Here is a 65,551-nt window from a genome sequence, read left to right as displayed (position 1 = left end):
CACATTACAATACATATTTTACCACAACTAGTCTGACGGCATGTACACCAAAAAATTAACAGTGCTTATCTTTAGATGGTGGGATTATGGATTATTTTTTATCTTACTTTATTTATTCTATTTTTGTTATTGGTTTTCTTTGTAGTTGTCACTGTTATCTTATTTCTTTGAAACAAAAATAATTATAAAAACAACTGTAAAATATTTAGATAGTGCAGAAAGACACCAATTAAAAGGCAAAAATCACTCATAGTCCTACCACTGGAAGATACCATAATTAACATTTTCATATAATCCCTCTGAATTTATTTCTACACATGTCCCCCGACTCAGACACACTCATGTACAAACACACACACTGCAAAAAGAGAATCATACACACATGTTCTTTGTAGTCTGGGGTTTTTTAAACTAATAGACTTTATTTCTTAGAGCACTTGTAGGTTTACAGAAACATTGACTAGAAAGCACAGAGTTCATATACATTAATTCCTCCCCCTACCCACCCATTCCCCCTATAATTAAGGGATCTTGCATTGGTGTGGTACATTGGTTATAACTGATGAGCCAATATTGATATATTATTCTTAACTAAAGTTCACATTAGGATTCTCTCTTCTATAGGTTTCACCAAATGTATGTCATGTATCCACCATTAGAGTACCACACAAAACAGTTTCACTGTCCTAAAAGTCCCCTGTACTCCACCCTAGTCACCCCTCCCTCACTTCCTCCCAGACCCTGGCAATCACTGATCTTGTTACTGTCTCTACGGTTTTGCCTTTTCCAGAATGTCATATAGTTGGAATTATATATTATGTAGGCTTTCAGACTATATCTCACTTAGCAATATGTATTTAAGGTTCTTCCATGTCTTTTCTGTCTTTTCCTGATGAAATATCGCATTTCTTTTTATTGCTGAATAATATTCCACTGTCTGGAAGTACCACAGTTTACTTATCCAGGCACCAATGAAGGATTGGTTGCTTTCAATTTTTGGCAATTATAAATGAAGATGCTAAGGTGTAGGTTTTTGTGTGGACATAAGTTTTCATTTCCTTTGGGTAAATCCTTAGAAGTGCAACTGCTTGATCATATAGTAAGACTATGTCTGGCTTTGTAAGAAACTGTCACGCTGTCTTCCAAAATGCCTTTTTTTAATTACAATTTACTGTAGACATCTTTCTATATAAATAATTAATAACCACATAGTATTCCATAGTCAGTATATACTGTAGCTTATTTAACCATTCCCCTATTAATGAACATCAAGTTTTTTACTATTTCCAGTTTTTTACTATTGCAAACAATGCTGAGATAAGCATTCTCATACATCATCTTTGATCAGTAGTCTGATTACCTGTAGAAAAAAATCCGAAAAAATTTAAAAGGCATAAACATATTTAGTTTTGATAAAAGGCTTTACAAATTTATACTCCCATTAGTAGTAAATGAGAATGCCATATCCTCCTTGCCTCTAAAAATTGCATCTCAGTAATGTTTTGGCTTATCTTTCTTTGATTACCCAAGAGGTTAAACATCTTTTCACTTTTGTTGGCTATTGTACTTCTTTCATTGTGAATTGTGTCCATATTCTTTTTACTTTTGTTATTGGAATATATGAGAAATTGTTTTGCTTTCTACAACTCTATATATGACCTTATTTCTGGTTTCTAACAAGCAGCTTATTAGAATGTGTACTATCAATTCAACAGCTCTTAAGGGCAAAAGGAAAGAGACATCACCACATTAAATGTATGCACTAACTTCAGAAAGAGTAAAAATTAGAATAAGAAAATATAGTGTTTCTGTAAAATGTGTTTTTTTTTAAAAAATTGTTTTGTGGGAGGTGATTTTGATAAATTATTTTATGGTCAAATTTGGGGACGGTTTCATTTGTGTTTTCTAGATTTGTTATCATGCTTTAACAGGCCTGCTCTAGTCAGAGTATGAGTATAATGGTATTTACTTAAATATTCACCTAGCAGTTTAATATTTTTTTTAACATTAAAATCTTTTATCCATTTGTAACTTTTGTCTATATAAGGAAGGATCCCAACATTTTTTCCAAATGGCTAGCAAGTTGTTCTAGCACTATTTATAAACAGTCCGTCTTTTGGGCCACTTTATCATATGCTGAATCTTCATATATATTTGGGCCAATCTCTGAACTCACTATATTGTTCCATTTTTCTGTGGCTCTTTGGAGCTAAGACCACACTGTTTTAATTACTGTAGCTTTTAATATCCAGATAACCTCATGACTCACCTCCTCCAGGTCTTCACTCATATACCACCTTATCTGTGAGATCTTTCCTGAGCAGCCTATTTATAACTGCATTGTCTGTCAACCTGCACTGATGCCCTGCACATTGCCACTACCTAGTTCCTTTATTCTTCTCCTTAATACATATCCCCATCTGACATCCTATATATTTTACTTACTTATTTGCATATTGTCTATGTCTCTAAACTAGATCCCATGAGAACAGAAACTTGGGTCTGTTTTATTCACTTTCGTATCTCCAGTGCATAGAATACTTCCAAGCACCAAACAGAGCCTTAAAAATATTTGTTGAATGAATATCTGATAGAGAAAATCATTCTACATACAACTACTACCTTTTTTCAAGAATTCACCAGTTCTTTTTACACAATCATCCTTCAATGAAATACAGAATTAATTTGATGAATTAAAAAAAAAAAATCCATGGGTTTTTTAATAGGACTGATGTTGAATAAAGAGAATGACAACTTTATAGCACTAAATACTTTCCAAGTAAGAAAGTTATTTTTCCATTTTTTTAAAACTTATTTTATGTCCTTCAGTATAGTTCAATGATTTTCTTCATAAAGGCCCTTCATATTTCATATTATGAATATTCCTAATCATTTTGTGATTGTTTTAGTAAATAAAAAAGCTATGGAGTTTTGTGTACTTACTTTTAACCTGTCTTCTTACTAAATTCTCTTATTGTTTCTAAAAGGATTGCAATTGATTTTCTAGTTTTGCCAGACAATCATTCACCTGCAGATAGTGATAATTTTGCCATCTCTTTTCCAAAGGTATACATCCCTAGTTCACTTTCTACTTTTACTCATTAGCGCAATCAAGTTTTCCAATAGAGTACCTGTATTTACCTACTCTTGATTTTCTTGAAATTAATTTTTTTATAGTCGAAGAGAAAAGTCATTGAAAATGTTTTAATCTTTAGGCTTGTATAATACACCAGAAATTTTAGGTGAATCAAAATATCTCATATGATACAAGCGACAGTTTTATGCAATTGATGCAAAAGTCACTTAGAAAATATTAATTTTTTTCTCTCTCCTGGCAGATTATTTGATGTAAAATTTATTTTAAAAAAGAAGACTAAAGTTGGTCTATATTTAGAATGCTAATAATTCATTGAATCAGCTATGGCTGAATCTATTTTTTTAATAAAACACAAAACCATGTTTCTCTATTCAATATTAGAAAATATTAAATCTACATATTTCTTTTATATTACTTTCTATTTACCAATTACTTGTACAAGCATTGAAATTCCTAAAGATTTAATTTGCATATCTAACCACATTAAAATAAGGCTGCATGAGTAAAGTTTTATACCACATCTGTAAACAAGAATTTTCTGGGGAGTTACATTTGTCTTAATAAAATAAAAACAGAGATTAAGAGCAATGATATGGTGCCCATTTTTACAGCTGAAGAAAATGAAACTCAGCAGCCCCAGGTGTCTTGCCCATGCTCACGTAGTAGGTCGTGGAGCCCAGACTCAACCTCAGGTTTTCTGCTACACATCAAATATTCTTTTCACGATGCTCTGCCTTTTACTTGTCTTGTCTACGTAATTAGAAACAGTGAAATATGTTTCCTCACCTACCTAGAAAAGTCCTTCAGTTGTTACTTTTGTGTCTTATTTTACTAGGAAATTATTTCTTATAAAATTCATATGTGGCTTTTGATTTTATGGCACTCTTTTTCCTGGAGGTTCAAATAATTAATGTATGTTCGAAGAGTAAATTCTTACAACAGTCCTGTGTGTGGGAATCAGAAATGTTAAGTCTCCTAGGATCTAAATCAACATTGTAATCATTAAAAAATAGATGTACAAATTCATAAGTGTCACAAAACACTCCATCTTGAGTAGGAAGGAATATTTGAGTGGAACTGATAATGGCCAGGCCTAAAGAGGAAGCACAACAGCCCATTACAAGCTATTGAAAAGTTCCATAGAAAAAAATGACATACGGCAGGAAATTCCTTACCAATAATGTAATCTCTTACATAAATGTGTTGGCAGATAAATGGATTTTATGATTTTGCTTACACCCACTACTTTTGGCCTCTTTAGATATGTCACCTTATATATGTATTAAAACTTCACTCTGGCTCTTTTAACAGTATGGTTCAATAAATTCTAGGTTCATCTTAATCTCCTCAAAATACTCTTGGCCTTTGCCCAAAAGTGGGGGGAAGGAATGAGTAAGTAAAATATCAAAGAAACTTCCTGTAAGTTAGCCCCAGGAAAAGTATTACACTGAGGATTCAATATAGTAATACCCTAATTTACTATCATTGTATATAAGAAATTAGGCAGTGGAAATTTTAAAGTAGCAATTAAGGTACAGCTATAAAACTATAAACATGGCACTGAAAGAAAATAGCTAAAACAAATAAATTAAATATGTATTGAACCTCACACATGTTAAATACTGACCTAGACATTTTACTTACATTATTTATAACAATAGAGCAAAATGACGATTATGCTCATTCTACAGATCAGAAAACAGAGTTTCTAAAAAATGAAGTGATACAATGCATGCCCTCCCATTTCCTAGGCAGACCTAAATTTAGTCATTCCTGGCTCTGTCACTTTCTGCCTATGCAACCCTGGGCACGTCACTGAACCTCTGAGAGCCTCATTTTCTTCAGTGGTAAAATGAGTGATTACACCAACTCACCACCTCACAAAGATTACCTCACATACACTTAATAAACTGCAAAACAAAATACATTGGCAGTTACTACTATTAAGAAAAACAAACAATAGGTAACCTAATGAGAGAAAGTGATGAGAATTGATTTCCAAACTGTTTTCTTAAACCCTCTGTTTTCAAATACTTGATTATGCAATACTGAGCTTTGTTTTCCAGGCAAGGTCTTCGGGGTTGAGTGTCAATGAATCATTTCCTTCGTATTCAGATGAAAGTTATGCCTGGGTGGGTCAGGTTCCCACCAGGCCTTATCTGAACAATCCATATGTTGCAGGTAATCAAACAATTAGTATTGTTAATAATTTCACTTATAGGAGTCTAAGATTCCCTCTCTAGAGACGTTTCCAGCACAAAGACAGGGACTGTTGGCCATTGACCTACTGACACTGGGTCTACAATGGCATGTTCTATGCCAGAAAGTGAGAGGCAAGAGGAGTAAATCCAGTGTTTTCAATTTTTCTTATTGTCTAACATCCATTTTCAAATAAAATTTTATGTGGATATACAACGGGAAAACAGGTAATAAAAGCAATATTTTATGAGAATATTTTATCAGTTCAAATTTGTTCATGTATTTATTATAAGATTAATAAATAAGAACAATGAGTTTTAAGGAACACAAAAAATTTGAAATTGAAGGTTATTCATGACAGTGATAGAAATCTTAACCTCAGTATCTAAATATTTCAGTTTGTTGTTTTGTTTTCACTAAATTGCGACATCTGATTCACAAGCAATTGCATATGAGGCACTTTTCATGGGTTGGTTGTGTTTGTTTTTATGGTGACTGTAGGTCAGGATGTTTTGTGTGTGTTTATATTTAACAGCCTATATTGCTTTCAGTTAAGCATCCAGAGAGACTTTGTTCAAAACTGTGCACATAAATAAGTTAACTTAGCCATACAACTTAACGTCACCATAATTTAATATTGTTCAGGAGCTACGTGCAGATAAAATGATTGTTTAGTTGGAGAACTCAAGAGAATCAGCTGAATAACTATTACAAACAATGAAAGAATCTAGTATAGTAAAAATATATATAATATGGAAAAATCAATAGTCTTCATATATACAAACAATAACCAGAAGATATAATAGAAGGAATTACTCTACTAAACAAAAAGACAAAAATTACTCAAAATAAAACAAATAGAAAGGAATATTTATATGTCTTTGGTTTAAAAGACTCAGCATCTTAAGATGTCAACTTTTCCAAAGTTAATTTATAAATATTGGACATCCTGCTCCCAAAGTTATTAGTATAATTTTTTGTTCAAACTAAGCAAGTTGATTTTTTAAAGCTCCTGTATAAAACTAAATAAGCTATAAGAGAAAAGAAAAAGTATCTAGGGAAAGTAAAATGGAGAATGAGGAAGGATTGATCTACGCCAATTATTAAAACTGGAGGGAGAGAAGGAAACAGAAAAGGGAGGGAGGAAATGTAAACATATAATTGCCTGTGTCTGCACTGAACATCTCAAAAGAAATTGGCTATATTGGTTGGCTTTGTGCAATGAATTAGATGCTTTTTGTACTATTTTTAAATTCTATATCATATGATGTTTAATCCATTCAAAACTTAAAAAAATAATTTTAATATATAGATGTTAACTAGATAAAGATTATAATAATTTTCTGCTCTATAAAATTAGGGAAAGCATATCAATTACTTTTACATACTATCTGGGATCCATTTATATGTTTTAGGATTATAATCTTAATTAGGAATTAGTTAATACCTCTGTAATAGAAAATAGTTTATAATGTTGTATATTTTAAAAACTTCATCCTGGAATCTACGACAGTCAAAGCTTCTAAAACCATTTTACATTCAGGCAGACTCCAAAAAATCCATAACATTCAGTATAGTCATTTAATGAGAGAGAGAAAGAGAAAGGGAGGGAGGGAGGGAAGGAAAGGAAAGAAACCAGTTTCTATCACTGCTTCTTAAGAAATAGATTAAAACATAATTTTTAATACGAATGCATTGCCTGCCTCCTTTCCACCTCCCTGATATACAATCTTATTATAAATTTACTAGAATAAATGAGCAATTACCTAATAAATAGTTCTTAGTCTTAAATTTCAGTAGAATGTCCATGATGCCAGGAGGCATAAAATCTACTAAAATCCTTGATATTATATACCTAGTACACAAGAGTCACTCAAGAAATATTTGTTGAATAACTACTAACTACTAGAGATATTTGGTAAATTGTCTTTTAGGATCCTAATGCCATTAAATGGATTTAAAAACTATGCTAATTAGGATTTTTAAAGGGTACTTGATATTTTTAACTCAATTTTGAAAAGTTGAAATCATAGGAATTAGAATCAAAATAGTTTCAATACAAACGAATCAGAAAAGAAAACAAAGCCCATATTTTCCAAAAAATATAGCAAAAGTATTCTAATTGTTCTCCTATGGTCACTTGGTCATTCAAAATCCCCAAAATGCACTATTATAAAAAGATATGTCATTCCTTGTAGCATTATAATAGTAGCAACAAAAGTCTGAAGACAATCTAAATATCCATCTATACAGGACTGGTTTTGAACAAATTCTGGTACACTTATGCAATGGAATACTATGTAACTCTTTAAAAGAATAAAGTAGATGTCAAATTATAATGTAAACCTGAAAGTTATATAATTGTATTAACCAATGTTACCCCAATAAATCTAATTTTTAAAAAAATGATCTGTATGACAAAAAATAAAAATAAAGAATAAAGTAGTTCTCTATGGGCTGATGTAGAACAACCAAGATATCCTGTTAACTTTTTTTAAAGCACATAACTGAACAAGGAGCAGTGGAGCACACCTTACACAGGGTTCTCAAATCAGTGTGTAAGGCTGGAATTGCACACAATTCAAATGTCCCTAGAAGATCTCCCGAGAGCAATGCCAGTTTGGAGGCCCACGAACCTTTCCTCAAGTAAATCCTGCACAAAGCTGGCGTAGCTTTGAAATTGAAAGGTGTTTCTAGTTCTTCAGTTGTGCATCAGATGAAACTGGCTTCCACTGAGGGGCCAGGTTGTGGGATAAATCCAGTCTTTAAAAGCCAGCCTCTCTTCAACAGTAAACGAGAAGGAAATCCTATAATATGTGACAGCGTGGATAAATTTTGAGGGCATTATACTAGTGAAATAAGCCAGTAACAGGGGGACAAATGCTGCATGAGTCCACCTATATGAGGTATCTAAAATAGTTAAATTCATAGAACCAAAGAATAGAATGGCGGTTGCCAGGGACAGAGGGTGGTTGGGGGTTAGGGGATGGGGGAGAAAGAGCTGCTAATCGCCAGGTACAACGTTTCAGTAACACAAAATGGGTAAGTTCTAGAGACCTGCTGATCAACACTGCGCCTACAGTTAACAATACTGCACTGCACACTTAAACTCTAGGAGGGTAGATCTCATGTTAAATGTTCTTACCACAGTAAAATAAAAATAAATCTAGTCTCACCCTTGACTCAGGGCTATGCACACGCTGAGAGTGAGTCCAGCTGAAGGAACAGGGGCTTGTGTGTCTGTCTCCTACTCACCACACTGCACTGGTTAAGTGGAATGGCTTGTGGGATCATCATCATTGATCCTCTCCTCCTTTGGTTTCTTCGTTTTGTTTCGGTTTTTTTAATATTTTTGTTTTTCCACATATAAGCAGTGGATTTTTTCACTTCAGATATTTGCAGTTAATTTAATAATTTAAGTCAAATTCATATTTGGCATACCTCCTCTGTAAAATTCTCCCACTTGTGTAAAATAATTAAATAAAAGTACACTTATCCACCTATATACTTACCTGTACATTGACTATACAGTAGTTAGTCCCTCCTTATCCTCAGGGCATACATTCCTTACCCTCAGGCCATACATCTCCAGTGCATGCCTGAAACCACAGGTAGCACCAGACCCTATATACACTATGTTTTTTCCAATACATACATAATGATAAAGTTTACAGCTTCTCTTTGGAATATCCTAATTGCCAGCAACACTACATTCGTAATTTGTGGCCATTATTAAACAAAATAAGAGTTAAAGTGGACACAAGCACTGTGATATCACAACAGTAAATCTGATAACCCAGACAGCCACTAAGTGACTAATGAGTGGGTGATGTATACAGGGTGGATATGCTGGAAAAAGAGATGATTCATGTCTAAGGCAGGATGAAGCAGGACTCGAGAGATTTTATCACACTACTCAGAACTGCTCACAATTTAAAACTTATCAATTATTTCTGGAATTTTCCATTTAATATATTCGGACTTTGGTTAACCATGGGTAACTAAAACTGCAGAAAGTAAAACCGTGGATAAGGGGGTCTACTACTCAAGAAACTGGGAATGCAGGTTAATTCTGCCAAGAAGAACAGAGGACCACCTGGAGAACTGGAATCAAAAGAACACTTTTCACTCTGTAATATTTTTGTATTATTTGAATGTTTTACCATGAATAGCATTACTTTTTAAAAAACCGACAAGTAAAAATACCATGTTTAAAAATGCATCTAGTGGATTAACAAGATTTAAGTGTAGACTGAATACCTATTAACCTCTTGCTAATGATGACTTATTCCCCTACCCCAATTCCTAACTCATGGAATCTTTGAACATTTGATAAACACTAAATCCCTCCCCTCAGTAGAACCCAGATAGCTACACACACATAAACCCACAAAGTCTATGAACACTAGATTTAGAGCCGTTACATTGCAACAATATCTATCTGTGGAATTTTTCTCAAAAATGTTTAACCTAAATATATTCATGAAGATATTATTAGATAAATCCAACAGATGAGATATTCATCAATATAACCAGTCTAAACTCTTCAAAGATTCAGTGTCATGAAACAAAGAAAAAAATATAAAGTCAAAGAGACACAACAACTAAATGCAATGTGTAAACCATGATCAAATCATGAGTTGGGGAGGAAAAAAATTCTATAAAAGACATATTTGGGATAACTAGGGAAATTTAAATATGGATTGTATATTAGAGAATGCCATGGAGTTCTTTAAGGGTGTGATCAGGCCTATTACACAACTGAGGGCTGAAATGCCATGAGATATGCCACTTACTTTTATAGTTCAAAATAATACACACAGAGATAGTGCAAATGAATGTGAAGAAATATTAACAACTAGTAAATCTATCAATGTAAAGTGGATATGGGTACTCATTGTACTATTTTTCTAATTTCTCTATAAGTTCAAATTTTTTCAATATAAAAAAATGAAAAACAATTTTCCTTCACTCTCCTATAATTCTAACAGAGCATCCTCATCAAATTTTCCCCTCCCTCCCACTTACCTATTTGGCTTTCCATCTCCATCTTTCTTTCCAAAATAGATTGTTAGTACTATCCAAGAAATCTAGCACTTCATTCGTTTCTTCCAAAAATATTATGAAGTATAGGCAGTGTTTCAACCTGAGCCCATGTTTCCTTTACCTTTGTCTCTCTTAGCAAACCAATGAGCTTGGTGAGGTCAGGAACCATGCTTTAATCATCCTTATAACCTGTGTTGAAATACTATAAGGGGAAGCAATAACCATGAACCAAACTGAATCTTTGGACCAGTTCACTGATCTTTAGTATCTATTTTGTTACTCTTTAGCAAAGTGGGTAACAGATTTCTTGGGAAGATTTAAAATAAAATGCTGAAACCAAATCACTAAAATGAAATTCTAGGGTTGCCTCTTCCACAAGTATGGTTAAAAACAGCCTTGAGTATAGTAGCTTTGTGCCACATTAGCAAGAGTATGGAAATTCAAAGCATGCCCAAAGTAGAATAACGTTAAGGTTTTTGCACTGCCATCTGTGCATGCTGCTGGCTTTATCTGACTTCCACCTGTTAGCTTTTTATTCTCTAATACTATGCTGACAGCATTTCTGTGATGATAGAGCTGCAGAGCCTGTCATTGGCAACATAGTACTATCCTACTTTAGAGTAAACTATTTTAAACAAATTGGAAATTAAATGAAAGAAAGTGTCACAGATGGAGCACACTGGGAACGGGAGGGGAATGCTGCATTGCTCATCGTCCCCATGGTTCAGGAATGAAACCGACTCAAATGTTGGCAGTGGACTCGAGCTGACTCTGTCACCATATGCATGCAGAACAAGCCAACTGATTGTACTCATCTTTGGGAATAAGAAACTCTTGTACTCTCCATTACAACAAAAATCAAATTTATCCATTGCAATCAGTGTTTCACGTCTTTAAAAATGTTTCCGCTTATCTTTACTCATTGCCCATTATTTTTCCTTCTCTCTTCCTATGCATTCTTTTCTCTTCAGAGGTATCTCTAGAAAGAAAACACATAGCCCTGAACCAGTCTACACAAATTCCGCAGAACTCTCTGAAATAGTTATTTTGTTTACAGTAAGGTTAAGGAGACCCAATGCAGCCTCTTTATTAAAGTCATGACGATTGGGAAAAACAATTAAATTTAAATAAAAGTACTGCTAAAAGTATCATGGATAGCAAAAGTAGATCTAAGGACATTTTTCTTTCCAAAGTGAAAGTACCTAAGGCTAACATTATAGTGCTTGCCTTTAGGAAACTGCTTACCCTTTTTACAACTAAGTATTCCCTTACTTCCTGTCCTCTTTTTTTATTTTTCTATTAGTCCAGAAAGACATCAGAGGAGAATGAAAGAATAAAAAAAGGTTTATGAAAACAGAAAATGGAAAACTTTGCTTTCAAAGCAGTGTACACACAAGAGCCTGACTGTTGAAATCACTGGGAGATTTACATTTACCTATATAGTAAGTCTATGCCAGCCCAACTCTGGACAAAATATGTATCATTACCCCACACTGAGGTCTGACCTGCTGACAATTACCCTTAATAACAGTTAATCCCACCTCCTGCATTTCCTCTCCCAATCATCACTATCAGTTGTTCTGGGCCCAGGAGATCACATATTCAGATACACCATCTTCACCTACCTACTAATGCCACAACTCTTGCTTTGGCTAAAAAGCAGAAAAAGGGCATACTTTTCACTGCCTAAATAGTTTCAGTGTCCTTCTCTTTCTGATTTGGGAGCCCAATGAAATCCATTCTTTTGATTAAGCTTTAAAATAAATAAATAAATAAAAATGTTTATAGCTAGGGTAATGGTAGAGCACATTGGCCCAAGACAGGGATTGGGAACTGGGAAAAGTAACTGGTGATATAAAATATGTTCCCCATCCTAGCCTGTTTTTTTATCTTCAGGTCCTTTCTTCTGAATCTTTCTTCTCTCTTCCTTTTTTTTTTTTTTCTCACCCTATGCTGGTGTCAATTAGTGACTGCCAAAGGTGCCCGACTTGCTAAAATTATTTCTGTCTCCTGGAGTCAAGACTATGAGCTCCCTTCTCCTTTTCACTAATTTTTCAGGTTAATGGCCAGCAAAAAGGTTTGGCCCAAATTAGTACACAGTGATTCACTAGCTCTACCTGCTCTGATGCTTACTGAGCAGTGCTCTGTATGAGGTATGGTAAAAGCAAAGAGAAGGAAGCCTTGGCCTTGCCTGCAAGAAGCCTGTGCTCCAACAGAGGAAAACAAACATGCAAACAACTAAATCTAATGCAAGGGAGAATCCTGGAAATGAAACCACAGAGGGAAAAGTGATTAAATACCAATTTCACCAATCCCTACAGCAGACTATACCACAGAAAAATTTTTCTAAAACCACTTAAAAAGACAAGAGTGCAAAATCAAGATTTATCCAATGTCACATAAAGAAATCTTCAACTTCAAACAGCATCTCTCCTCCCAAATTTTGGGAGGGGATGGAGAGTGTACAATACAAATGCTTATTCTTTAGCAAAAAAGGAACTGAATAGGCATAAGACCAGAGTAACTGCTTATGAGTGTTATGTGATGACTCTTATTCAAGAATAGCTCTTATTTTGCCTTTCCTTCAAGATGCTACAAATAATGCTGTGCAAATTGACTAGAGCTGTGCAGACAAAGCAAGCATCCAGGTCTAAATAACCTAACAGGGCGGCAGGAAGTAGGGTAGAGTAAACAATATCTGATTGATAGGTTATCCCTTCCCTTCTTTCAGTTAATCAGGGGATTAAGCAAATTCAGAGAAAGTGGGCCTGTGAATGACCTAATTAAACATTTTTCTACAGTGGGCAATCATGACAAAGAAAGAGCAAGCCATTGGGAGAAGGTAGAATACAGCAGGGACAAGAGTGTCAATTAGAGGCAGTGTCTGAGGCCCCTGAGGCCCCGACTATGCATAACTGCTTTTCCCCAGTCCCTGTCATCTCTTCTCAAAGTCAGATTCCTGGCCAAAGGCTAAACCTCACTCCCACACCCTCCTTTCCCATAAAGCAATATTCCCTAATGCAACGTGGTAGTGGGCTGTTGATGGCCAGCAGGACTCTTGAGAGTCAAATGCCTCCTTGTTCGCTTCCTGCCTTTCATTTCCCAGCTTTCTGAATCTCTGAGCCAGTACTTCTTCATCTGAAAAATGGGGGCAACAATGATGATAATAACTAGCAATCATAAAATAGGCATTGTACTAAGTGCTTTACATGCACTATTCATTTAATCATCAGAAAAAAATTCAAGGCAATACTAACAGTAATATTATAAGTAATAATAATACTTCCTCCTTTACAGATGAAGAAACTGTACTTCTGAGAGGAGTTAATTAACTTACCCAAAGTCTAACCTCACTGCATGAACTCTTGACCCCTTATACTACTGTCATAATACCTGTCTAAACAGGGTATTCAAAGGGTAACATTAATATATATGTACACCAATTAATGCTATTGTCATTATTTTTGGTGCTACTGCTGTTAATGGTGATATTGGTTTTGGTGCTTTTCTCTCTCCCCAGATGCTGGGAGCTCTGAGGTCTATTACACACAAATCATCAGCCCATACACTAGCAGATCTAAACCAATGCTTTGGGGACACTTTTGAGCACTGAATCGCAAAACCAATACATACCTTTTAGACATTTCATTGTTAAAATGTACCCGATGAGGATGAATGAGAGATCAAGAGGCAAAGAAATGGGATTCAGTCCTAGTATTTCAACTACCTACCTAAATGGTCTCCAATGTTTAAAAGTTCAGAATGACAAAATATAAGGTACATTGTTCTTACATATTTTGCTTAGATTTCCTAAATTAAAATTATTTATCATATGCTAACTTTTCACTATCCAAACTGTATTTTTGCTCTATTTTTATCCTTTCATTCATTTTCCATTGTCATGAGTTAACTATGACAAATGTTTAAACCTCTGACATGCTAAGATATCGATCAGATTAAATATAACAAGCATTTGGCATATACATGGAGACATTCCAAAGTAAAATTATTACTACATTTCATCACTTCTCATTGCCAACTAATGTCCCCACATCAAAGAGGATGATTTTCATGCAACACATGTATTTATAATATTATGTTCACTGTCTTCCTGCTCTGGCACATTGTCTGTGATCTTGACTGTTTTAAGACTAATAAAATAGTGCCATCAATGTATGTTTATAACACTCTAGATATCTTGTAAGAGATTTCATAGTTATTAAAAGTGATAAAGGGTGACAAGGACAGTTCTATACTATAATACTGCCTGTCAAGAGGAAAACGTCTCCCTTACCATAAAGTACCCAGAGGCATAATTAGGAAATAGAAAAAGGAATGATTTCCTGGGCGCAGTAACAAGAGGGCTGGGGTAAAACCCAGCAGCAGTGGAAGGTGCCTCCTCTCTGACATGGCCAGTGGAACTTCAGCCTACATCAAAGGATCCAGGTAATGGTCCAAAATATTGAGCACCAAAGAATGCCCAGGTTAGCAGCGCTCATGAAGAGGGACCAGCAGGAATTTCTGTGAGAAATGAGATTTCTGAATTTTCTGACTTTTCTTAATAGCATCAATATGAAAACCAAAATAATGAACACCTCCCAGGCACCCACTAAGAACATTAAAGGAATTTAAACTTTATGATTCCTGAATGCTTGTACCCATAAACACAAATCCATATACCCTACAGAGCTATAAATAAATCCCGCATGAAAGTCTCCTTCCTGCTCACATTTCTCCATAAAATCTGGTAGAATATCCTCCCTTTCATCCTAACCTTTATCCTTGTCATTCCTGTCTGTCAGCGATAGGAGGTAAAGAAAGACACAAACTAAGCTCCAAATTCCTGCTTCGTTAATTGCCCCCCTGAAAAAGTCTGCTTTCCTAGGACCAAAGAAAAGGTGTCCCTGTAACCCAACATTCAGTCTATGTGGTGCTTCAGGACCCTCTCTGTAAAGTGGGGGAGTTTCGGGCATCCCCAGCCATACTTCCAGCTCAAATATTTTATGATTCTGGGATGCATGGCTGTTGGTGAGAAGAATCTCAGCAGCAGCCCCAAACAGCCTCACACCTGATCCTCGGCCGCTCCTCATGGTGATGGGGCAGAGCCCGGGCAGCCGCAAAGGCCTGGGATTGGGAAGTCAACACTGCTCCCTCTCCTCAGGGTTAGCACTGGCTTCAAAGACGGAGCAGCTTTTTCCCAAGTAACTTTTCTCACCTTACAGAAAAATCATATTCCTCACTTTTACTATCAGTATTGTTCACCTGTCAGCACCAACTCCTCTTTTAGCTCCTCCACTTTGCAGATGTGTGACTTCCCTGGGCCTCAATTTCCTCATCTGTAATAGGAGAGGAGCGATAGTATCCATTGCTGTTATGAGGGTTAAATTGGTTAGTGTACGCAAGGTACTTGGAACAATCCCAAGAACATAGTATCAGGTAATTGTCATGGTTTGTATTATTGTATTATTATTGTTGTTGTTGTTGTTGTTGTTGTTATGCAGTAGTAGTAGTAGTAGTAGTAGTAGTAGTAGTAATAGTAGTAGTAGTGAGAGTAGTATTCTCTGTCACCAATACAAGGGATCTGAACACTGTTATCTATTCCTCCATAATATTAAGTTTGGGGTAAATAGTTCAGATCCCCACTTTAAGAGTCTGTGCTATGGTACAGACTTAGGACAAAGCTTACTGCCAGTGTTCTGGGGACTTTACCAGAAGGTTTTAATCTTCTCTTGATAGGAGGCACTACATGTTTAAAGTGTCCTTGCCACTTTTATTGTATTAATAAGTACAAGATATGACTAGAGAATCATAAACATGTCAGTGATTTGATTCCATGGGTTTATATCATGACTAAAATAGTCATGGTCACAAACAATGGGATAAAGAAAGACGGCAGCTTCATGGTACCAAGCCCAAATTTTTCCTAGCTTTTTGTAATGTGTACTTTTTAGGATTTTAGAGTCCTATATAGTGCCTGTGTTTGATGAATTAATTTTTCCTGATGAAATTTTGTATTTTGAGTAACATCCCAGTTTATAAATTGAATCAAAGTAACAAACAAAAATGGCAGAAAAATAATGGTCTAAAGTAATTCCCAAACCTCTTCTCTCAGAATGAAGTCTAGAGCTGTGGCAGGTTGTCTGGCACATTGCTTGCTGCTTCTGCCCACAGTAACACTAGTTAACACTCAAAGGCTGTGGTTTTGAAATGATATTTTACCTAAGGTTAAAAAAAATAATCATTTAAATTCTTTTTGCCCATCCAATATTTGAAATCTTTCTAAGCTCTAAAATGATGAAATGGTCCAATCACTGAAGGTTTTATTTTGTGGGATCCTATAATTTCAACACATGTCATGAACTAACATCTTTTTTCACCTTAAATCCAGAGAAATATCCTAGCATGAATCAAAGTAGAGGTGGTCAGAATCACTGACATAGACTGATTTACTTAACATTGTAGACATTCTTCATGGGGTGGGGTGTATTCATAAATGAGTAACTGAAAAATCAGGATAATATTACAAAATACAACTTCCTTAAAAATTAAATATATTTTTACCTTGAGGTAGATGGCAAGGGCAAAAGACAAGGTCTCCCTGGTAAGTTCCAGATCTCCATTTCCAATTGTTTACTGGTGGTTTGTTACCCATGCACCTCAATTACAATGTGAAAAAATATTGTATTCCAGAAAGATGTTCCCAGAAAACCCAGTCTTCCTCCTATATCCTATATTTTCTAACAGATATTCTCCCAGCTAGAAAATTTAGTCAGTCTGGAATTAGCTTCCCCCTCTTCTTCCTTCTCCAATTCCTCACATTCCTATCTTCTTTTACTATTATCCTCCTCCTTCCCCAATGCCCATCTCATGCCCCCACACATCTAATTGGCCTCCAACTCAAGTCAATCCTTCTACCTCAATTATCCCTCATTCCCATCTAAAAGCCTTTTCTTCACCACTACAGTGTCATCCCTGTGTGCCATGCCACTGTATCTCCTGATTCATTCTGTGCTTTTTAGGTCCCGTTAGGGTTGCTCACTTTCTCAAGAATCTGATAAAAGTCATGGACCCAGAAAATCACATTCTCGCAAACTTTCACACAATGTCAGTACTCTGTATTTTAAACTCTTTACTGTAACATGCATCATGGTTATTTTGTTATAATTATATTAATTTACACACCTCTCTTACTAGAGTAAGCAGTTCTAGGACAAGCTTGTATCATGTTTAATCTTTTTCCTCTAACCTTTTTCTGCACAGTACCATGCTTAGAATGTACAAGGTGCTAAAAATGCCAATAGACTGTCTAGTTGAATATTTAGGTATTAGGTGGATACTGCATCTTCTAAATATTAGTCATTTCAGTAACAACCTCACAATTTTTGCCATATCTGTTACAACTTGCCTTATTACTTATTTACTTACCATTTGCGGTAGATTGTTTGCAAAATTATTGCCATATTCCTTCCACCTCTGATCGCACGTGCCACTAAACCTCCCAAAAAGATGTGAAGTCTCTCTCTCCTCCCCTTGAATCCAGACTTGTCCTATCACTTGCTTTGACCACCAAATGTGTCAGGAGCAATACTTTGTGACTTCCAGGTCTATGCCTTAAAAGATTTTGCAGCTTTTTCACTCTCTTGAGCTCCAGTCATGATGTAAAAAGAAGCCCAGGCCAGACTACTGAATGATGAGAGACCAGGTGGAGAGAGAGAGGCTCAGCCACCTGTACTCGTTCTGGCCACTTCAACTGAGTTGTCAGACATGAATGACACCACCTCAGACCTTCCAACCCCAGCCAAGTTCTCAAGCCACGGAAATATCCCAAGCAGACATCACAAAAGGAAGAATTGCTCAGCTAAGCCCAGCCAACTCAGAGAATCCTAATAAGTCATTGTTTTTTAAGCCACTACATTTCGGGGTAGTTACATAGCAATAGATAACTGATGCACTGCTTTTCTCTGAATCAATGCTTTGTTTTTAATTTAAGCATATGTTAAAAAAAAACAAAAACATTTTTGTCACTTCTATAAATAGAAAATTAGTATCACTTTCCATAAAACTAAACACAATGAAAGAAACAAAGCAATGTTATTCACTTCTAGCCAGATACTGCTGCCTACAGAAGCCTCTAAATTAGTTCCAAAGGAAGATCTCCAAATATCAGAGAGTTATTAAAAATACACCACGAGTAAACTGGAACTCTCTCCTTGGTATAAGCTGGACTGAAAGAAAATGGAATGAAAATAACATGCTCACTCTGAAATATGATATTATTTAGTGCTCCATCTATCAACAAAAATCATTATCTTGCAATAAATAATAATACTGGTGGTAAACAGCTTTGGCAAAAATTCTGAGGAAGTTGCTCAAATGACTGAAATTTGGAAGATGCTGTACTAACTTAATACTAAACATTGAGACAGGGAGCAGGCAGTCAACATTTTTAGACATTAGAAACATTCTACACAACAACACAATGCTGAACATAGAGGGGTTTGAATAAAGCATAAATATAATGTAATTCTTAGAAATGCTTATAATCTAGTGGAGGAGACAGAAATGTAGATAAATGTAGATAAATGTAGACAGAAATGTAGATAAATAGATTAATTACAGTAAATGTAACTGTATTAGATTTAAACTATAAAAGCCCGTGAACTCAGATTCCAAATCGCCAACATTTTGTCTAAAAGTTTGAGGGTATCGCTTCTCGGCCTTTTGGCTAGGATCATGTGTAAAAGTTTAAGGATTGGTGGTTATTTCTGGGCCCATAACTTTCATCAGATTCTCAAAAGAGTCCAGTGGACCATATTTTATAATTTAGGAAACAGTGGATTCAATAATGCATAGTATTACTGTTGATTCAATTCTTTCTACCTCTTTTCCCTATTGCCTGGATGTTATTTTTTAGTTGCTAATTTTGAAATCAAAACTCTGACTTTCTCTTTCCTCTTTATGATTTTATACTTTTCTCATATAGCTATCCAAAATTCCCTGATGACTAGATTCCCTAGAGAACTCTACCACAATTTAAGTTCTTTGAAGCTAGAGATGTAATGTAACTTCCTGCCTTCTATTATCAACAAGCATCTGTTAAATGAAGACTACACCTCCTAGAACTCCTACAGGAAGTATTTCCTGCTGTCCAGGACTGATTAAAAATGTGTTTTCTATTGCTCAGACTATGAACACTGAATGTGTATTTAATATGAAATGTGTGCATAAAACAGTTGGGGGTAAAGCACCAAATTCTTCCTGCAATGTGTTCTATGTGTACATTCAAAAATATCTGCCTGGACTGGCAATTTCTATCTATGTCTGTTTAGGTCAATGTTGAATATTTCAAACGGTATGGGGACTGTGTTTATTGACAGACTGCATAAAGCAGCTATTGCAGTGTTATTCATACACGAGATCTTTGGGTCTCTCCTGGGCATGAAAGTGCTGCTGTTGATATCTATGCTTTTCTCAATGTTTCCTCTTTTATCCAGTTCTCCACCATAGCAATTTTGTCTCTCTCTGGAATGTAAATTCTGTGAAAAATATAGACCTCTAAAATTTTAGTGCTTCCATTAGAATTTTAAAAAAAATTTAGCCATGTTGTGAACTAAGTGAGCTGAAGTCTCCTCTGTTCAAAGTTCTTGAAGGTTTGACATTTAAATTTATTCTAAAATAGTTTTTGTATGAAAAACCAAGAAAGGGAGGATTGTGGTTTGTACCTTGGCATGGAATTTTATGTGAGTGGGATAGAAACAGAGTGGTGGTGTTGAAGCTGTCTGCAGGATTTACTGGCACTGATTGGGGCAGGAGTGGCCCAGTATCCAAACAAGTACATAATTCATATGACTAATTCTAGCTTTTGCCTAATCCTCTCTTCCCCCACATGATCAACATATATGGAAATGTTAGTAAAGCCATCGTCTCATTCTCTTCGAAATGACTGATTCTGCTCATACGCATGCCTGAGCTTTTCCACAAAGGAAGGGGGCCTTCAAGGCAAGATGTTGCAAAGAGCAACAAATCAAAGTGAGAACCCCTGCAAAACATTCTGTAAGGGAACAGTATGAAACATATTTCTATTTTCCTAGTGTGTATGCTCCTGAGCCATAGGAGCATCAATGTTATGGCTCTAAAAATATTTTATTTATATATGCATGTGCATATATACATATATACACAAAAACTCTAAATTTTATTATTTTTCTAAATGCTTTTTAACCTAAACTTTAATTTTTAAGGCATGTTTGAGTAGCTTCTAAATATGCTCCTTGGTTACATGTGTCCTACTTCTGTACTTAAAACACCTTTTCATTCATCTGTATCTCTAAACCTTTTTAATAACACCTCATTATAATTAGGAGTTCAAACCGATTAGCCATGACCTGACACAATAGTTTATGGAGACTTATACACACAATGTACATATAATAGAAAACACTTGCAACTTGGAAGGTACAGCTCACCTAATACAAGTAGCAGATTTTGAAGAAAATGCATCATAAATAGGGTAGCTGCCAGAGGCATGTTAAAGCACTACCTCCTGTGGCCCCATGTAATGATTGCAATGACAGCCTTTGGAATAGCAAGGAGAGTTTTCAGGCTAAAGCCTTATATCTTTTTTCTTAGAGCCTCTTCCAAAAGGGAACAAAGGGTGTGTGTGTGTGTGTGTGTGTGTGTGTGTGTGTGTTTGTGTGTGTGTGTTTCCTGAGTTGAAGGTTGCAAGTTCTAGAAGTAGATGTTAGGTGACACCTGAGATGCCAACATAGCAGATGAAGAAAGTGGGGTGTAGAAGGATAGGGTTAAACCAAGGATCCTGGGAATGGTTCCTTGTGAGCTCAAAATTCTATTATCCTCTGGTTAGAAGCAATTGAATAAGCACAAAATCTTGCTTCTCCTCAGATTTAAAGAGCACCTCAGTGGATTATACATTCACATAAGCATTCCTGTGGTGGCCTCTTATGTAGACAAGAGCAGGAGAAGGGCATTGAATCTCAAAGTCTTCAGAAGTAAAATATCCCTTTCCTGTTTCTTGGGTCCAACCTGATAATAGTGTGGAAGAACCCAGAAACAGTCAACATGTCTAAGTTCACCTCCCTGCTCTATCATTTATCAGTGTGTGAGCTTATGTTAGTGGCTAAACCGGCCTGCACCCAAGGTTTTTTGAACTGTGAAATGGACATAAATGTAGTATTTGCTTTACCAACACAAAGTGGTGAGGACAAGAACAGGCCTGGGAACAGCGACTGCATGTGCATGCCTGTCTGGGAAGAGGCAGAGGGTTGGCCTTTCATGGAGTGCACTGGTGCACATAATATGAAGAATGGCAGATGGCACCTTAGTTTGTCAAATATACTAACTGCCAGTGAGAGTCCAGCTGAGCCACACTGATTGGATGTCTATGCTCCCACTGTGCAGGTTCCTTTGTGTCCACACCCCAGCCTCCCCGCTGTAGCCATGACTGAACATGCACGCCCCTGCCACTCATGCCCCAGAGCTCATCCTCTCTCACCTACTACAAAATATTGCTCTAGCAATTATCCTCTTGCATCACTTTTATTCTCTACTGGGTCATGCTAACAAACAAATGTGCTGTAATAATTTCTCCCATTTAAAATTTTTATAAATTTCTTGGTCCCATACCCTCCTCTAGCTACCACCCCAGTTTCTTTTCCTTTTAAGAGTAAAACCCGAAAGAGTAGCCTATAGTCTACTTCCTGTCCAGATTCTCTCTTTCCTTCTGGAATCCATTCCAAACTGCTTTCGCCTTTGTGATTTCATCGAAATAGTTCCTGTCAAAGTCACCAATGATCTCCATGCTGCTACACCCAACAGCCAGTTCTCAGCCCTCCTCTTACTGACCCTGACACACTCGATCACTCCCCCTTTCTTAAAACACTTGATTCACTTGGTTTCTAGGATTGCATTCTGCTTAGAATCCTAGAACAGCATTCCATCCCACTCAAAATAGAAGCCAAAAGCCTTAGAATGGTTTAAAAGGCCATCTTTGATTCTCCTTCAAAGAATGCTCTTCATCAAGATAACTAGAGAACTCAGTCCCTCAATTCCGTCAGCTCAAATATTACCTTACAATATGCAGGTCTTCCTCCAGCACCTGAGGTAAAATAACTGCCTCCCTAACCTCTGATCTCCCTTACCAGAAGCTTAACATTATAATTTATATTATACGATTACAGGTTTACTTATTTTCTATAAACTTGTTTGTTCACTGCCCTACCTTCAGCACCAACAACAGCATCTGAATGTAGTAGGGATGTTGGTACTTACGGAGTGCTTGATCGAAGGAATCCTAAATTCTGGAAATTGGACAGAGGCTGTGCACATAACCAGCCCTCAGTGTTTAGCTCAGAGAGGGAGAGCTCTCAGAACACAAGTGGACAGTGCTAGGGACCTCTGCATACCCTATTTATATTGAGCTGGGTAGATCTCTCCCTGTCCAAGGCTGAGGCAGGACAAAAGTAACCTGATGCCTTTAAGAAGATTCTACAGTACCAAAAAAATTTCTGATGTCCTGTTTGGTATCCTAACAGAGGTATATGAAAACATGATCTCTATGAAATAGGAAGGAAATTCAAGAATGACTAGACTAAGATAAAGGAGTTCTCACTGGAATGAGAACTCAAAATGCCATATCAGAATTAAAGTAGTCCTTTGAAGCAATAATGACCACAACTGATACTGCAGAAAATCAATTGTAGTATGGATGGATAACTTGAGCAGCTCTTCTAAAATGCAGCACAAAGGTGAAAAATGCATAAACAAGATAAAAGCTTTCTAATATATTAACAATGTTAGGATCATCAGTGATTTTTTTTTTGCTTCTTTATAACTTTTTCTATTTCTAAATTTTCTATAATATATGTATAGAATCATAATAATCAGGGGAAAAGTGAAAGAAAAAATTAAATATATATCTTAAATTCTTTGTTGTTTTTTTCTTTGGAGAGGATGGGAAATTATTCCCTAGCCCACTGTGCCCCTGCAGCCTAGCAATGTTATTCTTCCTCTAGCACTCAACTACCTAATTCAGAAGTTCCCATAAAATTAATTCTATTGGAAATTACTACAGGATTTGGCTTTTTAAATATGAGTAGATCTCAGGAAGGTCCTAATACTTTGGGTAAAATTAGGAGTACTGAGAAACAAGCATGAAACTAGGGCATTGTTTTTTTCATATTTCTTTACTTCTCACAGTGATGAGTGTATGACCATTTTGTTTAAATGTCTGTTAGGATGGAGAATGCCAGTTCCACTTAAAAGTATACATTTTTAGTAAGGGATAAGAAAACGTTCTTAGGCTACTGGGCCTATATGAATGTTACAACTCTGATGAAAAATCTTCCTTGAGATCTGAAAGCCCTAATGCTATGCCTTGGCTTCTTTGGGCATGCTTCCAATACTGCAGTTAGGGCTTTTAAACCTCAACTGGTTCTGCTAGTATGTAGTGCTATTTCTTTCCCTCCTTATCCAAACTTGCAAGCTCGTTTCTTCTTAAATCCTCCATGAGATGATGCATGAATGCATTTTATTTCCTCAATGGAAATGTAGATGCTGCACAGCTGTTAGACTTAAATCTCCAGGTGGTACTTAGAAGCAGGAACTAAGATGTTGTTGCCAGGGTAACCACACATTCTTCCAGCTATGGGAAGAGCTGCCATGTTTTATGATCTTAGGAATATAGTTATAAAAGGATTGGTTTGATGCATATGAATATTTACTATTTTAAAAGAACATCCATTTCTTCATAAACCAGTGGAATATTTTTTTTACTATTCATATGCTTAAAAAAGACATTTTATCTTTTCAGGGCATCAGGACTCATTTTTCCTTGCCAATAGACTTGTAAGGATACAGTAGCAACTATTATTTTATGCTACCTATAATGTACTGGTGCATCTCATTTTACGCATTAGATAGATTCACTTTAAATATGCAATGAGAACTTAGTATTTATACCACCGTGAATTATGTAAGAAATACATTTACAGAGTGTATTCAATGCATCAGTTAATGAACACATTATTTCCATTCATGGTAGAATCTCAAAGATGTAAAGGCTAATCTGAGATCCCCAAAGTTACACTGGAGTTGACAGACCTATAGGATGGTTTGGGAGGTGCAGGTAGTATGGTAGGTTCATCCTCAACTGTACTAGATTTTGTCAAATTGTTTCTCAAGTGGTAGTGCCAGTAAAATTCTCTCATAAGCAAAACATAAGATTTCTCTTTGTTCTGCATCCTCACCAATACTTGGTCTCTGGTGGATGTATAATTCTATCTTCTAACAGTTTTATTTTTGCATTGCCCTGATCACTGTGTTCTCATAAATATTTGCCATTTTGGTTTTCTTTTCTGTTCTCTGCCTGTTCATATCTGTTACCCATTTTTCTACTAGATTATCTTTTTCTTATTGATTATGGGGATTCTTTATATAGTCTATGCATGAATTTTTTGTTTAAAAAATTCTTACTTGCCCATTTGTCTTTCATGTTTATATCTCTTAATTACAGAAGTTTCTAATTTTAACATAGTCAAGTTTATTTATCCATGGTTTTCTTTGTTTTTCGGACATTGTGTTAGAAATCCCTACCTATCCTAAGGTCATAAAACATTTTCTTTTAGATGTTTAAAAATTGCACTTTTCACATTTAGGTCTTTAATTGATCTATAATTGATTCTTGTATACAGTGTGATATAGGGATCTAATTTTACTTTTTCCTGTTGTACTGCATTCCATTACTGAGTCACTGAACTTTTCCCCATGTAACCTCTCATATATATCAAGTTTTCATATATATGTAGATCTGTTTCTAAACATTGCATTCTGACCCATCAGATATATGTCTAAGCCTTTGCCATTACTATCATGCCTTGATCACTACTGCTTCATAATAAGTATTAATATCTGTTAAAGTAAAAATGTGCACCTTATTCTTCTTCAGAAATTATCTTAATTATTTTTGGCCTTTTGTTCTTCTACATAAAATTTAGAATAGTTTGTTGTTATCTGCTGTTGTTATCATGAGCATTTTATGCTATGGATTATGTGGCCAATTTTTACATACAAAGGTTAATCAGATAATATACAATCTGATCACTGTGAGTTTGACTGCTAAGTAATACATGCGAATTCTAAAATTGCCACTTCTCCAAATCATATTAAAAATGGCTGTTATATGACTTTGGTTGATTATGAATATTGACAGATTGGGTTTTTCCTCAGTAAGAGACCTGACCATCTCACTCTGCTTTGTATAATCCTACCACCAGTAATTAGTGGCTAATAATTCTTTCCCCTCCTGATCAATGTCAGAAGCTGGTAGCAGCTTCTGCAGTTCCTGAAGACACAGAAGGAAACCCTACCACTGGTTCATTGGCTGGTGTGTGAGATAAAATTTAAAAATGTCCCACCTCATCTATACTTCTCCCCTTGCACCTCCAAGCTGCTTGCTTCTCAGAGTCCTCAAGACTAACTACACTTCTGGGATAGGATTTAACTTAGTCTTTGCACATCTTTAGAAACTTCAGGCTTGTCACTGCCAAACAAGCAAACAATCTTGGGGAGTTAAGATGCTTTATGTATCTTCAGATTCCTCTCATATGTTTACTACATAATGGGCACTCGGAAATATTTTTTTAATTACAATAATTTAGAGCCATAATAGCTATATCTGTTTTCTTAAAATGCCAGGCATGAACTTTGAGCACATTTGATGCATCCAGGAGAATGAAATAATGTATACATCATTTGTATACATTTCAGATGACCCTTACAGTAATCTTGCAAGGTAAGATAATGCCAAACTTGCAGGTGAGGAGACTGAAGATCAGAGAAGTTATTGCTTAGGAAGGTATCGTAACTAGCAGTAAGCGTTAGGGTGAAGATTTAAACCCACATCTTTTCAGATTCCAAAGTCCTTGCTCCCTTTCCTGCACTACTTCAGACTATGTCAAAAACCTTCTAGTTTAAAACAATAAACACAATGTGACTATTTGCATTTACAATACTTACTTACAAATTGCCGTCTGTCCATATGGTGAATAAGTCAATCATTTCTTTGAAATGTATTAAATGCCTCTTATATGCTAGGCACTGGATAATACTCTTAAAAAGCAGCTCAAAATTAACTTGAGTATCAACAGACCCCGAAAAAAAGTTAGAAATGTGAAAATGTCAAATTAGCTGGGGCATACGATAAGCAAAACAGATATTCAAGGTTATCTGACTGATTACTTTAAAATGCTGCAGATATGCTATTATAATTTTTTTTTTTTTTTTTGCCTAAGAGTTGTTTATTGTCCTTTTATCTAGTCTGAGTTGAAAACTCTAAGAATTTAAATCATTCTAAAAGGTTCTCTAAACACATTGAGACAAATTTCACAGGCTAGCTACTAATGTAGATATTTCCCACCATGCAAGCTATGCTACATATAATTAAGCAAGCAAAAGATGTTAAATTGTAGTATTAGCTAATCTCACGGAAAACATGGAGATAAATCTCTTTTTATAATCAATAAAAGGTAAAAAGCCTCTTTCTCTTTCTATATCCTTTGGGTAGCACAATATTTGGATCTCTGAGCTTTGGTTTTCTAGTTTATAAAAATGGAGAAAATCATAACAGCCATCTCAAAAGCTCAGGTTGAATAAATGTAATAAGGCATTTGAAAAGTACTTTAGAAACTGTAATGTGTTGAGGGCATGTTGCTTATTATTATATAGAAGTTTGGTAATCAAAACAACTGTTTTTTAGAGCTGTGCTTATACCATGAGTGAGCTAAAAAGCAAAGCTTTTCATTTATATTCCATCTCCTGCCTTGAGTCTTTTCCATTTTGAAATGAGTAGGAATGGAAAAGACTGAAGGCAGGAGATGAAATGGAAATGAAAGTTTTCTAAATGAAAAAAGATAAGAATAGAACATAGAAGTTATTTCAAGTTTCTCTGAGAATGAGAATAAATAGATTTGAAACAATAAAACTCTGAAGTTCCTTTCTACAGGTGGCACTTTCTTTGCGGAAGACAGTAGAGATATTACCTGATCCACATCTTCCAAAGTTCAAGACCACTGACTGTAATAGAAGAATCTAGGGAAGTAATGTCAAGGAATCAAGACTTTCTGCTATGTTTGGTTGAAGTCCAAACTTTAATGTGATTTTAATCTATTGCATGTCCAATAAGGAATTTAACTGTGGATAATACTGAAAAGAAATAGTAAATGAAAAACAAGTGGCCATTCCTATCATGATTCTATGTCAGTAGACTAACAGTGTTTTAGCCAGGGCCTCTTCTGAACACTCAGTCTTTCAGTTAGAGCTTGTAAACCATTGGAAGTAAAATGCATCATCTTAAATTGTTAAGTGCATGTAGACAAAGAGGACCAATGGCATTGCAGAAAAGTGATTTATGGCTAAAAGTAACTAATATTCTAGTGCCTTTCTCCTTGTTTTTAAACTCATATAAGGTTCAGCAGGATATTAACCCTAAATTAAGTACCTTAATAAAACTTCTCATAGAAAATGGTCTTGGATTATATGCCAGATGCTTGCAGATAATTTTAGGTAGTAATTAGCAATTGACCTTTGTATTCAATGACAAAAACCATTGAACCATCTTTTTCCCAATTCCAATTATTCAAATAGACTAAGATTGAACAGAATAAACAATATATCTCCTGAGCTAAAGCACAGAAATAATATTCAAAAACCTGTCTTCAGGGCTACCACATTCTATATATAGAATGTGTAGTGCACCAAATTCTGGGTGGAGGAGACGGTTGGGGCTGAAATCCAGCCTGTACTCCATTTGTCAAGCTCTGCACCCTGGGATGTGACCGTCAGCCAAGAGAAAGAGAAGTGTCCAAGCGAAAGGCCCCATGAGTCTGAAATGCTACAATAGCACAAGGCTAATTGTCACAAAATTAGCATACAGACTGGTGGCCCCTATCTGGCTGACTCAGTACTGACTCCTTAAATGACTTAGGGAACATCACAACTTTTCCATTTACTCCAAAGTAAGCCCTTCACATTATTAAACTACGAATGTTTGACAATCCACACACGGACTATAGTCTATCTTCAGCTGATGGGTAACACCAAGGATCTTTATCTCCAATTACAAATAATATAAACAAATTGATATCTAGCAAGGCCCGTCTGAGGCTTTAAGCAATGGCATTCACACTCTGCTATCTAAACTTTCCTCACCTTCTTATCTTCTAACTTTAGCCTCAGTTAGATGGAAGCACCTAAAAGATGTTTCACAAGAGATTATTAATCTCAAGGATTTTTCTTCTAACTTTAACTAGTGATATATTGCTTAAGGTGCCACTTGACGTGGCAAAGACAAAATTCGAGAGTCTTTATTTGTTTAAGCTAACACTTGGCATAGTGCTTAATATATGCAAGGCATGATTCTAAGTGCTTTCTTTACAAGTACAGACTCATTAAATCCTCGCCAGTTATTATTCATCTTTACATTTATGAAAACTGAAGCACCCAGCTAGTAAAAAGCAGAACCAGGAATCAAACTAGGCAATCTGAATCCAGAATCCATGTTCATATCTAGATTGCCTTGTTGTAGTTTCCACTCTAGTTGCAAAACAGGTACCTCTGAAGAATGTGTTTCTTAATTATCCCACCCAGTGAATAATGCCCTAGGTTAAAGTCTGGCAAATAAATGTTGTGGTCCTTGAGGGCAGGCATGACACCTAAATTTTTTAAAATACTTGTTAATATCATATCAGAGGAGCATATTAGGATGCAATGTTCTCAACTAAAGTAAGCAAAGACCAGCTTTCCTTTGTATTCAACAGAAAATATAATTTCTGTACACAAATCTGAAATATTTTATAGCAAAATGAAATGTTCACCTTAGCTCCCTACCTTCCAGGGCCAAGTGATGCAAAAATCCCATACTCTTAATAATAATCTGACTTGTCAGAAAAGGCATTCAGTACCTTTTCTCTTCAACTCTTCTTTGTAAATTCAGGTTACAAAGCTTATGAAGTGAAAATTTTCAAATAGTGTTTTAAAGGGTAGGAGGAGGGGGGGCCTTTAACCAGGACTTCCTTATGACATTTACTCTTCATTATCACAAGCAGCTTGATTATGCACATAGTAAGCCACTAACCAGAAGGAAACTAGAATACTCCTCAGATAAATAGCCTCTCAACTTTAAATAAAATTTGCAAGACAAGGGAACTTAATGATCAGTAAACCAGTGCCAAAAATGAAATTCTAATCATTGTTAAAGATATATGTATGTGTGAATACATGTATGTGTAAATATATATGTTTTATATGGTTAAAATCAGCTAACATGAAGCATAGTGCAAAGTATAGCCGATTTAGAAGCAACTTTATAAAGTAACTAGGAATGACTAGTTAGTTAACTAACTACTGGCTTCTACAAAATTCAGAAAGTAGATTTTAGCCTAATGGGTTAAACACATAAGTACTAGGTACTTGCTGAGAGAACATCTGGAATCACTTTATCCTGGAACTGTTGTATAATGAGGTGCTAACATAGCCAACTATGGCTCACCCCCCACTGAAATGAGTGTGTGTGTCCTGGACTTAACCCCTTTTCAGTAGCAAGTTCAAATTCCAGAACAGCTTGTCCAGGGATCATGTTGGCAAGAATGTGCTTGTCTTGGAAATCTATGGACCAAAATATGTTCATCCTTAAGAAAAGCAGATCCTGCAGATAGCAGGGACTGGTCAATCAGTGTTCTCAGATGTCTCAGTACTGCTGGTTCTCATATTCTTACCCTCTTTCCAATATCAATTCCATATTCTCTTCAGCACTACTTGTGAAACAAAAGGCAATAAGCAAGAAGTTGTAACGAGTCCTAACAAAATATCAAAGAGACCAAGACATTTTGGGAGAGGCAATGTGGGGAGAAGGGCAATTTTTCACAATGGCATTGATGAAGCATGTGGATTTACCATAGACTTTATGAGTGTCAATTCACATGTTTTCTGGTAGAAATAGATTTATCTAATAGCTGAATAATTAGATTTATTAATTCCTACGATAGGACACTCTGAAGTGGAATAAGACATGAAACCTGGGTTCTACCAGCAGTCTTGGCATTAACCATCAGTTCAACTAGCAATGTCGTTTTCCCACCCGGCCTCAGGTACTTCCCTCCATAAAATAAGATTAGTCATAGACTCTCAAAAATCCCTTTTAGTTTGGAATCTATGTTAGACTCAAAGTTTTTTACTGACTCTCAAGTGTATATATGTGTGTGTATATATGTATATACATAGATATGTATACAGAAGTATATATATTTGTGTGTAAATATATATGTATATAACTGTGTACATAGATAGGAAGAATCCAAACCTACTGAGGATTAAAGTAGGCATGAAAATCCAGATGCTGCTTTATACCATTCAGAGACAATTCTTTAATTATCATTTCTTCCTGATTCAAGCCACATTGGGGCATTGAGAGCTAGGCCTTGAGTTCCCATCATTTATACCTTCAGTCTTTCATTTCCTTCCCTCTTATTAACCTATATCATACCAAAAGAGATATAGTATAGAAACTTGCAAAACTATAAAATGATGCCATTCTTCCCCCTATATTTCTATTTTGAGAAATACAGCTATTTTCACTTTAAAATGTTATTTTACTATATTATGGGTATTTTTTAATGAATTTTAATTTTTAATATGGTAAATACCAATAACCCACTTGAACAAAACACTTTGTGGTCTTTAATGTTTAAAAGTGCAAGGGAAAAATAAAAATTTTTTAAAAAGTACAAGGGGATGAGGGTGGTCCTAAGACTAGAAAGTTTGCAAACTGCTAGTGCAGTGGTCAAGATCACAAACTCCAGAGCCAGAATGGCTGAGTTCAAGTCCCACTCCTACCACTTAGAAGCTGTGTGACATTGGGAAGAGGTGCTCAACATCTCTATGCCTCAGTTGCCTCATTTATCAAATGGTGATAATAACAATAGTGTTACTTCATAGGGCTGTCATGAGAATTAAGTGAGTTCAATACATGCACTGTACTTAGAACTATGATGTTATCCATCTTCCTCTGGTGTCCTTCCCTTCCTCTTCACCCATTTCTACTCCCATTTTCCTTCTCTCTCTCCCCCTCTTCCCCTCTCTCTCATCCAATATTCCCTGACCTCCATCATTTTTGTTTGTGTTTGCTTGGTTTGGTTGGATTTGGTCTGTTTTAACTACTGCTGCCTCTGCCTTAGGCCAGCAAGTGTCTATGACTGGCACTGCTTCTCCCAAGGCTAAAGGTATAGCTGCCCCTGTGCTGTGGCAGCCAACTGTTCTTTGAATTTGCCCTTCACAGAAGCTCCATCAGCAAAAGACTACTGGAAAATCAAAGTAAGCAACACTAAGTTTTTAAAAACATGCTATGTCAGATGACTCAGAATGTAAAGCAGAAACTTTAGCCTTAGGAATAATCAATGAAAAAGAAGGAAACTAAGAGAAAATGCAAGCAATTACACTCATCCCTTAAAGGAAAAGGTGGTATTTACCCAACCTCCTCCCAAATTTTCAACTATTTTCTTTCACAGCCTTTCATCTCCTTTTTTAAATCTCTCTTCTATCTCCCAGAACACCTATCCCCCACCCCACCAAGAATCTTCAAACCATCAACTGGCTTAAATATTCTGATGAACCAGACTCCCATCACATGTACAAGACTGACGGCCATCTAATCTCGGGGAGGGGGGATATTTTCAATTTTATTAATATACATAATCATAACCCTGTTTTTCTATTAGTTTTGTAATCTATATTTTCAAATAAATTTCTCTTTAATTCTGACAATTAACATGTTATTCCTATTTTAGAGTTTAGAAAACTGAAGCTCAGAGAAGCTAACAAACTTGCCCAAGGACACAAAACTTTGAATTGATAGAACTGAAACTGGAGTAAAAATGAAATTCAAGAATTTTTAAACACTGGGGGAATAGAAAAGATACTCAGCAAGGAGGGGTGGGGCTTGGTGGGGAAAGGTAGAACTAGACTATTTTTGTCAGGGGGTTACCACTTAAGCAAATGTGCTCCACTATGGAAATAACCTCTACTAATTCCCCAGGGTTTTTCGCAGTGTCTTTTTTGCCTCACAATTCAAGCTATACATTCTCTAAGAATTCCAAGATTTATTTTTATTAATGTTTTTGATTTACTAATTTGTTTGTACAATGGCTACCTTGGTGATACTGTTCGGAGAAATTTAAAGAAGGTACAACAGTATGTTTTATATTTTGGCTGCTTCTGAATAGAGCATTTGTAAATTAAGAATTGTCTGTATTGCATGTGTGATGTCATTAAATATATATGTGGTCAGTCCAAAACTATCTGGCATTTGTCCTTTACTAACATTACTGAGTATTTTAGTTTCTCAATCATGCGAGCTTAAAATGCACAGCCGAATCTAATGAATGTCAAATTTGTGCAGTGACTCAAGTTGATTATTTTTAAATGGAAAAATGTTTAAATGCACATTAAACACAACTTTTAAAGAAAAAACTTTACCCCATATGAAATAACAAACATCTGAAATATGAATGTGATATTCTTTGTATGTAAAAGAATTGCTAAGCAATCTGAAATATTTTTTAGTAATAGTGATATATTTAAGCTAATAAAACTATGCTCCCTTACCTATTTTTTGGATAGCTTATCAATTTTGTCCAGCAGAATTTTCTGCAATTATGGAAATGTCTATATCAGTGCTGTCCATGTGGCTACTGAGCACTTGAAATGTAACTAATGCTATTGAGGAACTTAATTTTTTATTTTATTATTATTTTAAATTTAACCTTGGTGACTAGTAGCTATGTATTGGACAGAGCAGTTATGAGGTCTCCTTCAGCAATAGAAAATCCTATGATTCTATCATTCTAATCTAATCTCAAATTGTGAGGCCAGGATTAAGGCTGTGGCCACTAAGCCTCTGACCATTAATTGGGTGCTGAAATAAAGTTAGCTAACAAGCACAAAATTTTTCAGAGGTTGTTTTTAATTTAACAAACATCAAAAAACTGAGACCAATGTACCCAGTTTGTTAAATCCCAGTTCAGTATATCATAACAAGATAAGGCTGCAACTCATCCTTTTAACTATACAGTATTGCTGAGCTCCTGTTTTAGGACAAGTGTGGTGAGCTCTGGGAACACACTGTTGAGCAGAACAAAATGCTTGTCCTTCAGGAAACTTAATAATCTCCTGGGAGATAGAGCCAAGTGAACAAGCAATGAGAATATAGCGTGGCAAGTCTCATCACAGGAGTAGACGCTGGGTGCCACAGGAACACACAGAAGAGGCTTCTAACCCAGTCTTGGAGAGTTGGGGATTTCAAGAAAAAAAGGAAAGAAGAGAAAAAAAAAACATATTATATTCCTATTAAATTCAATATTTGTTCCTTTTTAAAACTATCTTTTCATCTGACATTATGTCACTGACCTTTTCAAGGGTGTTCACTTCTTGGGTACATTACAATCAATGTATATTTACTGAACGCTGACAACTGAAGAGCTTCATTGTCATTTTCCTGGAGGGCTCACCGTACACTAGGGGCTGAAGATACATGAAAAAAACATTTCTCCTGAAAAACTTCACGTTCCTAGGGCAAATATTTCAATAATCACACATGTGAAAAAAAAATGTAATACTGCCTTGGAATGCATGATTTCATCACAAGAATTTCTTTTTTAAATTATGTGTGGATTTCTATCCAAACTAAATTTAGACCTCTCTCCAAAATAAATTTCAGGAGGGCTAACTAAAAAAAGTGGGGGGAAAATCTCACAAATGTTATTTCACTACAATAACATTTAATAGGAAATTTCTATAGCACAGTGACCACAGCATGGGATTTACCTCAGGCAGTCAAGGTTCAAATTCCACTACCTCCATTTACAAGCTGGATGGCCTTGGGCAAGTTATCTAACTTGTCCATGCTTCAATCTCCTTATCTGTAAGGAGCCAGGTAAGGTAAAAAATGAGACAATAACAGCACCTACCTCACACAGTTGATGATTTAAATATTCACAGATTTATAAACAACTTAAAATAGTGCCTGGACCAAGCACATTAGCTATTCTAATTAATTACAATAATTTTAATTGCAGAACCGCATGAGAAAATAATACAAATAGTTCTCACTGAAAGATAAAACTAATGGAGAAAATAAGAGACATCTGGCAGGTTCAGCAGCATTTTCTAGTCGGCACTTTTGCTTCAAAGTGGGATTGAGAGAAAAAGACCCCAGAAGAGGCTGTGAGGAAACCTGAAGAGAAAACCCACAACTCTGTCTTTCCAGGCAACGCGGTTGGTAAACAAAGAGCTTAACTTTCTAATTCAGGCTAGTATTTTTTAATTAGCTTCCAAGACTTTGATGGAATGAATTTTAGGTCACAATTACTAGAAAGACCCTAAAAGGACACAAGGGATGAAACAGTCGGACTACTGCAAGGAACGTTTCCTTACAAGAGCCGATATGGGCGGGATGTCTGTGTAATCTACTCAACAAAGAATAGGAAATATTTGGCATGCCGATTTTCAAGTCTTAACGGGAAGCCATCTGGAACCAGTTGCACAAATCTCACACGTCCGCCAAAGCCTCAACGATTTCCTCGTGGGTCTGGGCATTTAATCTGACAGATACTAGTGTCTTTGGGCCCCCAAGGGCACAGATGATGGGCCAAGGCCTCACCCTTTCGTCCATCCCTCCGGTTCACGCTTTCCAGTCACAATTCTCCACGTAAGGAGCCACGTACACTAGCACGGCCAGATGCCAACAGGGCGTGACAGTTTCTCCAGACTGCACTCTCCCATGCAAGGCATGCGTGAGCTGCCTGGCGCTTTCGCGAAACCTGCGCGGGACCTCCAAGTCCCCCCCACCCCCCGGGCGGCTTTCTTCAAAGCACCCCGGAATTAGCCCTGACGTTTCAGGACTCCAGGTTTACCACGTTGCGGGCGAGCACGGCAGGCGCGTGCGTACTCGGCAGCGTCCCAGCCGGCCGAGGCTAGGCAACACCGCTGTAGGCAAGGCCCCGGCTCCCGAGCTGCGGGGCCCAAGCACATGCCCCCGTCTCCGCGCCTCTCGTCTCCCCACTCCTGTTCTCTCCTGCTTGCCTTCCTGCTGCCGACCACTTCTCTCCTCTCCCCATCCCCCAACCCCCGCCTTCTCTTCCCCTCCCTTTGCTCCCGAGGCGGCGCCTGGTGAATCACCATCTCGTGGGCCCTAGGAGCGCAGGGCCGGACTGCGCCTCGGCGGCCGCGGCGCTCAGAGCCCTAGTGGAAATTTCCGGAGACCTACTGAGGCTCCGCGCCGAAGGCCCCGCCCCGTCCCCGCTTCGAACTCCAAACCCTGCGTCCCCCGGGCCTCCGCCCCCTCACACCAACTGCAGAGTTTCCTTTCTACCCAGAGAGCTGGGCTGCGCAGGACCGCCTGCCGCAGGAGCCCTGGCAGGCACCGCCCCTCCACGGGCCGGCAGCTCTCGCGTTCTTCGCGCTCCTCCTTAGAGCTCTGAGCCGCGGCGCGCTCTTGCCTCTGACCTTGCGCGGAGCCGGCTGGCGTCCTGAGAGGCGAGGCGCGGCGTCCTGACGCTTCCGCCGTCGCCTTTGGGGCGCCTCAGCCGCGCCACCACAGATCTGCTTGACGCGGACCTCGCGTACCTCCCTGTGGAGTGTAAGACTAAGGAGGAAGACGGTTCCGATAGACGTCGTGTCTTCTACTCATTTAACGCACTGCGTCGTGGTTTAAACAAAGCATGTACAGGGCCCAATTGTCTTTTCTTACCCCCACTTAACCACCTTGAAAATAAGTTATTTTCTCTGTCCCGTAACATTCCTCTCTTAGCTTTTCCAACCACGAATAAGATTTATTCCTGAGACAGCAACTTTTGTTGACCTCATCCACCAGAGGTGACAAATGGCTCCTCTCTGACATTATTTCACAAAAAAGGGGTATGTTACGCACGTGGTGCACCTCAAGAAAAACCTTTAACAGTTTCAGGTTGGTTGGTTCTGGACTGTCCTTGGTGGATGTCACTGGGGAGGGGGGTTGAAAGATGGCATTAGCTCCAGGTGTCCCAAAATGAGGTGACTTGAAACGATACAGGTGTCTTAATCAGACACAAGGTGCCAAAGATTGCAGCCAAAACCCCAGGAGTTTTACCTGAGTAAAGATCCCAGAACCAAGCCCAGATATTAAAATGCTTTCCATCCAAGAACCAGAATTACAGGTATGTTAGTTTTAATAAATTCCTATTTCAGTATCTTAGCCCTGGGCAAAGAAAGATCCAGAAACTGAAAGCCAGGCATGTAAGTCCATTGTGGCCTAAGAGTGTTTTGAGTAGAACATACTCAGTTGCTGTCATTTTTTTGGACAAGAAGACAGACCACTAACAAGCATAAAAATAAAGGTTTTAAAAGTCACTCTATTTGGGAAAATTGTAAGTTTGAACATTTTAATTTTTCAGAAGAATGGAGCATAGTATACTATTCAATAAAACATAAAAATTTTTACTTAGTTTACACATCTTATTTTCTAGCATAATTTTTGATCCTTAATATAACCTTGGTGCATTCTTAGTAGCCTGTAAGCACATATGTGAGAACTTAAATCTGTGATTTTGCTTTCACATTTCACCTTCCAAGCCACCTATTGCTGATTAGCAGGTGTCAGTTTATCCAGTGAAAGAACCATGGTCAATAAATTCTTCATCTTTATGACAGTTTTGTTCACATTCATTAGCATGTACCGCACCAAGAAATATGGACTACAGGGTCACATGAAAAAGGCCAATGGGTAAATGCCACAAAAGGTCATTAGTCAAACCATTCCTTTCCCCTTAATTTGGGGAGGAGGTGAGAGAAACAGAATAGTTATAGTCTGGTAAATTCTGCAGTCCTGACAGAACTGAACATGTTTATACTAAAATGTAAAACTAAATATTTTTTAATTGTTTTTTAAGGTTCAATTTCTGTGGGTACCATAATTTTCCATTTCTGGCTAAGAAATGAGGTGACACTTACAAAACCTTAATGCTTGCTAACATCTGGATTCACAATAAAATGTGCTTTTTGTGCATGACAATGTTATTAATTCTGGCCAATAGGATCTGAGTCATCTACAGTAGTACTTCCAGGAAATGCTATCTCTAATAATAAAATTAACTCACGAAATTTACATTCCATCATTCTTTTTTAGCAGATATGGGTCTGTCTGCATATGACCCCCGAAACCACTGTATCCAACATGTGACCTTGACAAAGAGACATCTCCGCATGCCGAAGATGTCAGAGTGAAAAGATGGTGAGCTTTTAGTCTTTGAGGAGATTATCAAAGCCAAGAATTAACCCTGGGACTATCCTATATGTAGACTTCCTATTAGATGAAATAGAAAGTGTCCTTATTATTTAAGCCATTTTTAATTGCAAATTGTGTTTCTTGCAGTAAAAATTTTTCTGCTACTGACAACCTCTCCGTGGTAACAAGCCTCTAGGAAAGCCCCCAAAATCCTCACCTCTTGGTGTTGATGTCTTTGTAGAGTCCCTTCCTATGTTATATCAGGGCTTGCCTTTGTGACTTATAGAAAATGGCAGAAATATAAAATGTGACTTCCAAGGCTAGTTTATAAAGGCATTACAGCTTCTGCCTTGATCTCTCTTGGATCACTTGTTCTGGGATAAGCCAACTGCCATGTTGTAAGGCACTAAATCAGGCTTGTGGAGAAGCTTTCTTGGAGAAGAACCAAAACAGGGCAGTTCCAACTTGCTAGCATGTAAGAGAGTTTCCTTGGAAATAGATCTTTCAGCCCCAGTCAGGCCATTAGATAACTGTAGACATATCTGTCAGCAGACTGCAACCTCAATAAGAAACTTTAAGCCAAAACACAACTGAACAACCCTCGAATGTCTCATCTGTAGCTTTGAGAGTTTCAGCCACTAAGTTTTGGAATAATTTGTTACACAGCAATTGCTACCTAATAGAGTATCTTTCAACACTAGAAAAATATGCCAGTTACGAGGGTGCTCACAGAGTTAATCCTATTGCTTTGGGCTTGTGAAATGCCTTTTTAAGATAAAATACAACGCTTCATTTGTTGAGCACCTACTAAACATAATCCCAAGAATAAAATATGCAAACTGATAAGAAGAATAAAAAAGAGTAGAGAAAGGAATTTGTTGAAGAACTTGGGAGAGATTAATACTAAGACAATATGAAAGTCATTGGAATAAAGGGAAGGGTGTGGTTTGAAGAGGGATGTTGGAGTGGGGTGGTAGAATTGCACTATTTCTCCATAATGTCAGTGTCCATACTTGTATTTTGAATAACATTGGATGATAATGTCAGGCTGTGTTCACAGCAAAAGCTCATATTAGGTAATAAGCCATTAGAAAGCAAGTCTTGGAATTAATTCTCATACTTGTGGCTCAAGAAAAACCTGTCCTTTCCACCATCAAGCCATGGTAACAGATTTTCATTCAGTTTATTATGTTTTAGGTGCTGAAAGATAAAGTTAAATGTACTCTTTCAACTAACACTTATTGAACTTCCGTATATCAGGCACTGTTCTAGGCACTGAAGACTCAATGATGAGCAAAACAAAAGACTTTTCCTCACAGAGTTAACTTGCCAGAAAGGGGTTTAGGAGGGAAGATACAGGAAAGGGAAGGAGATCGTAAGCAAAGAAATAGAGGATTAAATAATATGCTTTCAACTCATAAAAAAAAAAAAAGCAATAAAAATATAATAGGACAGTAGGGAAATGGAGATAGCATGAAAGGGGTAACTTTTGCCAGGATGGTCAAGGAAGATTTTTTTTCTCTCAAGGAGGTGACATATAAGCTGAAATCTAAGTAATGAGAAGGCAGACACACAAAAATATAGGCAAGGAGATTTCTAGGTGGAAGAAACAGCAAGTGCAGAACCCTGTACAGGGAATAACTTAGACTGTTTTAGGCACAGAGAGATCAATGTGGATAGTTCATGGTGAAAAGGACAAGAATGATAGAAGATAAGGTTGAAAAAGTAGGCAAGGCCATGGGAAGGCCATGGCGAGTGAGGAATATGGATTTTATTCTGATTGCAATTAGAAGGCACTGGAGGGCTTTAAGTAAGGGAAATAATTTATCCCTTTAAGCAAGGGATTTGATTTATGTTCTGAGAAGATCTTTTGGACTGCTGGGTGGATAACAGACTATGAGCATCAAGGATGGAAGCCCAGAGATGAATTAGACTGTGTCTTTTGCAGTGATCCAGGAGAGAGGTGACAGTCATTTAGACTAGAACCAGAGCAATGAAGATGGTGAGAAATGGCAGGATCCTGAATATATATTTAAAAGCAGAACCCTCAATACTTGCTGATAGATTAGATCTGTGAGGAAAAGGAGGACTGAAGATGACTCCCTGGTCTGGGGACTGAACTCTTTCGTGAATGGCGATGTTAGTCTTTTAAACTGTAAAAATTAAGAGAAGAACAGTTTTGCTAGGGAAATCAAGAGTTCTGCTTTGGCCAATAAGGGATGAAATAGATGTCCTTTAGACATACAGGTATTCCCACTTTTCAAAAGTTCGCCTTACTCCATTTCACTTTTAGAAAGACCTACATTAGTACCTGTTTTCACTAACCAAAAGAAATCGTAAGAGGATTTTACTTTTATGAGAAAAGGTGAAAAGTAAAAATAGATTTTGACATTTGTTTTGCAGCAAGCGGTTACAGAGGCATTACACACCCTGAGCAGCAAGAGTGGCACTGCCAAGCTCCTTCCCTGGGAACTACACTCAGCATCAGCATATAAATTTATGGTAATTGCTTCTTTGCTTTATGCCATAATGGCTTACAAAAGGTTTCTTAGGTATGCTTTACTTTTGGATGAGGGTGAGGGTGGGGGACCTGTATTAGATAATATATTTTCTCCTGCTCCTAGAAGAACTCAAAACTATTCACTCCTACATTTATTCATTCAACAAAAATATATTGTCAGGCACTGTTCTAGGTGCTGGAGCTAACAGTGACTAAAGCAGATTAAACTCCTGCTCTCATGGAGCTTGCATTCTAGTGAGAAAGACCAACAATAAAGAAGTAAATAAATAAATATAAGTCAGATGGTAATAGGTACTATAAAGAAAAAATGTATTTAATTTATCCATATACTGAAAAAGTACCTTCCTTTTACAGGTGACTAGGCTAGATGTAGACAGACAGAATTTACCTTCTAAAAACCCTAACACAAAATCTAGTACACAGACAACACAAAAAGTGACACAAAAAGATACTTATAAAGCGTAGAGTTCAAATAGAATCAGTTCCAAATGAATCAGACAAAAAAAAATTAATGACAGGTGAAGTGTTTAAGTTGAGCCTCAAAAGAAAAACAGAGTTTGGATTTACAGTAATGGCAGGGAGGAGGATGTAAGAACACTCCAAGCAGTGGGACTAGTTTGAATGGAAAATGGTTTGTATTAAGAACACTGAGCAATACATTTTGGCAAAAGCATAAAGGTATATGAAGGAGAATGTATTAAGTTATCTATGGCTGAGTAATAAACTATGGCAAAATTCAGTGGCTTAAACAATAAATATTTATCATATCTTAATTCTGTGGGTCAGGAATCCAGACTGGACTTAGCTGGGTCCTCTCACTAAGGTATTAGCTGGGGCTGCAGTCATCTCTAGGTTCAATGGGGCGAGGTCAGCTTCCAAGTTTACTCATGTGACTCTGGGTAGACTGCAGGTTTTCCCTGGCTCTGGCCAGAGACACCAGTTCTTGGCCATGTGGGCCTCTCCACAGGACAGTTCACAAGCTGGTTTCCCCCAAAGGAAATAAGGAAGAGTACAAGACAAAGCAAGTTGGAAGCCAGAGTCTTTTTGTAACCTAATCTTAGAAGTGACATACCATCACTTTTGATTAGTAGAAGAACATTGCTGGGTCCAAACCATAGTCGAGGAAAGGGGATTACAAATGGGCACAAATACCAGGAGGTGGGATTCCTTGGGAGTCATCTTGGAAGCTGGCTACCACAAGGAATAATGGGAGATAAGGGTGGAACTATAGGCTAGGGCCAGATCAAAGAAAGCTGTGAAAGCCAACCTGAAAACAAAATTAGTTGGAAATGGAGGGTAGAGAGAAGCAAATTTAACAGTTAAGCCTACTTCAGGGAAATTGAAATGCTGGGTAAAGAGAATTTTGAGGATCGTCCTGAAGACCAACTGTTCAACTAGTTTGGGGAATGTCCACAGGACTTGTTATAGCCCCCAGGAAATAAAACCACTCTATTTTATCAGGTGATAATGGTCATAATTCTATAGAAGATAACTACTCCATAAAAACTTCTAACAATCTATTTTGACAATGCATTCCTGAAAGTTCAGAGTTGACAACTGCTATTTGTGATTATTTTTCTGTCTTAGATAGGTTTGCTTTCAGTAGCTTTCAAAATTATTTGATCCCAACCCATGGTAAGAAATACATTTTATATCATAACTCAGAATATATCTATCTATATACCAAATTAAAGTTTTACATAATAGAACTTAGCATTGCTATATAAGGCATACTGATATTTTTAATTCTACACATTAAAGAAAAAAAGCTCAAGGTAATCCATTGAATTCATCACTATCTATCTCTAGGTTACATTCTGCAGTTTGAAAAATACTGTACTTCTAAAACATTAACTTAGAAATAAAGCAAAATCGTGGCACTTCTGACCAACAAGCATTTGGTGATATAGTTTCCCAGTAAATGGGTAAGGGCACAGTGTCCCATGCATTCTAGCCCCAAATATAACAGCAAAAACCTAAGCACATCAGGCCGCAGTTGGAAGCCACTCGAGTTAGCAGATAGACCTCAGATTGGCCTTTGAAAACATGAATCAAATGGGCAATAGAAAAACAGACCTTTCAGTACCTCCCCCTCTTTTTTTCTCATTCAGATTCTTATCATTCAGAAGTCAGAACGAGATTACAGCCCTCCCCCAACACACAGACACACACATGCACACACACTGAATTTTACAAGTCCTCTTAAGTAATGTTGCTATACAAACCACCAAAAAGTCCGAAGGACAAGGGATCTCCTGAGAGTGTGACTTATCAACCATAACCCTGAGGGCTTCCTTAGCACCTCTGACTGGGCAGGAGACTCACTTGGATGAAAAAGTGTTTTAAGACCTTTTGATTTTTATCAGTAGAAACCTGATAAAAAGGAACTTCCAGGGAGTCCTCTCTAACCCACCACTAAGATTGGTCTCCTGACAAGAAGAGTTGATTATTGTTATCAGGAAATGAAGGTAAATTTTTTCAGCCGTGATTGTGTGAGATGCCAAACCTACCTTCAGGAGTTCAGTCTTCCTGGAGAGTCAAGACTACAAACAAACTTGAATAATTTTGAGTACGAGACAACACGGATTTTCAAACGTCTTGCAAACACATGGCTTAGAAAATAGTACATGCAAAAAGAGGGATGAGAAGGAAGGTATCAAAGCTGAGGGAGGATTTCCTTCGGTTCAATGAAGAAGCTTGAATGATGGTGAGGGTAAGTTGAGCACTAAAGCAGGAAAACAGTAGTGTTAGGTAAGACTAGTCTGACCAGTAAAAGGGGTGGGGACCATAGGAGTGTAAAGGAGAAATCGGGTCCTCCCTTGTCACTCATGAACACTGGTGCAGGCCCAGGACACCCGCAGCCTCACGTTCCACGGAAATAGTTGTACAAATTTCCTCAGGAAAATATTGAAAGCAAAAATTGTGATCACACTCAACCCTTTCCTCTATGCCCAGCTCAGTCTCTCCCACGTTCCCCAAAGGAAGAGAGCAGTAGGTCAAACTCATTTGTTTATTCATTCATTCAACAAACATTTATCTCTCATAAGGGGCCTTTTGTTTCCAGCAAGGGACGGATCCTGCCTTTCCGGTAGCAGGAGCATTCCACTGCGTAGGGGCCCCCGGGTTGCCGGACTCAGCGAGACCACATCACCACTGGAAAGGAAGGATCAGGCTCGGGAGAGTCTCTCAGACCAGCATTCCAACGGAGGCAGTGCCTTTACAAATTCAAGGAAAGAAAAGCGAGGAGGGAGAGAGAAGTGCTCTAAAATTGGGGTGGGAGTGGTGGAATGAGTGAAATGTGTCTGCGAAGGGAAAACTGGGGACTCCTACACCTCAGAAGAGCCGTTCTCCTCAACCGGAGGCCAAACCAGGCCCCCTTTCAAAGAGTCTGGTTTGCTGGTTAGGAAGGAGTTTTTCCCCTAGTAAGGTTTTCTATGTTCATATACAAAGGATATCCCGAAACGATGCTGCCAATGCACCTAAATCAGGCTTAAGTGTTGAAGAGTGAAAGCAGGTCTAGATGGAGAAGAACGAGAACAGAAACAGACCATGGAGACAATGTTACGATGTTAGCCCAAGTTTGCGAGAGAAAACCCTCATGTGAATCACAAAAATAACAGGCAGGAAAGGGTTGAGTGGGTGGGATGTGTCCCTAAAAACCCTTGAGCAGAAAGCAAAGACTGCTGGTAGCACGGACCAAAAGGAATTTGAAGGAGACAACCGCATAAATTGGGCACCAATTCGGGCTGAAACGAATAGGCCGAGAGAAGCACGGGGGTGATCTTCCCAGGTTAACCGAGGGACTGGAGAAAGTGGGATTTGGCTTTGCTGGAGGGTGGGTGTTGCCAGAGGGCGGAGCGGGGCGCCTGAGTCCGCCCCGGCGGGAGGGGAACGAGTTAGGGCGGGGGCGGGGCCTGGGCCTGGGCCTGCGGGCCCGGGCGGGCCGGGGGCGGAGCCCAGGTGATGTCGATACACAAAGAGAAGGCACCCGGAGGCCGCGTCCCCGCCCACTGACGTGTCGTCCGGGCGGCCGCTATAACCCGCAGCTCCCAAGCTGCTCCAGAGTCGCGCGACGTTGCCGCCGTGGAGCACTGTGTTTCTGATCCCCGCCAGTAGCCCCACCACGCGTTCCCGCACACTCGCACCTCCCCCTTGAGACAGCAGACGCCGGACGATTGGGGGGGCAACTTGTCATTTCTTTTTTTATTAAGATTATTTTTCCTGCCTATTGGGGTGGTTTTCTTGTGTGTGTGTTTTTTACAATTTTTGTTTGACTGAGAAAAACCCACAGAAGGTGTTCCTGTGACATTCCGAGTTCAGGAGCGGAGACCACTGAGGTAACCGCGCGGGGTTGTCTGTGAAAAGGGCGCGGGACCCGGGCGGGAGTGGGGGAGGGGCGTACGGGAGGGGCAGCGGCAGGCGGAGGCAGCTGCGAGGGTCATTTCCTCCCCGACGGGCGTTTGTGGTCGGCGGGCCCGCCTTCGACCCCAGCCCACAGAGGATTAGCCGCCCTCCACGCAGGGGAGGGGCGCAGCGCAGCGCTGGGGGCCGCGTGCCCGCCAGGAGTGGAACTGCATTCTCCCGTTGGGGGGAGGGGAGGCAGGCCGCCCCGCGGGTCTGCTGCGGCAAGTCTTGAGGCTTGCATCAATAAAAAAAATTAAGTCCGGGTGGAGGTAGGGTCTGGAATTTGGGGGAGTAGAGGCGAGCTCGGGCTTTTATTGTAGCAGAGGCCACGATTGGGGAAGACGGGCCGGGAACGTTTGACAATCGGCGATCGATATTGCATCAGTTTCTTTTCCGGGAATAGGAGGGGCCATTCGGCGAGGCACTCGCTAGCCAAATGCCAGTGGACGAGTGTGCTCGAGGGCACGGGCGTGCTCGTGTAAACAAACCCGCTGAGCGCCTGGGAACTGGCGTTCTCCCCTGCTCGGCAGAGGACTTGTCAGCCTTTCCCGCCCCCTCGAGTCGGCTAACTGCCGCAGAGGCACCTCTCCATCTGGGGACGGGTTACGCGGCACTACTGTTGCAAATGCAGGAAACAAGGAGCTGTTCACCTAGGCGGCATGCACACCTATGCCTGGGTGGGCTGTGTGCCCTGCCTGCTTGTTCACGACTAAAGAGGCTGGGGGAGAGCAAAACCGAGCCCCCTGCGCTCCTTTCTCAGACTTGGAGTCACGGAGAGGGTGAATTGCTAAAATCCTCTGAGAGGCCTCGGGGTCCGGGGGCGCGGGCCTCGGCAGGCGCGGCGCCGCGTTGGGACCATCTTTGTTCTCGGCAGCTCGGCTGTCTGTACTTTTCCGCCCCTCGGTGCGCCCCCGCCCCTCGCGCTCGGCTGGTACTTTTCCACTCGCCTGGCCGAGAGTGAATAAGCCGTGCTGCGCCGCCTAGCGGCGTCACGTGACCTGGGCGGGGGGGGGGCGGCGGGCGCTGCGGTCTTGACGCACCGCCTGTACCTTCGCAGGCAGCTGCGCGGGCCGGTTCACCAGCAAGGACAAAAGGAGCCCAGTGTTACTCGCAGCATCTGATTCCTCCCGGTTCCCAGCATGAAGAAAGCCGAAATGGGAAGGTTCAATATTTCCCCGGATGAGGACAGCAGCAGTTACAGTTCCAACAGCGACTTCAACTACTCCTATCCCACCAAGCAAGCTGCTCTGAAAAGGTGAGGTGAGAGTAGTTGTGTGCAGTTTTAAAAACGGGTAGATTGTAGGACTCTGCTTATGTTGATTTAACTTACTGGAGCATTTAGAGAGAGTATCCGATTGTCTCACTGTACTGACGCTATCTCGTGTGAAAGTCAACTCCTATTTAATACTCATTTAAATAAAGATGTATATCAACTAAAGGGCTGCTTTGCCTTAAAGCATTCCATTGTATATTTAAATCCAACTTAATTTTTTTTTTCCGCAGCCATTATGCAGATGTAGATCCCGAAAACCAGAACTTTTTACTTGAATCGAATTTGGGGAAAAAGAAGTATGAAACAGATTTTGTAAGTTAAAAATTAATAATTCGTGTGTGTGTGGCATTATGGAGTAAAAGAATAGTTTTACTTTTAGATATCAAATCTAACTTGCCCAAAGCTGGTTTTCTCCGTTTAATTATTGTTATATGTTTGGTTATCGTTTTCCCTCTATGTAGCATCCAGGTACTACTTCCTTTGGAATGTCAGTATTTAATCTGAGCAATGCGATTGTGGGCAGTGGAATCCTTGGGCTTTCTTATGCCATGGCTAATACTGGAATTGCTCTTTTTATGTAAGTATGTGTAAGTAGTGAGTCTGCCATGCAGGGCAGTTAATATGATGATACAACTTATTTTGGCTCCAGAGACTGAATTTACAGTTAATGTAGTTGACTTAAAAATTATTTGCTTAAAATTTAATATTTGAGAAATCAACAAATATCTTTATTTTAGTATCTAACTGCATGATATCAAGAAAGCCAATTAGGAAAAAATAGGACAATAATTAAAACTGATAATTAAGCCAGAAGTTTTTAAATCAATGGGAATAGTTAAAACAGTTGTGACAGGGGCTGGAAATTTTTTTTTTTAATACTATTGATAAATCCAGGGTAGTTAGAAATTTTGTTGCTGGAAATTTTTTTTTTTAATACTATTGATAAATCCAGGGTAGTTAGAAATTTTGTTCTGGCAAAATCAGAAGCAAACTATTAATAAGCATAGTACTTCCAAATGAGCTTGGTAAATTGACAGTCTCCCCAATGACCTGTGGCCCCTTACATGCATAAAGAAAACAACTAAATTTTAAATGTATAGAGAGTGTGTTCAGGTTAGAGTTGCCTAACCTGAAATATGTTTTACTTTAAGAAAAGTGAGTCAGTCATAAAGCAACTGAAAAACAACCCGTGTGTTTTTTTACTTTTTAAATATTTATTCCAGATCTGTGTGATTGCCACATGTCATAGCAAAAGTTAATATTTTAATAAATACTTGTTTAAAATCTTGTTTTCTTGTCGAGTTAGAATTAGTTCCTCCTGTGCTTTCTAGCATAAATATGTAGAATAGAATTTTAGAGCTATAAAAGACTTTAGAGCAGTGGTTCTTAGCCATTGTGAGGTCACTGACCCTTGGAGAATATAATAGAAAAGTTTAGACCTTATTTCAGGCAAAAAGCAAAAATACATGTAAATTTGGGCAAACATTTTCAATGATGTTTATGTCTTAGTTTAAGTTATTTTGGGCCCCTGGGTAAGGCAATTTCTGTGGAAGATAGTGTGATTTTGTTGTGCAGATGAAGAAACCACACATGCAGATAGCACAGAATTGTCGCTTTGTGACAGATGTACTTTGGTTAGCTGACTGGTGCCTTCTACTCAAGTTATTTTCTTTAGCAGAATACAATGTTCATGAAAAGAAAAGCAGACCTTTGCAAAGTTCTGCTTTGTGACATTCCATGCTGAAATTAAGCCCAGCTTTGAGCATTGGAAGCTAGCATTCAGTCAGCTTACTTCATTAGCATGAAGCTTTTTGAGACCTCTTACTAATATGAAGGACCAAAAATTTACATAGAAAGGACCTTTGAGTTTTGAAGTTTTTAATGGGGAACTTGAATGCTGTCATTGTTAAATATTTAAAACTCTTCCTAACTCTTAGTATAAAAACTGGAGGCAGTTTTTAAGTGGGGTTATAGTGCAGAATTTACATGAGGTAAAATGGCATCTCTGTTTCATAGTGAAAGCAAATCTGATGTTAGCCTTGCACTTTGGAAATTATTTATACTTTAATAAGGTGTGGGTGTTTGATGATTAACCATTTTAAGAAATGGATAAATAGTATCAAGAGTGCTTCAAGTGAGTTTTTAATCTGTCAGTATTTTACAAGGTGTATTTAGAGGTAAAGAGGTACATGGGCCAAATGCCACATGGCTGTCACAGCCTAGTTAAACAACTGTAGGTAACTTTATTAAGTAGAATCAATCTAGAGGTTGAAAGTGACTTCAAAGGTTATTGAAGTCCATTCATTCCTCAATTGTCATTTCAGTGTAAGAAAGGAGGACAGAATTTGTCGACACACTTTGAAAATTGTTTTTGATTAAATCAACAGCTTTAGTTTGAGGCAAGGCTGTGACAGTGACACTTTCCATCTCAGATTAAACCCCATAAAACTTTTGGCATTAGAATGGCAGCTCGATGTCACCACCTATGTTTAACTGACAGACATCAGTTTCTTTGTTAGACTTTACATGGTACGGTATTCAATTTGCCTGTAAAAAATCATGAAAATGTAACATATCTTCTTGTTTGCAGAGTTTTCTATGAGTTTTCTTGATTTTGATTTTGTTCCTTTTACTAAAAAGAAATTCATATATTTCTTGGCTTGCCTGGGAGTAGGGGAATAGAACTCTGGAGTAAGAGAACTTGTGCTCTAAAGGAAAACTAAGCGACATTAGGGAACCTTTAGTCCCTCTCTGCTCCACCCCACCCCCACCCCCACCCCCATTCCAGGGAGGAGACAACCCAGACAGTTGGACTGATAGCACAGGCATTGTTTAACTTTGTGACAATGCAGAGTCTGTATTCCACATCATGGGGTGCAATATAATATATTGTCACATTGATTACTTACGATTTGTGCTCAGTTGCATTTCAAAAGTACCTTGTAGGCTGGGTTTACTGGCAGGTATTACCACCATTTTACAGGTAAAAGGAACTATTAAAGTGCAGAGAAGTGGCAAGTATACAGATAATTATTGCGGTGCCAGAATCACATTATAAGTCTCATAACGCTACCACTTAAAGTTTAGCTTTCCAGTGTCTCCTGGCATGATTGTTCAGTGGTTAAAAAAACCTGCTCTTACCAATACTGTAGACCCTATTACCAGAGACATGATTCAAGATTTTAATGCCAAGTAAGAGTAAGTCGACCCTCTAACCGGGAGGCATTCTAACACAAGAAATATTAGGACAAATTCCATATTTAATGTTTAAGTAACAACCAAAAAGTATCGTCTTTAAATAGAGCTGCACTTGTTTATAACCATATACCTTTTCTTTCTCTCATCAGAATTCTCTTGACATTTGTGTCAATATTTTCCCTGTATTCTGTTCATCTCCTTTTGAAGACTGCCAATGAAGGAGGTACAGTAGCATGCTTGATATTTTTAAAACAATTATGCCTGTCATGATTTTGTTCCTCTTATAAAATATTTGCTTCATGCTGCTGTGTTCTTCAAATGATAGGGTCTTTGTTATATGAACAATTGGGACATAAGGCATTTGGATTGGTTGGAAAGCTTGCAGCTTCTGGATCGATTACAATGCAGAATATTGGAGGTAAGAATGTTTTAAAAGGCAATTTGGGTAGACTTTTTGCTCTTTGTATAACACAGAGTAGTGACACCTTAACTTTCGGTGTCGCGTGTCACATTTTGCACTTGTAATGGTATAATTTTGTTTTCCTCCAGCTATGTCAAGCTACCTCTTCATAGTGAAATATGAGTTACCTTTGGTGATCAAGGCATTAATGAACATTGAAGATACAAATGGGTAGGTGCTAAGTAAGGTTACTCATAAAAAACAATTAAAATCTAAAATAGTTAGATACATTTTACCAAAGTTGACTACAAAGTGACTATTAGTAAATTATTTTTCATAAATGTTGAAACTGACCAAGAAGTCCCAATTTAACTTTTTTCTTTATATTTACTCTCTAAGAAGTTATACCTCCTTCGCTGGGGGTGTATCTTATTCAGCTATAACTTCTTGGAATTACAACTGCAACTTTGAATTATGTTAAAAATAGTTCCTGTCTGATATTTGTAACTTTGAAATTCTTAAAACTTAATTTATTTAAAATGAGTAATACCAGAAAATGTATAGCTATACTGTGAAAACCTTATCCTTCTAGCAAAGTTATTCATCCCAATGGACTAACAGGTTTTTATCTAAAGTAAACATGGGGGGAAATAATTTACTTCCCCACTTAATTGCAGCTCATTATTTCAACGAGGTGTGATTATCGCCTTGCTTTAGATATTTATTTTAGTAAGCTGATCTTTAGATATATTCTGTAGGGTCTTTGTTGCTGAAGTGAGTGGAGTAGAATTCACAGGGCAATTAGAATTTGAAAACAATGATTTAAAAGGGTATAATTGATTACTTAAAAAGGAAAACTATTGCTAGAACTCTTAGGAGACATGGTTAGTATTTTCTCTTAACTTCAGAAAGGGATCTTTTGACTATTTTTGGAGTTAAGATGGGTCAAAATGTTAAAATGTATTCTTGACAACCTGGAATAAGTCCTGATTTGGGGGATTGGGTTTTGTTTTGGTTTTGCCCATGTATTTTATCTAAGTGTGAAAAACTTTTCTCGAAATGTGTAATGTGTATGTACATTTGCTAACAAATGTCTGAAAGAAACTTGTTTTAAAATTTTCTCATTTCTAGCATTAAAAATTGCAAGCTAAAGCTATGACAAAGTTGGTGTACAATTTTTCTAAAAATGCTTGAAGATAAGATTACTGGGTTAACAATGCCTCTTTGTTCCCTACATTAATAGCAAGTCTTTAAGAAGTATTTTATGTTATGAAACAGCTGGCAGCTTTCCCAGAGCAAACAGTGGGAAAAAAGTTATACTGTTTCATACCCTATTTCTAACCTGAGCTAATACTCATCAAGTGTAGAAAGTTAGACATTTATTCTTATCTGTAGGCTTTTTGAATAAGTGATCTTTCCAAACCTATCATTTTTGTGTGTATATTTACAGTATTTCTATAAAATGAGCCCTGTGAAAAGATGTGTATGTTATTCTGAGGATATCTGTGACTGTTTTTGACCTTTGTTTTTCTTTTCTTACTTTAGATTGTGGTATCTGAATGGTGACTATTTGGTTCTGCTGGTGTCGTTGGTGCTCATTCTTCCTTTGTCACTGCTGAGAAATTTAGGTGAGCAAACCTCATCTCTAAAGAGAATTGAAATGAACCTCTCAACCAGCTAGTTGGTTTTCTCTTAAAGAAACTGGGAGCTAAAAAGCCCAGAAAAACATATCTTTTTGGGAGTTGCTGCATACAAACCTGTAGGTCTTCCAAAGTCTTGGCACGTTTGCTACCGAGGGCCCAAAATATTTCGTTGACATTTTATAGTGTCTTGTACTTTATAAATATTAATACAGAATAAAAGGTTTTATTATTTATTAGCAGCTATTTTTATGTAATTCTACATCTTAGTATGTAAGAATTAGGAACTTTATATTGTAGTCACACTAAAGTCTTCCAAGCAGAACTGAGCTATTTAGTAGAGAAAATATACTTACCCTAAACTTGTTTTATTAAACTAACATTCATCTCTCCACCCCACCCCCCCGACATAGGATATTTGGGATATACCAGTGGCCTTTCCTTGTTGTGTATGGTGTTCTTTCTGATTGTGGTAGGTATAATTTTTCTTTAAAACTAGAGATTTTTTTTCATAAGCCGTGTCACATTATTCAGTTTAATAAATGCAAAATAATACTTTTTCAGGTGATTTGCAAGAAATTTGAGATTTCTTGTCCTTTGGAAGTTGCTTCGATAATTAGTGATTTAGTAAATAACACCCTCACACGGCCAACAGCCATGGCATTTAACATAACTGATGGTGATTCTTGCAGACCACGTTATTTTATCTTCAACTCACAGGTAACTAAATATAATCTTCATTTTCTGAAAGGAAGATTTTTAGGGAATAAAAGAGGGAAACCATCTGCTGGAAATTTTAAAATAACTCCCAAGGTTTAGGGAGGAGGAGTAACAGCAATAGCTGCTCTTCGGAAAATGTGATTACCTTATTATTGAAGACTAAGAAGAATTGGGTTGTGTCTTAAAATAGATTAAGAAATAATCATGATGTTAATAATTGACACATTCAGAAGTTAGGATATTGATCACATGTAGTGAACAAATTAGAAAATTGGAAGCTAATTACGTAAGGGAAACTAATTATTTTAGTCTTTGATTCTAAGATTAGTTGATAAAAAAATTGCAGAACTGTAATAACACGAGTTTGTTACATTAGGATGTTGAATTAATTTTTACGTTTTTTGCAGACCGTCTATGCTGTGCCAATTCTGACCTTTTCGTTTGTCTGCCATCCTGCTATTCTTCCCATTTATGAAGAGCTGAAAGGGTGTGTGCTTAACCTATTTTCATAAATTTGTTGGAAAAATATTATTCAATTATTGCTATAACTACTGCTAAAATATATTCTTATATTTTCCTTTGAATTTACATAGCCGCAGCCGTAGAAGAATGATGAACGTGTCCAAGATTTCATTTTTTGCTATGTTTCTCATGTACCTGCTTGCTGCCCTCTTTGGATACCTGACATTTTATGGTAAATAATGTTTGGTTTACCAAAAAAAAAAATCACTTCGTGAAATGAAATTGATACATTGGTATATATGGTCTGTCACTTAAAAAAGTCAGTCTGTTTTAATATATTTCATTTGTGAGGAGAAATTGAATTCAGACCTTAGATTTTCCTATAGTATATTTAACCAGTAATTTCTAGAATTCAGTCAGGTTCAGAAGTATATCATTAATTATTTGCCATTTTTATATGATGTGCTTGCATCTAAGTTCATCCTGCCTGTCTCCTCTCCCATCACCTTCACATTATACAACCCACACACATACAAACTAAGCCAAACCATGAGATTTAGCTATTTAGCTCCTGTTGTTTTTAATGGGGGTCATGTGGCTAAATCTCTACTTGGTATTTAGAAAAATTTTCCTTCAATGTTATTTTAATTGCATTAACCCTAATTCCAAATTAATCTTTTTAGCCTCTTAGTTTATAGTCATTTTGTGAGTAGTTAATAACTTCGGTGAAAATTTTGCCACAAGTTAGATTTTTCTACGTAATCTCTAGAGAAAACAGTGCACTTTTGAAGTTTTTTGTTTTTGTCTTTTCCCTTAGAACGCGTTGAGTCAGAATTGCTTCATACCTACTCTAAAGTCTTGGAAACTGATATTCTTATTCTCATTGTCCGTTTGGCTGTGTTAGTGGCTGTCACCCTAACAGTACCAGTTGTTATTTTCCCGGTAAGTAATCACTTGCTCTCTTTTCAGTAGGAATGAATTTAAACATGAAGATTTGTGAGATTTACATCTAGGGGAAGAGTAATACTACTAGAGCAATACTGAGTTGATGGTGATTTTGAAGTGGCTTTTTTTTAATGCTTTGTAGATTTTCAAAGCATCCTAGGGCATTTTTTTCATAATCGAAGATATTAAATGATCTTTCAGTGTTCAGATGTTTAGAAAACAGTAGAAATAGGGACACAATTTTATTGTTTTAGCTATATCTTCTATTGTTTTTTTTTCCCATTAAAAATGGGATTTTAATTTATCTTTATTTATTTTTGCAGATCCGGGGTTCTATAACTCACTTACTCTGTCCAGCAAAAGATTTTAGTTGGTGGCGTCATAGTCTCATTACTGTGTCCATCTTGGCATTTACCAATTTGCTTGTCATCTTTGTCCCAACTATTAGAGATATCTTTGGTTTCATTGGTAAGTTTTAAAAAATATCAGGGTTAATTCAAATATCAGGAATTTTATGGTTTAAAAAAATTAATGCCAAATAATTTACTGAATTTTAAGAAATTTAAATGTTCTTTTTCAGGTGCATCTGCAGCTGCTATGTTGATTTTTATTCTTCCATCTGCCTTCTATATCAAGTTAGTTAAGAAAGAACCTATGAAATCTGTACAAAAGATTGGGGTGAGTAAAAGATCATGACTGTAAAAACAGTAATAATCTTCCAGTACTAGAAATTCTTTAGCTGATTTTAATATTAGTCTTTGTTGTACTTTCACTTTTAGGTTTCTAGTAAATGTTTCTATTACACTGCACAGATGAAAGATTAGGGGAGAGGAGGTGAAAGACAGCTCGCCATCTTATTGTGCTTAAGTTAATTGCAAGAAAGTTATTAGATATTATAGAGATAGAGTATAAAGATACTGCCTTAGCTTTCAACATTTGTTTAACCAGTATTTTTTTAGACTGCCTGCTATGTGACAGTCACTTACATGGGCCTTCAGAATATAAAAAAGGATAGGGTATTTAGTCCAGCAAGACAAACCATCTTCAAAGCAAACCTCATGGTATGTGTGGTAGGGGGAGGCTATTATTACATACACTTCAAAATACTATTATGTACTTTAAAGTATAATAACTAATTTTGTAAATGCTATAATATGTTAAGCACAAATGATCCTTATAGGGATATTTGGGGAAAAGGCCACTTCAGCCCTTACTCTCCACTACCATTCTAATCTTATTAAAGTTCTAAAATTGTTTATAAACCAACAACTGTCATCTTGCTTTACTCAAAGTGACAGTGATTGAAGGGTAGGACTAAGAAGAGTAAACCTACTACTGTCTCTTAGACCTCTCTCTGGCTTTGACTCAGGCTGTATCTTAGGATGATTTGGGTTTGATTTTGTGACTTAAATTTTTGCTTTAAAAAATGCAAAAAACCCAGGCTTATTCTGTTTTATGAAGTAGTATATTTAGCAAAGAAAATTACTTTTCATTTGAGAGAAAGGAATGAAAATGAAATTTTGGAAGTTTTCAGAGATAAGTTATTTTGTATTATAGATGACCCCTTGATTACTTAAGACCATTAAATATCTTTAGCAAGGTAAAACTGTAGCTCATAAAGTATTATGGATGTAATTTTAGTAAGTATAAGCCTATTTTTAAAAATAGAAGAATGTTGAACATACGTATTTGTTCTTGCTGATCAGTTTTCTCTTTGTGTCCATTGCAGGCTATGTTCTTCCTGCTGAGTGGCATAGTGGTGATGACCGGAAGCATGGCCTTGATTGTTCTGGATTGGACACACAACGCTCATGGAGGCGGCCATTAACTGGCACCACTAAAACTTCAGTAGTCCATTTGATGCCAGTGTTGAGTTAACTCTCAACTATTATGAAATTTCACCTAATGTTTTTAGTTTTCACTTCCTTTTGAAGTGCAGATTCCTCGCTGGTTCTTCTGAGTGCAGAATAAGTGAACTATTTTTTTTTTTCTTTTTTTAAAGAAACTATTCTGTATGATAGAAATGGACATTAAGAACAAAACCACGAGTCTCGGGTTAACGGAAGTGACAATTTTATTCCATTCCAGAGAATGGACGGACTCTTTTATCAAGCCACATGTTTGGCTGTATCATTGTTTAACTTGGATATTTTATGATTTTACTTGAATGTGCCTAATGGAACCATTTGATGTGAGAAACAATTTTTAATTTACAGCAAAGTATTCAAATAGCATTGAGAAAAACACTATTTTTTTTGTACCAAAAATATTTAAAGACCTCAGAAGCACTATTTTACTTTTTAAAAATTGCTTTTTTTTTTTTTGGACATTGTCCAAAAATAGTAAATTCCATTAAAAATTTTTTATTGATGTTTAACAACAAATATTAGTATTGTGAAATGAATTGCCTTTTGTAGGCATAATAAGCCAAATAACTTTTTTTTTACCCAAAATGATTTTTAGAGAAAATGATGTAATGAAAAATTGTACCATGAATAGGAGCCTAGTTTTTTCCATTCAGACTTCACCGTTCAAGGATATTTAATTGATCATTGCTGTACCAAATCAGATGAACTTTGTTCATCACTTTTCTTCTCAGTCCCCAAATAATTTAGTTCATTAAGACAGGTATTTATGGTTTCAATATCTTAGAATGGAAGATAATGCAGTTATTTCTTTTGAAAGTAAAATAACTAATTTTGAGGTACCAAATAGTGCAATTGGGTAAAACAGGGTTTATTCAGTTGCATCTGTCTCCAGAGTTGTATTAACAGCTCTGGGCTTTTTGGGCCAGCCCTTTTTTGACATTGCTTCCAGCAGTGGAAAATGGGCATTTGATGGCTATAGGCCAAAACTTCTATCGAGAGTACAACTTTTCAAAATGTTCATCTACTACTGGAAGTGTGAATTACTTGATAATGTATGGCTTGGTCATGTTTATGTTTTGTCTACAGTAGAGGTCTAATCCACAGATACACCAATATTTGGTATGAGTTCTCTTCATATAGGCCACTGGGTTTCTCATGCAGTAAGATTTAAAAAAAAAACTCATTTGCACAGGATTGTCATCTCATTCTTGTACAACGTAGAATTATTTGTTTACATCCAACAAAGTGGTTAGCTAGAAAAAAAACAGTGCAACCTGAGTGTAAGTAGTTGGTCCAACTGCATGTTCACCCTTCCATTTCAATTCCAGTTAGAACTGAAAAAAATTGGCTTTAATAGCATTTATTGTACGTTAACTGTATGGTGAATATATTATTTTAAATTGTGGTACTTTGCTCATCAGGCATAGTGTCTAAAATCTAACAGATAATTCCATTAGTGGTTGAGGGAAGCAAATAATGGAATCATCAATTGGTCATCTGGCTCTAGGGTTTTCTCTTGAACTAAGCATTTTTAGTTTTAGGCAAGGGCCAGAAATGTGGCAGACATGGTTTTTGTTACACATTCTTGTATTATATGTGACTAGATTATAGACAAGATATGTCGGTCTGTAATTAAAGACCCTTGTGGAACTGGAAGACGTCTTGTAGTGCTACGTTGGGTGAAACCAATGGTCCATTTTTGTTTGTTTCTATGAAAATGAAATAATTGGGGACCATCTAGAAAGGCAGTGAGAAGGTGGATTCTACAGCACTGCTTACATTTAATTGGGCTTTTGGCACTCCCTTCAAATCCAGAACCTCACCTCTAGTTAAAACCAAGAATTGGCACTCCTACTTGAGTTCCTGAAAGAATTGCTGATTTTGTATCTAAGGCCTGTCAGGGAATACCAAGTAAAGAACTGTTTTCTACAGTTTACATTTCTTCATGTGTGAGGAGATACTATGCCAACCAGGAAGGAATGGAAAAAAAAAACACTTCTCATAGTAAATCCATGTGGGGAGGCTCATCCAATCCTCTTTGGCTGTTCGAGGTTCAAAATCAGCTGCCAAGGGTAAATTCCATTGCATGATTTTCTTGGAGCTATCTTATCTTGTCTGCCTTGAGGTTCCTAAACAGTGAATTCCCATTAATGAGCAGTCTTCAGTATTAAAACCACTGTCTTGTCACCTCATTTTGCATTACTGTCTTCCATGGATGTTTCAGTTATAACTGTAATGTTATTTATAGAACAGCATTAATCCATTAAAGCTAACCTGTTTTTCAATATTTATGATAATCTGTGTACATACATTGTCTATCCATATGTATTTGTAAATAGGTTGTATATAATTGCATAGGTCAGGTTTGGGTCTAGGGTTTGAGTGTATATATTCCTGTAAGTTTCTTAACTGCATTTTGATGAATTCAAATTATATATGAATTGTCCCAAAAGTACCTGTACAGAGATTTCGATATAAACAAATTGACAAATTGTGTGAAACACTGAAAATTTTAAATATTGTTTAAATTGTATTTGCAATAAACAGACTGGTTGAACATTACATTTTTTTCATGAAAACTTGGTGCAAGTTCAGATCTCTTAAATTTTAAATAAGGTCTAGATTTTCAAAATGCAGTAATTATCAGAATGTGATCTAGTGTAACAAAATCAAATGTGATCTAGCATAATGAAAGACCTTTGAGAACCTGGGTATGTTTTCTGTATATAGTGTACAAATCCCCACTGTACTGTTAGAGGCCAACAAATTCAGGATGACTTGTTGGCAGAGTGCTACACCGTTTCAATGAAACAATGTATGTTTGTTTTAACTGAACTAAAATAAATACATGCTTAATCCTGAGTTGTGTTTTTTTTTGAGGTGATGGAATCGGCAATGTCTGATGTACTTTTTGTATTGTAATTTACAGCACCTAGCATTTAGATCTATGTAATGATAGTAATTATAATGATGAGGAAGAATGGTCAGGGAAAAAAGTTTCTTTTAAGTTCCTAAAGATCTTATATTAACAAAGTGTGAGGTAGAATGAAAAAAACTGCAACGAGTCATCTCAAGGATCCAGGTTTGGACCTGCTGTAAGTAGGCCAGTAGTGCATCAGAATCACCTGGAGAGCTTTTTGAAAATGTAACTTTCTGGAGTCATACCAGCAATAATCCAATTCCATCAGTCTGGAGGGCAGCCCATAATTTTTTTCCCCCAGAAAGCTAGCCAGGTGATTCTTAATGCTCAGTTAAAAGGGTACTGAAATAGGCCTGGGAAGAGGTAAGATTGATTCCACTATGTTGAACTAGTTACCGCAAAGGAAGGACATGCTGGAGAGGAATTAATAGAACGACAAATGGGTGCATAGGTGTACCTGAGTGATGCCAGATGTGGGGAGGGTTGCTAAGATGCACAGGATAATTCAGGTGTGGCCTACTGATAGCTTTAAAAACTTAGGACTCCTAAAGTGAGATCCCCAAAGCTGAAACAAAAAAGGCAGATACTGCAAAGTACACAATAGGTGTGCTCGGCCGTGGTTCCAAAGGCAAGGCAACTTCTGCAAAATAATATCCCGTTAACTAATGGTGGTTGAATGGGAAGGAATTATTTGTGAGTAGAAAGTGCAGCAGAATTTGCAACAAATTGGAATTGAAGAAAGACTAGTGGAGTTTTAACTGAGAAGCTTTAACGGAGCAACTGCCATGTGCAACTAACATGCCCAGGGAAAAGGGGGTGGGGTTAAGTGTCAGACATGGGTTTTATCAGAATCTGACAAATTTAATTAAACCATTTAGAATTACTGAAATAAGAAAGCCAATTTATTAATCTAAAATTATAAATATATTTGTTGGGTAGGTCCACTCAGGAGATGAAAATACAGTTTTGTAAATATGCAGCCAGCTATTCACTATCGATATTTCCAGTGAGCCTGAAGAATATTCTCGAAACGTTTCTAACTAAAGAAGCAGAGCTGTTTGTCTTGAATTGGAAGTATTCTTACCTGGAGAATTGGCTTAGTTAAGTACGAAAAATCCATTTAAATTAGCGTAAGCAAAAATGGGAGCAGAGGGAGAGAATTTAGGAGATGGGATAACTGAGGATTAAAAGTTAGACAAGCGACTGGCTCTTAACAACACAGACGTGTTCATCAATTAAAGCTACAAAACTAATAAAATTCAAATTCCTTAAAAAAAAAAAATAGATAAACTGGCTTCCAAAAGTTCAAACACTAGATTTGTTCTGGAGACATCCATGACAAAAGTTTGTGAGACTTCACTGTAGAGCTCTGCAATTAGATACCAATAATTTCTTCAGCCAACTTCTCAAGATAAACATTGGCTAATAATGAGTGCTGGTCTCTACTATATTTAACCAGATGGACAGGGTGATACAGCACAACCATGGTTGCCAGGACCCCCCACAGTGGTCGGGAAGATAGTTCTCAGAGGAGGAGTGAAATGGTCACGGGATGGAAATTGGGTCACCAACTGTCACAGCACTGAAAGTCTGCATCTTGGAAAACCCCTCAGTCCAGACAAACTGGGGTGGTTGGTCACCCTAGTTAGGAAGGCCTGCAAAAAGAGTGTCTAATAAAACAGCTTAGAGATACCAATAAACTCATTTGTTTTTGTTTTTGTTTTTGTTTTTTTGATTTCTTTATCTAGACTTCCAGGCAGAACATCAGTCTTTTATAACTTTGCTCCAACTCAACGGATTATAGCTTCCTCAAATCACATTTTTCCTGTTTTCCTCACCAGATTTGTAAGCTTCATAAGAGTAGACATCTGTCTTTTCATTAATTTATCCCCAACACTTAAAATGGTCTCTAGCAAATAGTATGTAAGTCTTCAAGATAATTGTCGAATGAATAAATATGCCCTTTATTTCCCATAGATGAGATGAGGCTTAAGCTTTTAACCAAGAATTTACTAAATGCTTGCAAAACAAATACAGCAAGTACCATGAAATTAAATACACTGACTTAAAAGATACCATTTATTTCTCTTCAAACAGCAGTCTGCAAGAGGCTTTCTTGCCTAGCCTATGATCTGCCTCCAGGTGGCAGAAGCCATCTTTTTATAGTACTGTTATTAGTTTCAAGTTTACAGTATATTGGTTAGACCTTTATGTAGTTTATAAAATGATCCCAATTGCTCTTTCTCTCCTCGGGCTCTCCAGCTAGCCATCACACTAATGCTAACTGCATTTCTTATGCCGTGCTCCCCATTCCCACGACCATCTACCAACTACTAGTGTGTACTTCTTTAATTCTTCACCCCATCTTTAACCACCACTACATATAAGTGATTTGGTGGTACTGAAATCCTTTTTCAAATCCTAGCCAGATTTGGTTGTCTTCCACCTATTGAGAGGGAAAAATAACACAGCAAGTCTAGTTGCTTACTACTTGTGTCTTCAAGGGAACCATGAGTGACCCTTGGCCAACTCCTGGAAATGTGGTCCTTGGAATGTTTTTTATGTTCGTGAGTGATGATTTCGTTATGAACACCTGAAGCAACAGACCATGCTATACCGGTTTTCAAGTGTGCTTTACACAAACACCAAGATTAATGATGTGTACCCGGTTTCATTGTTGGGATCCTTGGTTTTGGTTGGTTGCAAAGCAAAATATGCCTAGGTGACCAATTTCCCACCCCTGCCTCTTAAGACTCATTTGGGCTTCCCCGGGCAGACACTCCACACATGTCCCTGTAGTTCACTGCTAGAAAAAGAGTACTCCCCTGCGGCCACAGACAAGGTAGCTCTCGGAAGACTGTGCTGGACTTCTCTGGACTCCACTGTTGCATATCTTTTTCCTGTTGCTTTTGCTCTGTATCCTTTGCTGTAATAAATCTTAGCAGTGATTGTTACCTGCTATTGAGTCGTGAGAATCCTTCTGGTGAATCATCAAATAAAACACACATGGTTTCTGTTTTTTTTTTTATACCATCAGTTTGCGAACTTCAGTATCTCTTGCATTCTCCAGGAAGAATCTATTCACAACTAAAGCCTCTAAAGCATTATTGAGCAAGTTTTACTAAATATTGTCTGGGGTGTGGAGTGTTGGGAGGGTTAGATAGCAAAGGAAATTTTTTATATTGCACATTCCACTGTGTTCAATTTTATAAAATCCCATTTGACATACTTATTCTCCCAAGTCCTTTTGGCTGTGCTGCAAACTAACCGTTTTTTCTTTTCATCATTCCTAACACACCGTACACAGTCTGTCCCCTATTCTCCTGAGCAGTTCAACTCTGTCCTCAAATCTGCCTATCCTTCTCAACCACAAAATGTTTTCAGGTCATAAGGACTCACTTTCCTGAGATGGCAATTTACTGGCCATGTATTTTTATTTCATTCTGCTTTTGAAGATCTCCCTTCTGTTCTTACCCTTCTTAAAGGACTTATCTCAATATTCTTTCTAACCACTTACAGTCTTGTCCCGAAAAAGAAGTTCTGGTAAGTTCAATTTTTTTCATCTGATTATGTTAAAAGTATCTGATGTAGAGCCCAATCTATAACTGAGATAAAAACAGAGTTGTGCTGCTTGAAATAGTCAGGGATGAGGTCTTAGAGCTTAAGAGCTTATCCTTCCAACCTCCTTCCACCAGCTTCATCTCTCCACAATGGCCCATGAGGTGCTGCCTTCACCTGGGGCCCTATGCAACATGGTTTGAAAAACATGGCTCTAAATTCTTTCAGGAGATCAAGACCTCAAGATAACAATAATTCTGCCAGCCCAAAGCTCAGTTACTGCATCCCCATTTTCTGATTAAAGCCTCTTTCTCTCCTTATTGACAGAATGGTGGCCTTAGCTTCCTGTCTACAACCCAATCACCTTTATGTCAGTACAACCCAATAACCTCAAGATTGACACTCAGTTCATATAGAGGTCAAGTCTCCTTGCTTGTGAATGTATTGCTGAGGAGATACTCAAGACCTTCTAGGCATCTGTAAAGTAGAGTAAGTGAAGAAATCAAAATGGAAAATAGACGCTGATGTCAAAAAATTTATTTTCTGTTCCCTAGTCAACAATGACGCCATTGTGAGAGTTACCTTAGGTTTGCTGAAGAAACTGTAGTCTTTATAAACAGGTAGGGGAAGAAACTTTAGACAATGGACCTTTGGATAGATCTAGTTCTAGAAGTCTTTAATTTTAAAAAGACCAAGGAGTTATAAATCATTCCTGTGAATCATCTATTTCTCAGAGATTTGGAATTATTCCTAGCTCCTAATGTATAACTTAAAACTTCCAGAGTTATATACATTCTTACTGAAAATATGGCAAAATCATACATCAATAAAATTTTTAAATGTGAGGGATCTGATAAACAGGCAATAAAAAGAACCAAATATATTGAAGATGCCTATTTTAAGAATGCAATTCCAGCAACTGACTGTTTATTTTTCTTGAGGGGAATTCTGGAATTTTCTTCCAGTATCTCCAACCTACTGTAGTCTATCATGAAATCATGATGTGCTCCAAGCCAAAAATAAGCTATATTTCTTTTTTATTTCCTTTTGTTTTCTTTGTATTTCCCCTTGAAAGTGACTGAAAGTCTCAAAAAATGTGGGATGCATGGTTCACAACCCTTCTGCTCCAGATAGAGGGACCGTATTTTTAAACTGATCTCTAAATAGAAAGGTCCAAAGAAGGAATTATGAGAATATAAAAATCTCTTCTCAAAACTCATGAGAGCCTCATAAATTTGAAAACATTTTTCTCTCATAAACTGCTCCAAAAATAAATGTTTAATATTTACCGCCTGTGTTGGAGGCAATTAAGCAAGCAGGAGAACATTCCTTCTTGCTTGGGGGTGGAAAGACTAGTAAGTTGCATTTTAAACAAGCACTGTTTCTTCTTAAAACACACACAAACACACACATAAGCAAACAATAATACACTTAAAAGACTATCACAGATTTTACCACAATATTTACTGAAGAGTTAACAATCAACAGTACCAGTAATTTCTCCACACTAATTGACACTGCCACTCCGTTTATGGAAAGCTCTCCTGGTCTGAAGGGAAAAGCATGACCTTTTAATTGTGCAGAGAAAAGTTCAAGTTCTGGTTTGCCATTACAGTCACGCACCACTTAGCGACAGGTCACGTTTTGAAAAATGCATTGTAAGGCAATTTTGTCATCATATGAACACCATAAAGTGCCCTTACAGAAACTTAGATATTGCCTATTATACACATCTAGGCTATACAGTGTAGCTTATTGCTCTGTAGAGGAGAAAAAATAATTTTTCTTCTACCCTTCTGGGTTCTTGGCTGAGACATCCCTGTAACAAAAGATTAATAGGAGAAAAACAAACAGAAGTTTAACAACATGAATATCTCCTGTATACATGGAGACACCCAGGAAAACTAACTCACCAAAATGATTGAAGCCACCACCTTAAATACGATCTTCCTTGAAGACAAAAGAAGATGTTGGGAGTAGGGATAGTTAGTTATGGGAGGTTAACCAGAAAAAGTCCATTAAACAAGCATAATAAGGTTGTTATGTAGATTTAAGTAGTTGTCTTCTACATTGATAAGAGTTTCTAGAGATAAAGTTATCGTTATCCCCCTCTTCCTGATACAGTGAGGGAGACATATTACAAATGGAGATTTCTCTTACAAATATAAGTGCCTTTCACAAAGTATAACTTCTACTTGGTTTTCAGATCTTCTTCCATGCCTGCTGTTTCTTAAAATAACGAGACTAAAATGATCCTTATGCCAAATAGACATATTTGGGTTACAAATTCTTTTCCCTTACAGCTCCTAGGACACAAACCTGTATAGCATGTTACTGTACTAAACACTGCAGACAATTATTACATAATGGTGTTTGTGTAATGCATGGCACTATAAAGCTAGGATGGCTATGACATCACTCAGTGATAGAAAATTTTCAGCTCCATTATAATCTTATGGAACCACCATCATATATGTGGTCCATCGTTGACCTAAATGCTTTGTGGTGCACAACTGTACTATCTGTGTGGTCTCCGGCAAGTTCCTTAACATGTCCATGCCTCAGCTGGCTCACTTCATAATAAAATTTAACACAACTTCCATCATTTACTGCTTCTTACCACATGCCAGGTACTGCACTGAGGGTAATCACTACAATCCTCTGAGGCAGGTGCTTTCTCTTTCATTTGAATCTTACTGAAGAAGAAACTGAGGCTTATAGGTTAAGCCTCAATGTTGAGGTTAAGTAACTTGCCTAAAAAATGGTGGAGCTGAGCCTCAGCTTCCATCCTGACCTCATGCTATTAATTTACTCTCAAAGTAAGAATGAATATTAAATGTCCATTTTTAGCGTTGTTTTGGAGGTTAAATAAAATAACCCAGAAAGTGCTTTTTACTGTGTATATCGCACAATGGAATATCATACAGCATTGAAAATGAATGAACTACTGTTCATTTTAGTAATAAAAACTCAAATGAAAAAAGCAAGTCTCTGAATATCACATACATATAGCATTATATCCTTTTTATTAAGTTCAAAACAACTAAAACTAAGCAATATCTTGATGAGTATACTTATAAATTTGATATAACAATTAAAAAGAAGCAAGGGAATGATATACATGACATTCAAGGTAGTGGTTATTTTTGGAGGGGGAGAAAGGGAGAGGGCATAGGCAGATCGAAGTTACTGTCAGTGTTCTAGTTCTCTGACGTTCATAGGTAAAGAGGGAAAAACTGATGGATAAAAGTTGGTCTATAGGGACCAATGGTGAATGTGACCATTATGTACTTCTGAGATCCATTAAAAAGTGACTTACATAGTCTGAACCACATGAAATTGCCCATTTTCTACTGGTTTTCACCTATGAAATGAAATTTAATGTTTTAAACTAATATGTAATCAATAAATATTGGTTTTTCCTACTTAACGCTTTCTCTAGCTTGCTTGCTTGATATGATGAGGCACCTACACGATCCCTGAATGTATCAACGCCCCCGAGCCCGGGCTAAGAGGAGGACAGGTGCTGCCATGCCAATGCTAACTATTGGTCTATGTCCCAAGAGCTCTGCCAAAGTGACAGTTTCATCTAGGATGATGAATAATTGTTGAATTAATGATCCCTCAAAATCTCTATGTAGTTCAATGGGAGAAGACAAAGATTACATTGGGTACAGAACGGGTACAGAGGACTGGGCACAGAGAAGCACATCAGAAAAGATCTCAGGGCCCACATGGTTGGCTCCTTTTTGTCTTGCCTCTCATGATAAGGGGATATGCATTGCTGCTTTGAGTTTCCTATGTGACGTCAAACACTTTGCAGGTTCTTTGAGGTCCCAGTCCTGAAACCCATGCCCCATGTTGACATTCACTTTCTGACTTCTGACTACGCCTGGCCCCTGGACTCCATCTCTGATCTCTGCAGTGATTTTCTGACAGCAGTTCCTTAGATTATCAGGTATGGCTTTCAGTCCC

The 65,551-nt window shown here is 37.4% G+C and overlaps 1 protein-coding gene and 3 long non-coding RNA genes across 8 annotated transcripts in view; 2 read left to right on the top strand and 2 right to left on the bottom strand.

The window, feature by feature from the left end:
* The window catches only part of LOC111744732, a 98,165-nt gene extending 79,759 nt beyond the window's left edge, over positions 1-18,406 (bottom strand). Inside the window, exon 1 of one of the 2 annotated variants that reach the window (XR_002782298.1) lies at positions 17,768-18,406. This is a non-coding gene — a long non-coding RNA (uncharacterized LOC111744732). Of the gene's footprint in view, positions 1-8,808; positions 9,095-17,767 lie in introns of those variants that run through there. The other variant, XR_002782297.1, reaches the window with a different exon arrangement.
* A 14,947-nt stretch (positions 18,407-33,353) lies between these two features.
* LOC105297494 lies at positions 33,354-35,551 on the bottom strand. Of its 3 annotated transcripts, none has more exons than XR_002782296.1 (3): positions 34,232-35,551; positions 33,815-33,928; positions 33,354-33,688 (listed from the first exon to the last, which is right to left on the bottom strand). It is a non-coding gene; the product is annotated as an uncharacterized LOC105297494 (long non-coding RNA). The 3 variants fall into 3 exon arrangements; XR_896354.2 differs by having other exon boundaries at positions 35,320-35,544; XR_002782295.1 differs by having other exon boundaries at positions 33,815-35,546.
* Positions 35,552-35,914: 363 nt separating this feature from the next.
* Positions 35,915-44,031, top strand: LOC111744733. The gene is made up of 4 exons (XR_002782299.1): positions 35,915-36,371; positions 37,569-37,673; positions 40,071-40,169; positions 43,253-44,031. It is a non-coding gene; the product is annotated as an uncharacterized LOC111744733 (long non-coding RNA).
* A 207-nt stretch (positions 44,032-44,238) lies between these two features.
* Positions 44,239-57,960, top strand: SLC38A2 (solute carrier family 38 member 2). 2 transcript variants are annotated; one of them, XM_011368192.2, is made up of 16 exons: positions 44,239-44,525; positions 45,650-45,847; positions 46,096-46,177; positions 46,327-46,442; positions 49,213-49,286; positions 49,389-49,481; positions 49,613-49,694; positions 51,009-51,091; positions 51,517-51,575; positions 51,668-51,823; positions 52,231-52,310; positions 52,417-52,517; positions 53,103-53,227; positions 53,554-53,698; positions 53,811-53,908; positions 54,960-57,960. In XM_011368192.2, exons 2-16 carry the CDS (start codon positions 45,732-45,734, stop codon positions 55,056-55,058), a joined length of 1,509 nt encoding a protein of 502 aa, XP_011366494.1. In that variant the 5' UTR covers positions 44,239-44,525; positions 45,650-45,731; the 3' UTR covers positions 55,059-57,960. The 2 variants fall into 2 exon arrangements, with proteins under 2 accessions (XP_011366494.1, XP_011366495.1); XM_011368193.2 differs by lacking the exons at positions 44,239-44,525; positions 46,327-46,442 and having other exon boundaries at positions 45,667-45,847.
* Positions 57,961-65,551: the final 7,591 nt, after the last annotated feature.

The sequence above is a fragment of the Pteropus vampyrus genome, unplaced genomic scaffold (assembly GCF_000151845.1).
Source record: "Pteropus vampyrus isolate Shadow unplaced genomic scaffold, Pvam_2.0 Scaffold140, whole genome shotgun sequence".
In the NCBI taxonomy this organism is placed as follows: domain Eukaryota; kingdom Metazoa; phylum Chordata; class Mammalia; order Chiroptera; family Pteropodidae; genus Pteropus; species Pteropus vampyrus.
This window is presented reverse-complemented; position numbering and strand designations above follow the sequence as displayed.

Coding starts and splice junctions, on each gene's coding strand:
- SLC38A2 (XM_011368192.2), top strand. CDS start 45,732: ATGAAGAAAGCCGAAATGGGAAGGTTCAATATTTCCCCGGATGAGGAC. Junction 51,576..51,667: donor TGGTGTTCTTTCTGATTGTG/GTAGGTATAATT, acceptor ATACTTTTTCAG/GTGATTTGCAAGAAATTTGA. Junction 53,228..53,553: donor TACCAGTTGTTATTTTCCCG/GTAAGTAATCAC, acceptor TTATTTTTGCAG/ATCCGGGGTTCTATAACTCA.